The sequence below is a fragment of the Ambystoma mexicanum genome, chromosome 1p (genome assembly GCF_040938575.1).
Source record: "Ambystoma mexicanum isolate Mex_15411 chromosome 1p, UKY_AmexF1_1, whole genome shotgun sequence".
NCBI lineage: Eukaryota > Metazoa > Chordata > Amphibia > Caudata > Ambystomatidae > Ambystoma > Ambystoma mexicanum.
In genome coordinates, this window is record NC_090921.1 from 1,071,534,057 (window position 1) to 1,071,606,145 (window position 72,089).

The following is a 72,089-nucleotide window of genomic DNA, read 5'->3' on the forward strand; positions in this document are numbered from 1 at the left end:
GTCATGCAGCCCTCCCTGGGGGCAGATATCTGCTCCTAGGAAGGGACACCTGAGCTCAGGGAGGAGTGCAGGACAGCCCCCTCTTATCTGCCCCCAGAGAGGGCTACTTTAAATGCGCCGCCCCTCCAATTCGGGTGGGGGTGGAGAGGTGTACTCCCTTTCACATTATAAAGTTCCCAGGCTGTGTAGGGTTCCCCTCAGCCCCCCATAAAGTGCAGCCTGCCATTTTCAATTTTTATCTTTGTTTACCAAACTTCCCTTGGCACAGATGGGCACATTGGTGTGCCAATCTGCCCCCAGGGTGCCCAAACCCTACTTCCCCATCCATTGGGGGGCCTGTCTGACGTTTTGGGGTGGGCTTCGCCCTCCACCCAAATGAGTGTGGGGGGGCACCTCATGCAGCCCTCCCTGGGGGCAGATATCTGCCCGTAGGAAGGGGCAAATGGGTTTTCATTGGGGCGGAGGGAGGGTGAGGTTCAGTAGACCACCAGGGATGGCTTGCAATGCTTGGAAAGAATTGTTTTTTTTGCTGGTGTGACCATAGGTAACACATTTATTGTTTTATTTACAGCTTTTTCTACACAAGCAGCTGCAACGTTATGTGAGTACTTATTCTATGGTTAGGGCCCCCTGTCAGTGGGGTGGGTGAGACTGGGGCTGGATTGTTGGGTTGGGTGGGAATGGGCCGTCTGGGCAGATATTTTGGTAGGCTGGGACACAATTGCAGGGGCAGGCCACAAATTGCCCCCCATTCCAGCAGAACATTGGTGTTTCCCTGGGAACGGATGCCTCCCATGTGGGTTGCCCATCTGCAAGCCCAGGCTGCAGCTCTGGCTGTACTACGTTACAGGTGTCACCTCTGGGGAGGAATGGGGATCCTGCTGGGGATCCCTGGAGCTGCCGCTGTGCTTGGGGGACGGTACACCCACATGGTGTATTGATGTCCAAGGCCGGGGCCATCACCTCCAACCGTCCTGGAGTTGCGGCTGGGCTGCATTACAGCTTTTCCCTTTCAGAGAGGTATTGGCACACTGCCGGGACTCCCTGGTGGGGAGAAGCTGCAACGCAGGCCAGCCAGAGCTCCAGCAAAGTCGGCGGTAATATCCCTGGCCTTGGGCACCCTTCTCCCATGTGGGTCTTTGGCGGGGCTTGTGGGTAATACATTCTGGGGAGATTTGCGCAAGACAGACCTCTTTGGACTCCCACGGGTGCCTTCTTTTCAGAAATGCATGGGGTTCCCTGTTTTCCTTGCTGGCTTCCACACCCTAGACCCAAATCTGTAGGTTTCCCACATGAACAAAATGTGGCTGTGCCGAAAGGCTTGGGGTAACCAGTGGGTTACCCTTTTCCTTTTGCGCCCCGGTAGTTGCACCCACACATGTGCCGTTTTCGTCGGGACACCTGTGGGCAGGCGGGAAGGTATGACATCTGTTGTTGGCGACGCGTTTCGATGAGTGGACAGAGGGAAATATCTCTGAAATTGGCTGGAAATAAAGACAATTCTCAGACATTTTGCTCTGGCCACCCACCGAAACACACCGCAACAACACATGGCCTACCTTCCCACGTCCCCACACGTATCCCGATGAAAACGGTACCTCACGTGTGGGTGAACCTACCGGGGCACAAAAGGAAAAGGGTAACCCACTGGTAACCCCAAGCCTTTCGCCACTGACCATTTTGTTCATCTGGGCAACCTACAGATTTGGCATCCCAATAATTGATGGACTTACTGGATAGTGTGACATGGTAATAAAATGGTGACTAAATCTGTTGACAGTGAGACTCTGACTTCTTAGCAATGGCATAGTACTTTATTTTGGAGGAATGGCAATGCATTCAATATGTCACTGCTGCCTATTTCTTTGCAAAGCATCACCACATTTAGCAGCTTAATTCCATTTGCTGGCCCTTGCAGTTGTTCAGTCCTTGTGACCTCCCCCTCCTTCGAACACAGAACACTATGTGAAGGAGCAGGGGTTTTGTGGAAAGTGTGCCAGCAATTGTGTGGAAGGGCCTGCCATCTACTTTCCTTATCTTCACTGTCTGCGTGTAGATTGCCTCGGCCTTTTCACCTCACCCAATCATTAATAAATTACATGGTTGCTTCTCACCTGCATTTCCCATCCGCCTGTGCCCCATGGGGCAGGGGAGGGTGCAACACACAGTGGTTGTCTTTCAATTGGTACTGTGGGTTCCATCCTCATCCCCATTTTGTGTAATGTACAGCTGAAGATGACATCTTGCTTAGATTTTTTGTTGTCTTTGTTGTAGGTGCCGGTGTGTTGTAGCAGTCTACCCACTTGTAAGAAAGCAGTGAGCATGTCCTTAGCATTGCACGAGAGTGTTTGCAAATGATTACTCTATTTTATGTAGCTTGCTGAGAGTACATCGCATTGCAGAGGGCTGCTACAGTTTGTGAGCAGAGTCTGGACATTTTGGCGTAATTGTGTAATCTTGGTCTTTGGCATTCAATACCACTTACTCTACCAGGTTCCATACTTTGAGAAGCACAGATACTTATTGTTTCAGTCTTTATCTGTTCTTTAGGCAGTAAAGGGTTACATTGCACAGTAGTCATGGCTTCTCGTCGAATGTCTAGTGAGGAGGCTTTGGCTGTACTGATGCAGTCCGACTCGGAGCAAGGCACAGAGCCGGATGTGGAATTTGAAACCAAAACTGCCTCTGACAGTAGGCAGGAAGTTGATTCGGGAAGTGAGTTTTCGATTGAGGCTAGTTCCACCTCCTCATCTGATGACGAAGAGAATGAAGGAGTACATGCACCTCTTCTGACACTTCTAACTTGCATGTTACCTGCAAGGGTGAGGGAACATGCAGGACATGCAAGGAATGGGCCAGATGATGACATGGGTGAGTCTCAGAGGGTGCCTCCAGCAAAGGCTCAGCCTGTTGTGCCCCCTTCCACTGGAATGTCAGGGTGCACAGTGAATACAGATGGGGTTCAGCCTATTGACTTTTTCAACCTTTTTGTGGATGATGGGTTCATTGCAGATGTGGTCCAGCAAACCAGTTTGTACGCTGAACAGTTCTTGAGGTCACGGGATCCCACTCTCAAACCCCATTCCAAAGCACAATCTTGGGTTCCAACTACCAATGTTAAGATGAGAAAATGTTGGGGTCTCGTTCTGCTTATGGGAATATCGCTGAAGCAGTCTATCTCAATGTTCTGGTCTACTGAAGCAGTATTTGCAACCCCCTTTTTTCCAGCAACAATGAGTAGAAATCGTTTTCAAGCACTGCAACGTATGTTGCATTTCAGTGACCTCTCGGCAGCATTACCCAGAACTGACCCAAATTGTGATAAACTATTTAAACTCAGCCATTTCTGAAGCACTTTACTTAGCGATTTTCGGAGGTGTATTTTCCTAGCCAGAACATGTCCACTGATGAATCATTGGTATTGTTCAAAGGTCGGCTACTGTTCAAGCAGTACATTCCGAGCAAAAGAGCACGATATGGGATCAAGGTGTACATGTTGTGCGAAGTACCACTGGGTATGCCTACAGCATAAGAGTCTACACTGGAAAAGACTTGCCGCTTAAACCCTCCGGGCTGCCCAGCCCATTTAGGGATAAGTGAGAAGATTGTTTGGGATCTTGCCACCCCATTGTTCCACAAGGGTCACCATTTGTATGTGGACAATTTCTATACAGGAATTCCACTCTTCAAGGAATTGTACAATATGGGCACACTGGCATGCGGTACAATCCTCAGTAACCGCAAAGTCTTCCCTAGATAACTTGTGTGTTAGAAGCTGGACAAGGGAGCATGTATGGCACTGCGGCGGGATGAACTGTTGGCAGTAAAATTCTGCGACAGAAGGGATGTGCACATGCTAAGTACTATTCATGATGGAAGTACTTCACCACTGTGCGCGGGCCGGCTCAGCAAGTGCAGAAGCCCAAGTGCACTCAGAACTACAAGTACATGGGTGAAGTAGATAAAGCAGACCAATTGCTTGAGCCATACCATGCTGCATGCAAGTCTTGCATGTGGTACAAGAAGTTGGCCATATACATTATACATTATGCATGTAGCTACATACAATGCTTATGTTGTATACCATGCAGCTGCTCCACAAAACAAACTCATTTATGAACTTTGAAAAAGAAGTTGTACAATCTCTGACCATTGTCCATGTACAAACTCCCTCCTTTCTAGAGGTAGAAGATGTGGCCAGATTGAAAGGACAACACTTGGAGGATTATTTTCCTGCCACACCCATGAAGACACAACCATACAGAAAATGTTAGGTGTGTACAAAACAAGGAAAGAGGAGGGATACTTTGGTGTACTGTCTCCAATGCCCTTACATGCCAGACCTCTGCCTACAGCCTTGTTTCCTTTTGTATCATACAAAGGAAAAGTATTGGGAGATCAATGATTTCCGGGAATGCCCATCATTCCTTGAAATGGACCCATAAACTCTCAATTCGTGCATGCCTTCCAAGGAATAGCACTGCTGCTCCCTGCACTGGAGGCGTACCTTCAATAAAAATGCAACACCATTCCGACTCACTTCACTTTAGCGTGCCTTCACAAGCATTGCTAGTCATGCTCCCTCCACTTGAGGCCTGCCTGCCTTGGAAAGGCACGCCACTCCAGCACCTTTCACTTGAGGCCTGCCTTAGAAAGAAACGTCAGTCTAAATCCCTCTGCTTGTTGCGTGACATGCAAAGGTACGCAAAGGCTCCTTCCACTTGAAATGTGCCTTCGAAGTAACTCACTCATCACCCTCCACTTGAGGTGTACCTTACACAAGAAGGGTACACCATTCTGGTTAACTCCCCTGTGGCGTACCTTGGCAAGCAATGCTAGTCCTGCTCCCTCCACTTGAGGCCTGCCTTAGAAGGAAAGGTCAGTCTAGCTCCCTCTGCTCGAGGCGTGACTTGCAAAGGAATGCAATTCAGGCTCCTTCCACTTGAGGCGTATCTTGGAAAGCAATGAATGCCACTCCAGCTCCCTTCACTTGAGGCGTGCCTTGGAGAAGAAGGGAACACCACTCTGGTTCACTTCCCTTTTAGAAAGAAACATGAGTGAAGGTCCCGCCACTTGAGGCGTATATTGGAAAGGAATGTGATTCCGGCTCCTACCACCTGAGGCTTGCCGTACAAAGAAACGTCACTTCAGCTCCCTCCACTGGAGGTGTAGATTGGAAAGGAATGCGATTTCGGCTCCTTCCACCTGAGGCTTGCCTTACAAAGAAACGCCAGTCCTGCTCCCTCTACTGGAGGGGTGTGTTGGACAAGACTCCCGTTCCGGAACCATTCCGGTTCCCCCCCACTCGAGGCGTGTCTTTCAAAATTAGTACACACCACTTTGGCTCCTTCTCTTGAGGTCAAATTGTCTTGAAAATGGTACCTGGACACCATCTATGTGGCGGCGGTGTCTTGAGTATCTGGTACCACCCTGCCTTTTTTTTGTTAACTTAACTAAAGTCATATTTGGTTTGACTGAAATGTCTTCTGTTGGAATGACTTCGATACGATTGGTGTGTGAGTGAGGTAAAGCTACGTAGTACATGCAGATGTGATTTCTGTTAATGCAATCACTGCAGAAATGATTAGCATGTTAGTGGATGTGTATTTAGTGTGGTTATGGTTGCAGATATGAATGGTTCAACATGACTGGTGAATGCAGGCATACTTGCTATGGTGTGAAAGACATTGTCTGGAGGCCAAGTGAGCAGATGTCCACTTGCTATGAGTGTGCCGATACGGTTGGTGACACATGACCATTGAATACAAGCAGAGTTGATCTGCAAGTGCGGGAAAATGGTGTGAAAGATATATCCTTGAGACGAGGTTCCCATCTGAGGAGATGTCGACTTGCTGTGAGTGTACAGATATGGTTGGTGCCACATGACATTTGATTGCAGGCAGTTGATATGCAAGTACATGAAGTTGGTGTGAATGATAGTGCCTGGAGACACTGTTGCAATGTGAGCAGATGTCCACTTGTGTGCAGATACAGTTGCTGTGGAGCTAGTGGTTTGGTAGGGGTGCCACTGCTGAAATGGATGCCTACTGACTGCAGACACGAAAGGTATATGAATGGCCAGTAAAACGGTTGGTGCCTTGATGCAGCTTTACTGCCCACATGAACTTTGTTTCATGTGCTAAACCAACCCTGCCTGTCCTAATGCACTGTGAACTGTATGTGTGGGGGTGGGTGAAGCTCCCTTTGAATGGTCTCATTGGGGAGCCTCATGTCCACACAGATGCATACCTCATCCGGACACTTGAGGTTTGTGTCCACCATGATGGGCAACACCCACGCTGTGGGGCCATCTACCCTCTCAATTACGTCCGCTTGCTCCAGCTGCGCCAGGTCCTCCTGGATGTTCTTGCAAAGGTGGAATGAGATTCTTCAGCGGGGTATCACCACTGGCTACATCAACTTGTCCACATGCAGCCTCACCTCCTGCCCCATGAGGCAAACCACCGGCTGAAATTCCCCTACAAGGTCCATTTCATATGCTTGGAACATGAAGTGCACAAGACCCCGGTCTTCTGCCATCAAACAGCTGACAAGCATGCCCTTGGTTGCCTGCGTTACAAAGAATGCTGCAGGAACGGATTCCTGTTCATGCGCCACCCATGTGCGGAACACACTCTCCAGGGGCAATGGCGACGACCCACCATATGTGAATGTGTAGTCGAGGTGAGACCACCTTCGCAGCAGGACTCAGTTTGCGGAACTGCACTGATGGCATGACATTTACAGACGGCCCAGTGTCAATGAGGACAGGCATGGTTATGAACGAAACGGAGACCGAGCAGCGAGGCTACCGAATTGAGCCCTTAGCACCCAGGCAAATTGCAGAAACTAAAATTACTTTTTAATGTCGGCAATCCCATCCATCCTTGACAGCACTGACTCTCTATCATCATCCACAGCGGCCACCCGCCATTGGCGGGGCCACAGCAGCATCTGGGGAGGTCGACTGGGCTGCACAACAGGCCATGGGGCATGGCACATCTTGGCAAAATGATTTGCTTTACCACAGCGGCCACAGGCTTGGCCAGCGGCTGGGCATGCAAGTTCGTGTGGTAGCACACCTCTGCATGACTCATAGGATTTTTGCTCCTCTTCTGGAGGCTTGGGCAGCCCTTGCTTTGCCCTCTTGTTGTTCTGGTTTATTGGCCTTGCTGGGCTCCTGGATGTGATGGTATGAACCGTTTCGACACGCCCCCAGCTTGGATGCGTCCTCTATTTGAGGTGCCCCCGAGGTCGCCAGCTCGTGTGATTGGCCCAGCTCGAGGATCCCTTGCAATGGAATGTCTGGTTCCTTTGGGACTTGGCGCTGTAGCGGACGGACGCACAATGCTGGATGAAATGGGATTGGATTTCGGCGGCCTCATTGTGCAGCCTGCAGGGCGTGGGCAAGCTCTGAAAGCATCCGTGATAATCGTCCAGTGATTCCTGGATCTTGATGTGCCTGCCGTAACTGAAACCTCTTAGTCCCGAAGGGCACCCCTGGCTTCCTCGTTATCTATCGGCTGCAGGTTTTAAATATCTGGTGCACCTTGCTACCAGCATATAATGGCAGCATAGCCCTCATAACACCATCATTTGTCTCTTTCATCGTTGGCAAGAACATCTACAACCTCTCCACCCACATGTCCCATTGGGGAATCTGGGCCACACGGGCACCCATGTCATCAAACCCGGCCACAGGGTTTCCGGCAAAATGGAGCCCTCCCGCAAGGGCACCCAGACATCCACTGTTCCAGAGTGAGGCAGCCGATGTCCTAGAACAGCGGTATTCAAACTGTGGGTCGCGCCGCTTTGGTGGGCCGCCACCTCATGCCCGGGGGGGTACGCACCCACAGCCTGGAAAGAAGAAAAAAACCAGGATGCGTTGCAAAAGGATCGGGCTGTTGCTTCATCAACAAGCAGCAACCCGATCCTCGGCCCCTGCCTCTCATGACCCGGCGAAATTGCCCCTTCTGGACCTCTTGGTCATTGTCACAAAGGGCTTGTACTCCTTGTTCCTCCCAACATGGCCGTACCAAGCTCCGTGCTACGCACTAGCTTTCACGTCGTGGCACGTACTATAAATTGGTCACGCCCCTGCGGGTCCGCGCGTCTCAACGCTATCTTCGGTAGTGACCCGACGTGTGCTTACTCTCTACATTGGTTTCCTTGATCCTCTTACTTCCTTCTTTGCCTTTATCCTGCTCCTGGATTTTCCCCCTACTTACTCGTTCATCGCTAATCCTGGATACCCTGGAACCACGAACTTCCCGGAACTCTGAACGCGTCCTGCAACCTGACGAGGCTCAGGCGAGCCTATTCAAGACCTGAACCATCCACAGGAAGAGTCCTGCGGTCGAACAAGGGAGATCCCGATCACAGGTGAGACGGGGAGATTTACGACAGTTTGAGACGCCAAACGATCAATACGGATTCTACCATGGAGAATGCTATTCAGGACCTGGTGCGCGGAATGCAAGAACTTTCCACAGATGCAGAATTTAAAAGCCGAGAATGCGGCGCTAAGACAGTTTGTCTTGTCACGTGACTCCGCGAACAAGGACAGCATATTATTGGGAGGAGTGGTTGATAAATACGACGGTTCAACAAAGTCCTTACGTGCATTCCTGGATTCTTGTTTGGTACATTTTACCTTCAAGCCCTACTATTTCTCAACTCCTAGGGCTAAGGTGGGCTTCATAATATCACATCTTTCCGGTAATGCCCTTACATGGGCCACTCCTTTACTCAATTTAGGGGATTCTCTCCTGGATGATTATGAAGGGTTCATCGCGGAACTCAAGACCATGTTCGAACGTCCAGAGCTGGTCCACGGTACTCAAGAGAAGTTACTTGACTTCCAACAAGGATCCCAAGACATGTTGACCTATGTTACCAGATTCAAACAGCTAGCCAAAGAGGCGGACTGGCCCCTGGAAGCCAGTTTTACCTTGTTTCGCAGAGGTCTAAATGAAGAGATTAAGGACGAATTAGCCAGGGTGGCACGTCCTAGTTCATTTCAGGCCCTCCTGGACTTGTCTAAGCAAATAGACTTCAGAATCCAAGAAAGAAAGGCCGAAAAGAAAAAGAATAAAGTCTCAATTCAAAGAAACTCCCCAGAGAATACTACAAGGACAGAATCTGCCAAGAATCCGAGCACTGATTCTGAACCCATGCAATTGGAGCCTTTTTCGTAGACCAATTTCCCTGCAGGAAAGGTTAAGGATGATACACACAGGCTTATGCATGTATTGTGCCTCAGATAAACATCTAGTTAAAGAGTGTCCTCTGGCTCCTCCCCGACGCTCGGGAAACGCCAGCTCCCGATCCTAAATGGAGCAAGGTTTCGGGAGAGCGATGTTTGCTCCACATCAATTCCATCCTTGAACTCTCATGGACAAAACAAATTGGTGATATTACAGGCCTTTTTATCGCCATCCAAGGACAAAGTCTACCCCATACTGGCCTAGGTGGATTGCAGAGCAATGGGAGTCTTCATTGATCAAGATTGGGTCAGAAGTCATAACATTCCATATGAAGCAAGAAGTTTTTCACAGCCAGTGGAACCAATTGACGGAAGACCTCTTTCCTCAGGACCCATAAGTCTGCAAACGAGGGAGATCCATCTTTCCATAAATCATCATCAAGAAAGGATTGTGTTTGACATTATAAAATCAGCCCATTACCCCTTGGTTCTGGGCATGCCCTGGTTACAAAGACACAATCCATATATTAACTGGACGGCCGGATCCTTATTCCTGGGCTCGGAGTTCTGTATGAACCATTGTTTAAACCTGGATACCTTAGTCACAGCTCCTATAAGTCTACCAAGATGTCCAGAGACACCACTCATGGTTTCCAATATTGTACAAGTTCCAGAGATCTATCAAGGGTATGCTGATGTATTCTCTACTGCCATTGTTCAAGCCTTACCTCCACATGGACCCGAAGACTGTGCCATAGATACTGAACCCTCAGCAGTGGTTCCCTTTGGCAGGATGTTTATCCTTTCAGAACCCGAAAAGAGAGCCCTACGGGAATACCTAGACACTAATCTTGAGAACAGCACCATAAGACCTTCAAAATCACCAGCTGGTGCCTCATTGTTCTTAGTTCCAAAAAAGGATACCAAAGAGCTCAGACCTTGCCTGGACTATCGGGGCCCAAATCAATACACCCTGAAAGACAGATACCCACTACCCCTGATCTCGGATATCCTTGAAGCTGTGAGAGGTGCAGTGATATTCACGAAACTGGATCTCCGAGGTGCTTACCATTTGATCCGTATCCGGGAAGGAGACGAATGGAAAACAGCCTTTAGAACACCCTTTGGTCACTTTGAATACCTAGTCATGCCCTTTGGTCTGACTAATGCTCCCGCAGTCTTCCAGCGTTTTATGGATAGGGTGTTCTCTGACATGTTATTTCTCAATGTTATCGTCTACTTGGATGACATATTGATCTTCTCCAAGGACTCCTTGAAACATGAAGAACATGTAAAAGCAGTACTTCAACGTCTCTGTGAAAATCAACTCTTAGCCAAACCAGAAAAATGTTTGTTTCATGTTACATCAGTTCACTATCTGGGATTTGTCCTTAGTTCAGAAGGAATTAGTATGGACCCTTCAAAGGTGAAGGCCATACTGGCTGGGCCCGCCCCAACATCTGTTAAGCAAATACAATCCTTCCTGGGGCTTGCCAACTTCTACCGGAAATTCATTCCCACCTTTTCCGAGATTGTTCAACCCATTGTTAATCTCCTGAAGAAAGACGTTCCATTTAACTGGTCTAAACCACAAGACAAGGCATTCCAACGCTTGAAAGAAGAATTCACTCAGGCCCCCATCCTGGCCCAACCTGACATAAATCGTCCTTTTCTAGTGGAAACTGATGCCTCCAATTACGCCATAGGAGCAGTTTTAAAACAAGAATCCGATGATAAATTGGAACATCCCATTGCTTATCTCTCACGGACCCTGACCACCAGCGAGACTCACTACTCTGTTCTGGAGAAGGAGTTATTGGCTATTCGTCATGCCTTCACTGAATGGAGACATTTACTCCTGGGTGCTAAATATCCAGTTCAAGTCCGTACTGATCATCGAAATCTTCAGGTCCTACAATCCATGGAGTGCAGGAACAGTAGACAAGCTCGATGGGCCTATTTCTTTGCTCAATATCAATTTCAAATTTCACATGTTCCTGGATCGCAAAACTTGATTGCCGATGCCCTTTTTCGGCGTCCCGACTACGTTCCTTTGGAGGATAAGATCTATCCTAAAATGTTTCCGCCTACAATCTTTGTAGCTCAAGCGATCAATCTCCTGGAAGAAATCAGAGCACAGACTCAATTATCTGAACTCTGGAAGGACATATCGAAGAAAAATCCCTGGCGTCTGACAATCGAGGAAGGATATTTATTCAAGAACAATTCAGTGGTCACTCCGACAAAAGAACTTCAACAGAAGGTAATGAATCTATGCCATGATACTCTTCACTCCGGCCATCGAGGAGTAACCAACACCTTCCGTCTTATACAAAGACAGTTCTGGTGGCCAGGGATGAAGTCCAGTGTAGTTCAATATATCAAGACCTGTGCTATTTGTAGTCAGAACAAATACGATAATCAGAGGCCGGCGGGTCTGCTTCTACAACCTATGTTGCCAACCAGACCCAGGGAAGTTATTACCACTGACTTCATTGTTGAATTACCACCTTCTCGAGGATATACAACCATCATGGTAACCATTGACTTGTTCACTCATCTAGCTCATTTTACACTATTGTATAAACTACCATCTTCCTCAGAACTTGCTGGAATTTTCCTGGAACATATATTTTTCGTCTTCATGGCCTTCCTTCCCAGATTATTTCGGATCGGGGCCCTCAGTGTATTTCACAATTCTGGAAACATCTCTGTCGTGTTCTAGGAATCCAACGTGCCCTTTCTTCAGGCTATCATCCACAAACCAATGGGGCAACGGAACAAGTAAATCAAACCCTGGAACAATATCTTTGTTGTTTTGCCACCAAGGTTCAAGACGATTGGTCTCTCCTTATACCTTTAGCCGAATTCTCCTACAATAACTCAGATCATTCAGCTCTCAAGATCAGCCCTTTCTATTGTAGTCAAGGTTATCACCTGTCTGTTTTACCATCAGTTCTTCCAGAATCTACTCCGGTACCTACCCTTGACTCTTGGATTCAGACGCTGATCGACTTACAAAGAGAGGCTAAGGATCAGTTGGAACAGGCCCAGACTCGAACCAAAAGATATGCGGACTCTAAGAGAAGACCATCACCTTCCTATTCAGTTGGCGATTAAGTCTGGTTAGCCTCGAAAATGTTACCTCGACATCTACGACCAAACAAATTGGCTCCTTGCTATTATGGTCCATTTTCTATAAAGGAGATCATCAATCCTGTCTCCTTCCGACTTAAGCTCCCGGATTCCTGGAAGAAGATACATCCAGTCTTCCATACTTCTACGTTAGTTCTACTCGAAAACCCTTCAAACCCACACCTGTTGTGGACGACCAGTTGGAATATGAGGTGTCCAGGATATGTGATTCCAGGTATAGGAGGGGTCGACTACAATATCTGGTCGAGTGGAAAGGCTACCCCCCGAGCGAGAGAACATGGGAACCAGTTTCTAATTTAAAGACCCCTCGTTTGCCTAGAAGATTCCATCTTATTCACCCAGGCAAGCCTGGAGGAACCAATCATCGGAGGGGGCATGCTGTCATGACCTGGCGAAATTGCCCCTCCTGGACCTCATGGTCATTGTCACGAAGGGCTTGTACTCCTTGTTCCTCCCAACATGGCTGTACCAAGCTCCGTGCTATGCACTAGCTTTCACGTCGTGGCACGTACTATAAATTGGTCACGCCCCTGCGGGTCTGCGCGTCTCAACGCTATCTTCGGTAGTGACCCGACGTGTGCTTACTCTCTACATTGGTTTCCTTGATCCTCTTACTTCCTTCTTTGCCTTTATCCTGTTCCTGGATTTTCCCCCCTACTTACTCGTTCATCGCTAATCCTGGATACCCTGGAACCACGAACTTCCCGGAACTCTGAACGCGTCCTGCAACCTGACGAGGCTCGGGCGAGCCTATTCAAGACCCGAACCATCCACAGGAAGAGTCCTGTGGTCGAACAAGGGAGATCCCGATCACAGGTGAGACGGGGGGAGATTTACGACACTGCCACATTCTTAGTGCAACAGGGGCCGGGACTTTGTGAGGCCTCAGGTTCCATTAAGAGCCTATTTATGAAGGCAAAAGAAAAACCACACACCTTATTTTGCCTCAATGATGGTCATCACGGCAAAAGGTGTGTGCTTTTTCTTTTGTCTTCATAAAAAGGCTCTTAATGGAGCCTGAGGCCCCACAAAGGCCGGCCCCTGTCGCACGAAGTACAGATGCCGGGCCTTTTTGGCGCCTCAATCTCCATTAGGAGCATATTCATGAAGAATAGACCCGACTGGCACACATCACTCCCAAACTACACCTCTGTCGTTTGACAAAACCCCTCCTCAATATGAATAAATATTGCTATATAAATTAAGCTGGTTTCATTACATTGTAATTCAAGTATTTTACAGCACACTGCGGTGTGAACAGCCTACCGGGGTCTGAGGGCTCACTGGCCTGGCCCTGTGTTGCAGATGTTCTGTTCGTACCACCTCACTTGTATTTCGGAAGGGGCAATACTAGACTAACCATATGAACTATTTTCTGACAGAAGGTAATTCCAAGATAGACAGTTTGGTACACTCTTATTGTACTCTTTCAAAATACCTCTCTGAGAGTAGGGAAGGGGACAAATAGCACCAATGAGGATTCCTGTATGCTTTGCATTAAATCACAGAGCATTTCAGGACTATACCAGTGATCAGAGATCGCTACACTCGATAAACAAAGTCTGTGATAAAAGGATTGTATGTGTGAATCTCAAAACTCCTAACTGATGCATCGCTTGGTGCTTATATCACGGTTCACAATACTCACCCTAACATTAACATTTTAGGATCCACAAAACACACATGCTCATTTGGACAGCTTACGTTTTGGAAGCAAGTATAAAATGGCTGCAACACCAGCCACTCAAATGGGGTACAAAGGATCTTTTTCTTGTTTCTGAAGGATTTTAGAGGAGGAAGTGCTGGGTCTCAATGTGGGCATTCCCAACCCCAATACAGAAACATCTTTAGGGAATTATATCTACAGACAGGGCAGGATACTGCACAAGAGAGGCCCAATAAACAATGCACAGAAAGGATTGTACCACTTTCAAACTTTAGCCTGACCAGTAATAAGCTGATGAAGCGTTTTAAAGAAAACTGTCTTCTAATGCATGGTAGAGGGTCCACAGATCCTCAGCCACTACCTCCTCAATATTACGCAGGCCTTGGGGGAGGGGGGGGGGTTATTTGGGCAAAAAAGAGCAGGCCCATGCTTTATCTAACAGAGCTGGCATTAGCATACCTTATTAGTGCTGGCCTGCAGCTAGTGAAAATCATGGTGTGGCAGTGTAGAAAGGGCGTTTGGCCTAGAGAATTTACAATGTGAGACAACTTCTTGTCTTTAAGTGTGGGCACAGTATGGCATGCTCGTCAGTCACATATACAAAACATTCCAGTGTGCTCTTGTATGGATACCATTCTGGAGCGGGGGGGGGGGGATCCCGAACAATTTATTTTTTGCTCAGGGGGCCTTGGCATAAAAGGTTTGAAGACCACTGTCCTAGAGGATGACACCTTGTCCTAGTGGATGACACCTTGTCCTCCTCTTCTGCCATGCTTGATTACATAATGCCAGACCTGGTGTGTGGGGGGGGGGGGGTGTAGGGGAGGACACCGCGGCACCAGCACCCTGACCAGGGCCGCTAGCTGATACCCCCAGGATCCACTCGCCAACAATCAGGTGCTGTTGAAAGAGAAGTAGCACTGAAGCACGGGCACCCGGATCAGGGCCACCAGCCAGCTCCACCTCCTGGCTCTGTGGACAACAACTCACCAGATTCCCCTTCCAGCTGGGTGAAGGGCAGCGGAGGGACCAGAACAGGGGCCAAAACCTTGCCCACATGGCCGCAGGGCATGGTCTGCCAGCTCTGAGTGCGGAGACAGCCCAGCCGTGTGAAGGACCACCTCCTGGAGCGGTCACACCGAGCACCAGCTCCACCCACCACCGCAGGGAGTGATGTGCACTGTACACCTGCCGATCACAGTGAAATCCATCCGGCGGCACAGAAGCACTGCTGCACCATCACCGAAGAGGAACTGAGCATCCGAGAGCTACCCTTTGGTGAGATGAGAGGTCGTGACAGGGATGTCATTTAGGGGTTGCAACTGCGACACCCCCCTCCCCCCCGAGGTCTCCCTTGCAACCCCTGTGGTTGCCCTTGCAAACCCCCCCCGGCACCCAACACACCCCCACAGCGGAGTGGCTGGCTTTCTTTTTTCAGGGCTCTTGCAAAAAAAAAAAAATGGGGTTCCACAAGTACATTCAGCAGTGACAGGAATAGGAATACCAAATAATTGGTCTTTCTGGAATTCTATACAATAATTGCTAGACTCATTAAAGGTTTTTTTCAGGCGCACTTCAGGGGGTGAGTCACTGATTTAGTCTGTTCTTAAACACCTCAACTCAGCCTTTCATCCTTCTGAGGTCGATAAAGGAGTACCAACACAGGTTGGGTGATATTGTATGTATATTTGTTCTATATAAAGCGCTTAAGCGTAAGTGCTTTATAATAACACATCATTATCATTTGGCCATGGACTTCTGCTTACATCCACAGTAATTTGGTAATATGGGCCTATACTCACTGATCTTAATGATACACATGGCAATCCATTATTTTATGAAATGTATATCACATTATAGTAATAACGTAACCATATTTTTCATAGTGTACTTAGGAACAATGCTATGTGATGCCACTTCCTGTTTTGTCAAGGGGTGAAAGGTCGTGTTCCATCGCTTCCTCTGATATCCCTCCGGGTTGGGGTCAACTTACATAATAACCTGTGATGTCATCAGAGGTCAAGGGTCTGTGCAATTAATTAGAGCTGAACTGGGTGCTCCGTCCTGAATGACTAATTCCTCATTCTCTGGACAGGGTGGTTTTTTAGGAAGACGACAGAGCCGAGGACGCAGACCTGCACGGGACATGAGCAATCAGTATGTAGGTCGTCTGCAGACGTTTAACACCTCCGACAACGGGGATATCCACGTTAATGCCCCCATCTTTAATCTATCGGAGCATTCTTTAACCGATGCCAAAAACAAAATCTTAACCAAGGGCCTCAGCTTTGTGCCCACTCGGACACATTCTCTGAATGCATTAGAATTAAGAGTTTTTTTTTTTTTATCTGCATTTACTGGCATTTTGTATGGACAAAGAGGACCGATCGGTTACATCTATCACTAACGTATACCTAAATCAAATTTCATCCCAAAGGACAATGATCTTCCAGCCGAGATTGTTACATTTGAACGGATGGTTCTATGGGAACTTCCTAAACTAATGAAGGAAAACCCCAATTTCACTTTACAGCATAACTTGACACTTCAAGAAAGTGATGCATTGAAAAGCCTATCTGCCAATAGCAACATCGTAATTAAACCGGCCGGTAAGGGCGGGGGATTAGTAATTATGGCCAAATAACAGTATATCAACATGGTTCTGGCCCTAATTGATAACCCTGAACATTATGTAAGGATGATAGCAGACCCCATGGCATTGTTGAGAAGTCAACTTCAAGCCTTGTGCACAAGGGCTTTGGAGTGTGGTTTTTTTGTCCAAAGAGGAGGCTGAATATTTAACACCAGTTGACTGCTGGATTCCAGCCATGTATGCTCTACCAAAGATACATAAAAATGTGAATTATCCCCCCAGAAGACCCATTGTTTCGCTGTGTGGCTGAATTTTAGAACCAGTTGGTAAATATGTAGAATTTTTCCTACAGTTTGCAGAAGGGGCACCATCCTTCCTCAAAGACACAGCAAATGCCATAAATGCTTTTGAAGGTCAGTCCTTTGACAATACCAAAGATTTGTTAGTTTCCTTGGATATTGCTGCTTTATATACGAGTATCCCTCAAGATAAAGCACTGGCTATAATCAAAATTAGTTTGGAAAATCGACCAATGCCACATTTAGTACCATCTGGCTTTATATTTGAATTTCTTTGAGTTCAACCACAAGCCTTTTCTGCAGAAACACGGAGTGGCAATGGGGGCGTATTTTGCCCCCTCGGTAGCCAATATTTAAATGGTGAATTTTGAAGAACAATTCATTTGGAATAATAACCCTTTCTTACAACAGGTTAGAAAACAAGACTATCTATAGATTGTTTTTTTCATCTGGCAAGGTGATGTACAAGATCTAGGTCACTTTATGGAATGGTTGAACCAACAGGACTCCAATTTAGTGTTCACAAGCCAGTCAAATAAAACGACACTTAACTTTTTGGATTTGAACACTGGTCAACATCAATGCAAGATCTATACCGGCCTATATCGTAAAGATACTGTTAGGAACACCTTATTGATGTACAACAGCCAACACCCCCAATCTTTGAGGGACAATTTACCATACGGTCAATTTTTAAGGATTAGACGTAATTGCACATATACAGAGGATATGTAGAACATGCACAGATGTTGATGTGTAGATTGACAGAGGATACCCTCGAAAAAGGATTAGACAAGCAGCCAAAAGAGCACGCTACACTAACAGGGATACATTGTTGGTCGCACGTATAAAGACCAAGAACAGCAGTGGATTGTATGCATTACCACTTTCTCGTGGAAACCCAACAAGATTAAAAAGTTGATCAAGAAGTACTGGAACTTAGTCACTAGTACGAGATGCATGATGGAACCACCTTTGTTTGCCTTAAAACGCGACGTGCGAGACAGCTTGGTTCACTCCAGATTTAAGCCACCCACACGGGAGCCTACAACAAAACACCTTACAAGCTGCTTGGCATTCGCAAATGGAACCATTGACTGGCCATTACCCATGTGGTAATTACGGTGTATGTCTGTTTACATCACGAACCACAATCTTTAGGCATCAAGATTTTAACTGGGAACTACGAAAATTTACCAACTGTCAAAGTAAAAATGCCATTTATGGGATTAAATGCCCCTTCGAACAGGTACAGAGTCAGCCCCACTGATCTTGCATTTTTTGGAAGCTCAACACACAGGAGATGATATAACTTAGACAATTATTGATCAATTGCAGGATAGTTTAATTTCCCTTTTTCCAATAGGTAATTCAAAGTCGAACAATGATGGATATATCGTTTGCAAACACACATTGTTGGTTTGAATGAGGACTTCCAGTGGCCGGCACTTCTTTAATAGCTACTTGATACTTTGTATTCTGTTCTATGTTGACAACATACAACATGACCACCAGGGAATCATGAGTGGGACTCTGTCATGATTCCTACCCCCGGGCATCCGGACCAAGTCCATCTGTCCCGGGAGCAGGCATCCAGATACTTGGGAAAAACCTAGCAGCCCCGGCTAGGGGCTATCTGGGTACAGGCCTGGCGCCATAGGCGCCAGGCTCATAGAAGGGGTCCGTCCTGGCGCCATAGGCATCAGGCTCATTTGCTTTCACTTACCTCATGCAGACCATGCTGCTCAGCATTCAAGCCAATGTGAAGTCTGAAAGGGGACTACTTTATGTCGGGGACTATTTTCTTACTCGGGTGTGGTCTTGGGAACTTCTTACCTGGGACTACTTTGAAGGCTATTTAAACCACGCCCGAAGAGCAGCTCACGCTTCGCGTTATTCTGCATCCTGCAGCGTAACGCTCACCGTGCCTGCAAGCCAGCATCCAGTCTTCTGCCACGCCTACCTTGAGTCTGGAGCTCCTAGAGAAAAGGGAGAAAGAAGGAAAAAGGTCAGAAGAAGAACAATACTTTTTCCTCACCTGATTCTGGATCCATTGCGCCTTCGAATAGGAAGAAAGACATTATTTGATGCGCTTTTCATCGCCTGCTGCAGGGCCGCGCTATACCCACCAGCCTTCGCAGCACCTCCACGATCCACCTCTGTCTTCATTTCTTCGCCAAACTCCAGCACCTAAGAGGAATAAAGGACAGCCTGGTGAGCCGAAAGAACAAACCAAGGGAATCTCCTTCAACATAATAGACTTAACTGATTTTACCGCCGGAGGTATTATTCCTCAATGCACCATAATTCTCACTCAGCACCTGTAATAAGGGAGAAAGCAACAGATTACATACAGGTGTCATTTACCGGACAGTGTTGGATACTACAGATTCTTACCTGAACTTTACCAGCCGCACGAGGCAATCTTCTCTAGGGTCAAGCTGCAAGGAATCGGACAAGAGTGAAAGTCAGACATTTTGAACTCTTACGAACTATATACTTACGGCTCTTCTCCGGGAACCTCCGAGTCAATATTGTTCTGAAACTCTCCAATTCCTTCGGACCAGTGAAGTAACTGGTTATCCACGCGCCCCTGCATTCTACGCAGGATGGAGAGCTCATCCTTTAAAAACCTAAGGAGTATACTTCTTCGGGTCAAGCAGACGAGATTAGGTGGGCCAGTCCAGTCTGTCATCTCTGCACTACATGTCACTTGGGTGGAAACCACAGCTGTCCAGTTCCGATCGACGCCCCTGTGGGAGCCAGGTGAGCGTAACAGACTCGTAGTCTTAGCGCTCTTTTTTTTTCTATGGGCAAGTTACTATAATCCGTCCTCTGTCCACACCTATAGTACTGCTGTGCCAGGAGACCCGGTATTCGTTTCGCAGACTTTATTGATGTGTTGGACACCGTTCACCTGATACAGCGTGAGACCCGGACAATTGGAAATTAACATTGCGTGTATTTCGAATCTGTACTTTTCAAACACGGGTACAGCGTGACGGGGCTATCCCTGACATTTCCCCAAATGCTATTTTTTTTTGATGACTTGCTTACGTCCGCGAAAAACGAGAGGAACTAAAATTGGGTTGGTTTAACTTTTGCAGCAGGAACATCTTCCTAGTGCACTGCTATTACAGCACGGGCAGTGAATTCTTGACCCTAGTAGCAGCCACAAGATCCACGTGTGTTGGATACAAGTGTCCCCCAAGTAAATGGCAGTTATTTTCTGTTTTTTTTTTCTTCCCCTCACCTGTTCATATACTTGGACACACGTGATCTCTATGTGCTGCTCTGTTTGTTCTTTTATTCGAAGGAGTTCTTCGTATTCCTCTGTTGTACAGGTCCATTGTACCTGAATACCTGAGTCTGGAGGTAATGATTGGTATGGCCACAAGTTTGATCTTTTGAATGCAATATTACGTGCCTTCCTTTTTTGACCGGCTTTAGCCTCCACGCATTTACACGTGGTTTGGCTGGGGTTCTTTACACCATTTGGACTGCATGCGCACACGCAATGCACTAAGACTCACCCCGGGTCTCCTACCACCAGGATACGCCGGGTATGGGTTGCACTAAATCAACACATTGCATAAAATCAGACACGCTTGGGCGTTCACAATTATTCAGCCCGCGCAATAGCGATTGGTACACCTACCTCTGTTTTCAGTCCTGACTGCATGCCCTGTTTGCATGTCCCTTCCACAGCCACATTCGACAAAAGGCTTTCCACTAGCTTTTAAGAATGCTCTAGCTCCAGCTCATCCTGGATCTGGCACATAGGTTTGGGGATCTGCGCTGGTCACCGTCTGTCCTTGGATTCACTCATTTAGACTTTTGATCTCCCTGGTTACTTACAGGGTTTTCAGGGTATTGGTTATAGTGGAAGAACAACTACATGTATACTTTTTTGTGTGTCCCCCACAGCTGACACCGGTCCCTGCCTTCCTTTCCTCAACCATGTCGTCCTGATGAGGCTGGTTTTGAGAAATCTATCTAGGACCCTCTGTTGATAGCTGAAACTCGAGTCGACGATGACGGAGGACACATGATTAGTGCAATTGAATATTTTGGTTTTTAAGGATTGACGCCCTACTTAAATATGGTTCTAAACCAATTCATGAACCTTAGAAATTGAAGACAAAGCTTGTCTTGCTTTGGTTGTGTTCTGTTCTTTTCAAAATTGTCTTTACATGTTCATTTTATTGTGCTTTCCTTATGTTTCAGAGTATGGTATGTGTCTGGTATATATGAGATGAGGTTTGTGGTGGAGAAAGATGAGAGGGTGCGGGAGCAACAATCGTGTTCTAGTTTATGAATAGATTGATTGTTTTATACAATGATGTGGTGATTATATGTTCGTTTAGGATATGTTTTACAAAACAATATTATGCATTTATTATAAAACCACTTGGTACATTCTAAGTCTAAAATTGAACCTTTTTACAATTGCAACAGGGCACGCTGTTTTTGGTTTTGACAGGAGAGTATCCAGCATCGCAAGAGTGTGGGGGGAATGGCAACAGGACAATTAATGGCAAACGGATACAAACACATTGTAGCATATTAAACAAGTAAGGAATCTTGTTTTTAATAAAAACATTTTTTTAGGGAGGATGGGGAAAGTAATCATTAGTTTAGTATAAGTGACGTAGAATTGGCACGCAACAAGAAATCACTGAAGTAGCATAAATCTTCTTTTGCTTCTGCACAACAGCTCGATAACAGGAGAGAAGTCAACTAATGCAGCAACATCCTGTTCAATCCTGAGAAGTGCGAGTGAAGAAAGACACCCTCAGTGCTCCAGATAAGATTTTGAGATGGGAGTATTTTACTCCCTATTTTTAAACTTTGAGGGTAAATGTCATTTTAAGAGTAAAAATTACTTTTCTCCTTTGCAAGAGAGTAAAATGTATGCGACACCCTGCCGACGTGTGCAAAAACTGTATGGAAATCATTACTAGGCAGCATTTTTCTGCATTGTGACAGAATACACCTTTCATTATTTCTCTAAGGTCTGACCATTTGATCTCTCCTGTATATATTTAAATGTTGAAAACCCAAAAACCTAGCCAATTACACAGTAAAGGAAGCATGAATTGTATTGTGTGTTTTGAGGTTCGATAGCAAAATTGTCTTTTGATGTTTAATGAAAGTCCTCATTTCCTGGAGCTATTTGTCACTCGCCGTCCTGTTTGGCGTTTGTATCCGCGTTGGCGGTTACGCGCTGGTAGGACGAGCGGAGGTTCCGCTACGTGATTTTCTGTTACGCACCCTGCGGTCTAGTGGTTTTTCAACATGGCGCCGCTGGCGAGTATTTCTTTCCTTCTCTCCCAGCGATCGCCGCGTTGCAACCCCACTTCATTGCGCTAGCTCGCTTTCTTTGGGTTAACACGCTAGTTTTCCAGCCTCGACCGCTTCGGTCTCTTCTCTCTACCTTCGGTCCGCCTGTCTTGGGCTGCCTTTCCGCCTCTCTACTTCCTTACCTCCTCTCCCTACCTTCTTGTTTTGTTTCTCTCTCTCGGACTGCCGTCCTCCGCGTCCATTCCGCCCTTTCTGCCTTACCTTCGGCTGCACTTTCTATCTGCGGCCTTAGTTTACTGTTGGCTGGTTCTCCAGTGCCTTCCTTCCACTCCGGGTTCTTCTCTACGTTGGAGCTCCGTCTTCACCTGTTTTCAGCAGCTACCTGCCACAAGAACGCCATTACCACTGCTGGCTCCGGATCCCCTCCAGCCGCCACACTCCTTGAAGGGTTTTTTCTGCATTAATTGGCTTTTTCCCTTCGCTTTGTCTGGACTCGGGAAGGGGGCCCCAGGTTTGCTATACTTTAGCGTTCACTGTGGCTTCCTCTCGAGACAGCTACATTCTACATAAAAAGGAGAAGGATTATCTATCTCACTGACAACTGCAACTGGAGGATTTTGAATCAGGTGAGGAGAGTGGGGAGGAACGGGAATTAGCGGAATCTTCCATTCAGGACAGATTGCAACGCCAACCAGAAGAAATGTCGGCAGAAGATCAAATGCAAGAACTATGGAAGGCTATCCAGGGATTATCCCAAGAGTTACAAAATGTGAAGGCAGAGAATGTGGTCTTGAAACAGATGATTACTGCCCGTGAACCTCAATCCCCAGAACTCCCTGTTATGGCTCTTTCGGCTGGGAAGTTCGATGGAACCCCTAAAAAAGTAAAAGAATTTTTGGAGGCCTGTTTAGTATATTTCACTTTCAGGCCCCGGCTTTTTGCTACCGACCAGACTAAGATCGGGTTCATGATATCTAACATGACCGGCAATGCCCTGGCATGGGTTACTCCGCTGGTTACCGGATCTAATCCCATCCTACATGATTTTGCGGGTTTTCAGACCCTGTTGCAGCAAACCTTTGAGAGACCCGAACTGACTTACACTGCCTGCGAAGACCTGCTGGATATCCGTCAAGGGTCATCGGATGTTCTATCGTACATTTCAGAATTCAAGAGATTGGCTTCGGGTGCTGGGTGGTCTGAACAGGCACAATTTGCCATATTCCGGCGAGGCCTCAAGGAAGAAATCAAAGACGAACTCGCCAGATCTTCCAGACAACCTTCTTTTTCTGATTTACTTTCCGCAGCCTTACAGATTGAATATAGACTGCAGGAGCGACGGTCAGAACGCCGTAAACAACGAACTACTGTTCATTTTTCCGATTCCGCCCCATCCTCTATCTCCTCCTCTCCTTCCCATACCTCAGATGAACCCATGCAGATTGGATCTACAAGAGGACCTCTTTCCACTGCAGAAAGAAGAAGAAGGAAGGAAAAGGGTCTATGTGCCTATTGTGGATCGGATCAACATCTCCTGAAGGAATGTTCTGTTCTTCCTCAGAAACGTCAGGGAAACGGTTTCCCTCGGCGCCAGTAGGGACCTGGTTCCGAGGGGCTTCGGACTCATTCACCAGTCCCTATGTTTCTCTCTCAATTTCGGCTCCTTACATCCCCGAGGATTCCAGGCTTATGGTTCTACCCGTTACTATCAAGTTCAACGGCAGAGCGGTTGAGTGCCTTGCACTTCTGGACTGCGGGGCCGCCGGAAATTTTGTCGACGTCATCTGGACAAAAAGAATGGGTCTTCGCACCTTACCTCGTAAAGAAGATCAAAAAGTTGAAGGGGTCGATGGTTCTCCTCTTTCTTCAGGACCCATAACTCACACCACTGAAGATCTATCGGTGACCATATTTCAACATACCGAGACTATCCGGTTCGACATTATTCGAGCTGCCCATTTTCCGGTTATTCTTGGCATCACATGGCTCAGGAAGCATAATCCCCATGTCAATTGGGCGGATAACCAACTACAGTTTTGTTCCTCTTATTGCAAACTCAACTGTTTTTCTGACGACGGTCTTCCTCAGGTTGTTACGGGGTCTACCGCACAGCTGTCTGGGGTTCATGCTCTACCTCTGTACTGTTCCCCATACTTGGAGGTGTTTATCGAGAAAAGACCAGCGACTTTACCTCCCCATAGACCAGAAGATTGTACCATAGACTTAGAACCAAATGCATTGGTTCCCTTCTGTAGGATGTTCTCTTTAACTCAAGCAGAAAGAAAGGTTCTAAGAGATTATCTTGATGCCAATGTTCAGAATGGGCTCATTCAATCTTCCAAATCTCCTGCCGGAGCTTCTTTGTTCTTTGTTAAAAAGAGGGACTCTACTGACTTGCGTCCTTGTATCGATTACCGGGGTCTCAACAAAGTTACCATCCGGGATCGGTATCCTATGCCTTTAATTCATGAGATCATCGAAGCTGTTCAAGGTGCACGTTGGTTCACTAAATTAGACCTCAGAAATGCTTATCATCTGTTACGCATCGCCAAAGGAGACGAATGGAAGACCGCTTTTCGCACTCCTTTTGGCTTATTTGAGTACCGCGTCATGCCTTTTGGTTTGGTTAATGCTCCTGCTGTTTTTCAACGGTTTATGGATCGGATGTTTTCAGACTTATTGTCTGTCTCCATGATCATATACCTGGACGACATTCTGATATTTTCCGGCACTCTAGAGGATCACAAAAATCATGTACAAAGTGTTCTGGGAAGACTTAAAGACAACCAACTTCTTGTCAAACCAGAGAAGTGTATTTTTGCGGCTACCTCAGTGCCCTATTTAGGGTATCACCTTTCTGAAAGAGGTATCGCCATGGATCCCAGCAAAGTATCAGCTATTCTGGACTGGCCTTCTCCTACTTCGATCAAGGAGGTCCAAAGGTTTCTAGGGCTCTCTAATTTCTATCGCTCATTCATCTCAAACTTTTCTGAAGTTGTTCTCCCTATTACTTCTTTACTCAAGAAGACCAACAATCCCTTTAGCTGGACTTCGGAAGCAGAACAGAGCTTTCACAATCTCAAGAACCTCTTTTGTACTGCTCCCATTTTGCGCCATCCCGACCAGAATAGACAGTTCCTCGTCGAAACTGATGCCTCGGCCATGGCCATTGGAGCGGTGCTGCTACAAGTTTTCGAGGGACGAGAGCACCCCATTTGCTACCTATCCAAGACGTTGACTCCCAGCCAACTCAACTACTCCGTACTGGAAAAAGAATTGCTGGCTATAAAACAAGCTTGTGAGACCTGGCGACATCTATTGATGGGAGCAAGGCAGACCGTTATCATCAGAACGGACCATAAGAATCTCAGAGTCCTTCAGAATATGGAATGTGTCAACTCCAGGCAGGCTCGCTGGGCATATTTCTTTGCTCAATACGATCTGCAAATTACCTACTTGCCTGGTTCAAACAATACTCTAGCGGATGCTCTCTCTCGGAAGGGTCCCATAGGCGAAGAAAAAAGACATACCCCAGAGCCGATGTTCCACAGGAATAGGATCTTAACAGTTGCTAAAACCTTTTTGGAAGAGGTTCGTGCTGGTGTTGCTTCGGAAGGGACTGTTCCACTACTCAGAGGAGAGATATCCTACAGCAAGAAGGAGGGTCTGCTATTCCTCCACCACCGCTTATACATACCTTCCGGTCCACTACGTCTGAAGATCATAAACTGGTGTCATGATTCACTCACTGCAGGTCATCGTGGGAAGCTTAATACTACAGAATCTATCGCTCGTTCTTTTTTTTGGCCGGAACTCAAAAAGGATGTAGAGGATTACATACTCAGTTGTCCGGTTTGTGCCATGACGAAGTCCATCACTGGCAAACCCTTGGGTCTTCTCACCCAACCTGAGGTACCCTCTCGCCCTTGGGGCTTGCTTTCTACGGATTTCATTGTAGAACTTCCTGTTTCCAACTCCTGCTCATGTATTATGGTTACAGTTGACACCATGTCTAAATTGGCTCACTTTTCCCCATTGCCTGGTCTTCCCACCGCTACCGAGATGGCTGAGGTTTTCGCCCAGGATATCTTCCGTCTCCATGGTCTTCCTGACAAAATCATCTCGGATCGTGGCAGCCAATTCATTTCTAAGTTTTGGAAGGCTCTTTGTTCTCGTCTTGGTATGGAACGTGCTCTGTCGTCTGGGTTCCACCCTCAGACCAACGGTCAAACTGAGCGTCTTAACGCCACATTGGAACAGTACCTTAGGTGCTACAGCAATCGTCTTCAGGACAATTGGGTATCTTTGCTCCCTACGGCAGAGTTTACTTACAATAACTCATTTCATACAGCCATTGGACTCTCTCCTTTCTTTTGCACCTATGGAGTACACCCAAGATCTCTTCTTCCCTACATTCCGTCGCCCACCAATTCCCCGACGGCTGAAGAGGTACTGCAGTCTATTTCTGTTGCACACGTCACTGCCAAAAGATGTTTGGAAAAGAGTCGTCAATACAACAAAACCCAAGCGGACAAACATCGTAGGCCTTGCCCTGAATGGAAGGAAGGGGACAAGGTCTGGTTGTCCACCAGGTTCTTGCCGCGATGGGTTCACCCTTCCAAACTCTCTCCTCGCTTTTTGGGTCCTTTTCCCATACTTTCCAAAATAAATCCTGTTTCCTTTCGACTTAAACTACCCTCTTACCTCCACCGCATTCATCCTGTCTTCCATGCCTCTCTTCTCAAACCTTTCATTCCGGACGTCCACCAGAGAGCTGTTCCCGATCAGCCCTTTCCTCAGGTGGATTCCTCCATGGAATATGAAGTATCTACTTTACGCGACTCCCGCCACTACCGTGGTCGGTTGGAGTATTTGGTGTCCTGGAAGGGTTACCCTAGGTCGGAGGACTCGTGGGAACCAGCTTCCAACATTCATGCCCCTCGGTTGTTGACTCAATTTCATGCCCGTTTCCCCTTTAAGCCGGGGGTCCTGCGCTCTAGGAGGGGGCATACTGTCACTCGCCGTCCTGTTTGGCGTTTGTATCCGCGTTGGCGGTTACGCGCTGGTAGGACGAGCGGAGGTTCCGCTACGTGATTTTCTGTTACGCACCCTGCGGTCTAGTGGTTTTTCAACATGGCGCCGCTGGCGAGTATTTCTTTCCTTCTCTCCCAGCGATCGCCGCGTTGCAACCCCACTTCATTGCGCTAGCTCGCTTTCTTTGGGTTAACACGCTAGTTTTCCAGCCTCGACCGCTTCGGTCTCTTCTCTCTACCTTCGGTCCGCCTGTCTTGGGCTGCCTTTCCGCCTCTCTACTTCCTTACCTCCTCTCCCTACCTTCTTGTTTTGTTTCTCTCTCTCGGACTGCCGTCCTCCGCGTCCATTCCGCCCTTTCTGCCTTACCTTCGGCTGCACTTTCTATCTGCGGCCTTAGTTTACTGTTGGCTGGTTCTCCAGTGCCTTCCTTCCACTCCGGGTTCTTCTCTACGTTGGAGCTCCGTCTTCACCTGTTTTCAGCAGCTACCTGCCACAAGAACGCCATTACCACTGCTGGCTCCGGATCCCCTCCAGCCGCCACACTCCTTGAAGGGTATTTTCTGCATTAATTGGCTTTTTCCCTTCGCTTTGTCTGGACTCGGGAAGGGGGCCCCAGGTTTGCTATACTTTAGCGTTCACTGTGGCTTCCTCTCGAGACAGATACATTCTACATAAAAAGGAGAAGGATTATCTATCTCACCGACAACTGCAACTGGAGGATTTTGAATCAGGTGAGGAGAGTGGGGAGGAACGGGAATTAGCGGAATCTTCCATTCAGGACACTATTACTGCCTGATGGTATGCCAATGCTATGATATTTGCTCTCGGGAGAATAACTCAGCGGCAACATGCTCGCCTTAGAAACAAGACGACACAGAGCAACACAGGTTCGATCCCCGGGTCAGCGCTTAGAAACCTACGGGTATTAAATATATCATATAATGGTGCAGAGAGGCAAGCACTCAATGCTAAATTCCATACCTAATCTCATGCTCAAAGGGTTATTTATGTAGCGCTTTTGGCAAAGCGCTGTAAATAGAACATATTTATTACGATCATCACAAAACCGAAGTCGGTACTCCTTTATCGACCTCGAAAGGATGAAAGACTGAATTGGCCTTGCCGGGATTCGAACCTGCAACCTACAGATCACGCACAGATTTCAGTAACTATTGCTCAACCGGCTGAGCTATCTTATTGGCTAACATCCTTCAGAGGTCGGTAAACTGAGTATCGACTGAGGTATAATAATCACAGTACCTAGATGTTGGACGAACCATGTATGAAGCGCTACATGAAGTTAAATACCTATCTGAATTATCACAGGGACAGGTTTTGCTGAGTTTCTATTTCAATTACAAACTTTCATTTGTTGGTATTTGAACAGAGCTTGCACTTCCTTGAGAGTCGGATTATAGATGTTTTAATTGTAGTCTTGAAGATTTGAGAGGCTAGAATACCTGGTGTAACGACGCTCACCCTTGAGCAAAGACTCTGCTGGCACGGGCCATTTATAATAATGTACCCCATTGACTGCAAGGTTGAATGAATGTAAACTAGACTGTGCATAGTCGTCATTTTACACACTGCTTTTATAATTAGAGTGTAAATCAAAAGTGTAAAAATGATCTGCCTCCGCATCGTTATGCACACAGCAGTGGAACGCTGAAAAATACAATTGTGTAATACTGGATTGCTTTCACTACAAAATATCAATTCTCAATTGCATCTTAGTTTTCCATTTTATTAATTATACAATCCTAAAATGCTAGGAAAATAAATATGCACAGTGCTTCTGTTTGCTCCACACACACACCACCTTTTCATGGGGTGCAGTTTCTTTTTTTGAAAGACTTCCGAGAAATACATTTTGTTTGAGGCTTTTATCCATGACTTGAATTCCATCCATGTAGATAAAAATCCAAAGAAGCGTTCTGGAGTCTGTCAAGTAACCTGACCTTTGCACTGTCTAAAATTGTGTGTAAATGTACACAGGAAAATAATAAAGCTGTTGTATTTACAAGATTTTCATGCGTAAAAAGGCCTCGTACGCACCTTATCTGGAGGCCTGGACACCCTACTCTAAGCGTGCAGCGCAAGTAGGTATTTAAAAGGTACAGTTTTCTAAACGAAAGCTCAGCTTTGGAAGTAGACATTGAACTTTTGCCAGGAAGTTTGGAAAAGCATTGTGAACGTTTTTTCTGAAAATAGTCACATGATGCAGATGGGTGTGGGTGCGGGATGAATAGATAATTCTTTGTAGACTTTGCAAAACTGTTGCCATTCTGACAATGCCATACCTGTGTCAATGACGACAGAATACAACATACCTGGCCTAACAACATTTTCTTTGTTCGTTTAGTTGTCTTTTGCCACCCCATTTACCAATCTAACAATGCTATGAAAATCCTTGAACCTTTAATTTAACTCTGTTGTTATTTGGTCATACGTTGTAAAGAAAACCTCTGTTTTAAAAAGTTCTACAGGATTTGAGCAAAGTTCATCCACAGCTTTCTCGGTGGAGCGGCGTGGAATGAGTGGGACATGGACCCCTGTTGCTGTGTCCTCCTGCTTGGTATCCTCATTGTGCCTGCCAGCAGGACATCTTTACCGTTTGGCGCTCTTATTGTGCCTGTCAGCGGGACACTTGTCCCTCTTGGCGTGCACTCAGCCACTCACGTCAGGCCCGCAGACTGTGAGGCGCCTTTATGCCTCCTGCTGCATGCTTAGGAATGCATGGCGGTAACACGCAAAATGTTGCGGTCCGGCTCACAAAAAGAGCCACTGGGGCAGGGAGCTGCCTGCATGGTACACTACTGCCCGCAGACTATGCAAATGGTGCTATGAATCCCAGTAACTTAACTTACCATAACATAAAACAAAATAACATAACGTATAATTACAAAACGAACACACGTAGCGCAATACAGAAATGAGGTAGGGGGGGGGGAAGTCTACTTTGTTTCCCCCTCATTGGAAAGAGCTGGAGTATAAATTAATTTATGCTTCGAGCAGTAACACGCAGTTACACATGAAATCCAATGGAGTACTGACATCCTGGAAAAAGAAATGACAGCTGTTAAACGTTTTTGTTTCTGCCCCCATCCACCTCTCACCCCGGCGCCCCTGCTTTTGTCGTAGCCATCACTTAAAATCAGAAAGATGTGATATAGAAAAGGTGCAGCAGTGCAGCCACTTGTTGCGCAGTTGTCACTTAAAATCAGTGAAATGTAGCAGAGAAGTAGAGCAGCAGCGCTAACACTGGGACAAGAGTAGAGGGTGGAATGGAATAAATGGGAGAGCGTTACCTACAGGCTCGGACTGGCCCATAGGGCAATCCCCGAATTGCATGCCCAACAAGCTAGTGTGGGCCAGTTTTTGGGGTTTTTGGGCAATAATGGGCCAGTTTCATTAGTTACTTCACTATGCAGCTAGTAGTTTTGAACAGTGTTACTGAACACTCGGGGCCCGAGTCATGGAATATTTGCCCGGTGCAAAGTGATTTGCACTGCTGAAAAGTGACTTTGCACTGGCGACACAAACCCTAATTCATGGAACCATGCAAAGTGTATTTGTGCCGGGCAAAGTCAGCGAATAGTAATTTTTGCAGTACAAAATGACTTTGCTCGGACTTTGCATCGCAAAAATGCACTTTGCACCGTTGCATGAATTGGGGTTTGTGTCGGCAGTGCGAAGTCAATTTTCAGCAGTCAAATTCACTTCGAACCAGGCAAATATTCCATGAATCGGGCCCATATCCTTTCAAATTCAGAATTTTCACCACATTTGATCTAAAAACGGTCTCCTGGGGACTACTCAAATAGTTTGTCAGAAAAGGAATGAATTACTATTTGCAATGGTGGGCCACTTTTTCTTTGATGCCCTGGCCAGTTTTATGCTCCACTCCGACACTGGTTACCTACAGAACGCTGCCTGCGCATTTTCAGACAGTACCACCAGAATCTGCACAGTAGCTGCGGGCTGAGGTGCAGAATAAACGCAAGTGAGGGGCACCACTCCCACTGCATGGCAAAGTCTTCCTGCGCCGCACTGGCAGGATGGACATTTTCGCTGCCATGGCCATGGTTTGGCAAATGCACACATTGAGGTTTCCACACAGGCATGGAGAATGGAGCAGACAGAATAATCACCCTCTCTCGAAAGTGTGCAGAAGGGTGAAGAAGTGGGGCAGGTTTTGAGGGAAACATTATTTAAGACCAGAGATAATTTCAATGACTTATAGAAGGACATTTGTAAGGCTCCCATTGCCTTGCATCCTGATACTTGCATGTTTCCATTCAAGATGGAAAAATTACAACTACAAGCCTTCACTTTTTGGATGCCATCCTTCTATAGTCCTTGAAGTTACCTCTGGTCTTAAATAATGTATGCAAATCTACTTCCAAATACACCGATTTGTCTGAATGCAGCAGAGGCATTGGTTCCCAACATTTTTAGGCATCTAAAACCAGTACTATTATAGATTAAACTTGCCATGAAAACTCAGCTGTTGAACTAACATCTAGTGTGACTAAATCCTGCACCTACCCAATGAAGAAAGTCTTATATTAGAATAGCTTGTGAACAGGATGCCTTTCAAATTTGACTGAAATTTAACATTTCTGATACTTGTTAATCTGCTTAGAATCACATGCTGTGCATATGGTCCGACATCCAGTGGTAACCGCACAGTATTGCATCTTCGTCTTTCGGGGACCGAAAGGGGATGTCTGCATTGTTTATCTTTATTCCGACTTTGTCAGCTATTCCCCTTTAAGTCACTTCGACAGTGATTCAAGCAACCTCGACGGAGAAAATGGGAAGTTTCGACAGCGGTGGATTTCTGCGCCTAAGATCTCGCTCAGTCATCCACTTGGCCGAGCCCTCTGGCCGGCCGACACAGTAGGGAGAGTGGGGTTGGGGTGGCTATGTCTTTCCTCTTTCCCCCTCTTTGCCCTCTAGGTCTGGTCATCTTTGTTTATACCTTTCGCTATGGAAAGGACACTTTTTAGGTTCTGCCCTAAGTGTAGGGTCAGGTACCCGTGGAAAGACGAGAATAGAACGTGTAATTCTTGTCTCCCCTTAGATCAGGACGAGAAGCGGTGTGTGGCTTGTAAGATCTTTCGGTCTAAGACCCTTAAGGAGTGCTGTGTAAAGCGGCGGGCCACGTACGTTATGTCGCAGGCTGAACCCTCTTCCCCCACTGCCACACCCGCCGAAAGTGACGGGGGCACCTCTGATGTCCAAACATCCGTACCGGATGTCATAGACCTTGAGGCGGACACTTCTAGGTCCGCCATGCCCGTCCCCGACCCCCTCAAGGCCTGACGCAAGTCTCTCTTCAGGGGCAACACCCGGTGACGGGCATACAAAAACCACGAAACATTAAGCACACAACCCCACCACCGATTTTCAACGGTTCTGTTGAAAAAGGTGAAAGCGCCAACAGGGCCGTCAAATGTCGGCGGATTCCTCAAATGTCGGCGGATTCCTCTGATCGGGTAGATCACCAGCCTTCCCCGCATCTGCAGCAGCCTCTTGCGACTGGCCACTCGAAAAACAAGGGTGCTACCCCTAAATCGGGTTGACACGCTGAAGCGCGGTCATTCAATGGTCCCTAAAGGCTCGGTAGGCTCGAAACCTATTACTAGGCTTCCTAGCCTTTCCCCAGGCGAAAAATCTACTGCTAGGCCCTCTAACCCCGAGGTAGACGGTAAATCTACCGATGAGCCTTCTAACCCGTCAACTCACGCTAATTTGGCAGAGTTTGAGGACAGTATCGCGAGAATTACTTTGGCAGTTGGGCTGGTACCTACACCGTCGAAACGCATGGAGCGTGCCGTGGACATGTCTAAAGACAAGCCATGGTGCCCCAATACTCTCGAAACCTACGAGGACATTCAGGAATCTCTGTCCAACACCCTTGGAGACAAATCTTGACGCCAAAGGGCGGAAAACTAAATTTTTCCACCTTTAGGCTCTTCTGGTTCCTCTAAGTGGACAAGGGAGAAATTCGAAGGGTGCATGGACCGTCTTGAAAGGATTGTCTTGCTTTCTGAGCATCCTTGCCCTAAGAGATCTTGTGAAGACTTTCCTTAAAGATCAGCTTCACATTTCCAAGAAAATCCTGACTCTCAGCCCTCGGCCTCTGTCCACCATGAAGATGTGGTCCAGATGGACACTTACCAGGACATCTACAGCAAAGAGGAAGACCCCCTCCTTCCTGCAGGACTACCCCGAGGACCAGGCGGCTGTCATGGACAACTGGGAGGAAACCCAGCAAGTGGAAACAGAGCCATGGATGCTCCCCACACAAGATCAGGACACTGATGTTTTATGCCTGGATTCTCCTCCATCCACCCCGGCTCGCCAGCCTCGCCAGCCTCGCCTGTAGACTACCAAATGGTCTTCAATGCCATCTTAAGGAAGCCAGCAGATCACTTCTCAGGAGGCGGTACCCGAACAAGACTTTGTGGCGGACATTCTTAAAGAGAAACCCCCCTCAAGCAAGCCATCCCCCTTCTAAATTCTGTTAAGACGATTGGCCCCCTCCCTGGTCACGCCAGCTCACACCCTGGCAGTGAACCCAAGAGTGGAAAAACTATTTCGGCCAGCTCCTTCGGACCCACAATATATTAAAGGCCATGCCGCCCCCGACTGCTTGGTAGTCACTACCACCCGGAAACAGGCAGGGGTACCCCTTGCTACGGGGGAGGCACCTCAGGATAAGGATTCCAAAAGGTTATACACCCTAGGTAAGCATGTTACCTCGGCAGCTGCGTACACCACGCGCACAGCGAATAACACCACGCTGCTGGCCAGTTATGCAGGCGCACAATGGAACCTTGACAAGAAGGTCTCCAGGAGGTTCCAGAACCGGCTAGGTCCAGGCTTCTCACCATCGTGGATGAGGGCAGGCAGGTAAATCAGAATATAATCGAGAACACTTTGGACACTGCTGAGACAGCAGGCAGGTCTCTGGCCCAGGGCTCGAGCGGCACGCTTGGCTTTGCAACTCGGGGTTCAAGCCTGAAACACAGGCTGCTCTTATCAACAAACCCGTAGAAGAGACCAATCTCTTCGGGAAAGCGGTTGACGATGCCCTGGAGACGGCCAAGAAACAGCATGAGACTCTTAAGTCCTTGCAACAAATAACTCAGAAACCTTCCACCCAAAGGGGAGGTGGTTCTCGTCGGTCCTTTCGAGGTCAGTCCCGTGCAAGTCAAAGCAGCTACAGCACGGGAAACTAAATCTGGACAAACCTCCGGAAGCCCCGCCTACTACCCACCTACGGGTCAGCGACGCGGCAAAGGCAGGGGCCCCAATCCCAGAGAAGCCGCAGCCTCTAGTCAGAAATGACCAACAGATCCAGGTCCCCTCCCATGTCACCCCGGTCGGGGTGCGTTTAACATCTTTCCTCACGGCATGGGAGGGTATAACTTCAGACCAGTGGGTTATAAAGATGGTCTCCCACGGGTACTACGTGGAATTCGCCTGAACACCACAGGCGAGACCGCCACGCTCACAGCGCCTCTCACCGGACCATCTGCAGATCTTGAATCAAGAGGTGGAAGCGCTGCTGGGGAAGGACGCCATAGAAGCCATCCCTATTCTTCAGGTAAACAGTATTTATTCAATGTAGTTCCTTGTACTCAAAAAGGACCTCACCATGTGCCCTGTTCTAGACCTGTGCCCAGCGAACACGTTTATAAAACCTCAAAGGTTTCGTATGGTAACGCTACAGGAGGTGATCCCACTGCTGAAACAGGGGGACCACATGGCAACACTGGACATGAAAGATGCATACTTTCATATTTCAATGTTGCCAGCGCACAGTAAATCTAAGGTTCATGATAGAAGACAGGCATTACCAATTCAAAGTGCTCCCCTTCGGCATCGCCTCAGCGCCAAGGGTGTTTACAAAGGTCCCGATAGTAGCAGAAGCACACCTGCGCAGACTGTCCGTCCCGGTTTACCCTTACCTCGACGACTGGCTCATGAAACGGGACTCTTTCAACACATGCTTTTTGAACTCCCAGAAGACCATAGCCCTTCTGTTCAGTCTGGGATTCTCCATCAATGAGAAAAAAATCCAGTCTAGTCCCCAGTCAAGTAAAACCATTTCTGGGGGCTCTAATCTGGACGAAGGACGGCCTCGTCTTCCGATCCAACGGGAAGGTTCAGAACATGCTTTTTCAGATCCCTCAATATGTATCCAGTCGGGAGTTGACCGTACGCAAAGCCATGCACTTGCTAGGTATGATGGCGTCATGCATATAGTTGGTTCCCCACACGCGACTGCGCATACGTCCCATGCAAGAGTGGCTCAACGGCCAGTGGTGTCAGGCCAGCGGACACTGGGAAGATCTGGTAGTTGTCTCGCTAGCCCTCCTTCTCCCTCTGCAGTGGGGGTTGTGGGAAAACCTCTTGAAGGGGAAAACCTTCACCACCCCTGCAGTCGAAGCCACTCTCACGACAGACGCATCTCTCAAGGGGTGGGGGGGGCTCACCTGCTTCAGCAGACAGCACATGGAGTGTGGTCCCCACAAGTAGCATCCAACCATATAAATCTGCTAGAGCTATTAGTGGTGTTCAAGGCACTGAAAGTCTTTCAAACGCAACTACAAGGGAAGACAGTGCTAGTTCTGACAGACATCACCACAGTCATGGATTACCTGAACAAACAAGGGGGCATACACTCTCCAGGGCTATCCAATCTGTCCCAAAACATTTGGATGTGGACTCTCAAACGCAAGATGCTTCTCTTGTCCCAACACGTTCCAGGGGAACTCAATCGTCTGGCAGATGTGCTCAACAGAGATTTCCCACTGCCCATAGAATACAAATGGCGTCTGCATAAATACATTGTGTCCAACGTCTTCGTAGAATGGGGCTACCCAAAGATTAACCTGTTCGCAACTCAGGAGAAAGCCCAATGCCAAGACTACGCCTCCAGGTACCCCCAGAACTGCTCCCAGGGGAACGGTCTCTGGATAACATGGTCAGGGAAATGTGTTTGCGCTTTTCCCCTGACTCCCCTACGCACAAGATGCATCGGGAACCAATCACCATGATATTGGTTGCCCCCATGTGGGCCCGGCAACCATGGCTCGCTCATCTAATGGAAATGTCCCTCTTTCCACCAGTAAAACTACCCTGCCCGTACAACATGTTGTCTCAGGACAGGGGGGAGACCCTACACCCATGCCAGCAGACTCTGAACTTAGCAGCCTGGCTCCTGAGGTCATAGTTTGGACACCTTCAGCTCCCTCAGAGATGCATGGACATTCTCAGGGAAGCTAGGAAACCTAACACCCGCTATTGCTATTCCAGCAAATGGAAACGGTTTGTCTTCTGGTGTAATTCCAAGGGCGTCAATACTATTGATTGCTCACCCACACACATTGTGCTGTACCTAACCCATTTGTTAGATACAGAGTTGGTCTTCAATTCCCTAAAAGTTCATCTTGCTGCTCTCTCAGCCTACACCACGTCATAAACAAAGGTGTTGTGGTGGAAAATACTGGTGATTAAAGCTTTTATGGGAGGCGTTAAGAGGATTCATTCCCCCCCATTTCTCACCCAGCTCCTGGATGGGATCTAAATATGGTTTTAACCAGGCTCATGGGATCTCTCTTTGAGCCAATCCATAAAGCAAGTCTAAAATACCTTACTTACAATACGGCCTTCCTAGTGGCTATCCCTTCTATTAGAAGGGATAGCGAACTACAGGCCCTTTCTGTCCTAGACCCTTTTGTTACAATCCACAGGGATAAGGTAGTTCTGCGCACGCATCCCAGATTCGCGCCTAAATTCATCTTGAACTTCCATGTGAACCAATCGATCGAACTACCTACCTTTTTCCAGAATCCCACTAGCATGGCCGAAAGAAGCCTACACACACTAGATGTGCGCAGGTCAGTCATGTTTTACCTGGAAAGAACGAAACCACTGAGGAAGACAAACCAATTTTTTGTTTCAGTGGCAGCTGGTAGAGAATGAGATCCTGTCTCTAAATCTGCTATCTCAAGGTGGATTGTAAAATGCATCACAATGTTACGCTCTTGCTAAGAGAGAACTGCCGTTTAAGCCTAGAGCATACTCTACTCGGGGCACTGGGGCTTCCATAGCATTCATTGCAAATGTTCCACTGGAGTCCATCTGCAAAGCGGCAACCTGGAGTTCTGTACACACCTTTACAAAACTATTGCCTAGACACCCCATTCTAGGTCTGATTCTCAGGTGGGACAAGCAGTACTAAGACATCTTTTCTCTACTGTCCCTTCTCACAACGCACCTCCAACTCCAGGTACTGCTCGCTAGTCTATGCACAGCATGTGATTCTAAGCAGATCAACACGCATCAGAAGACATGCATTACTCACCGTAATAGCATTTCTGATGATTGTATCTGCTTAGATTCACATGCGCTCTCCCTACCTCCCCGCTCGGGGTGGAAGGAACATCGACTTCTTACTACTTTCTCTCTTCAGTACTCACTCACAATAGCCTTGGGCTCCCTCATGGCAAAAAAATATAATCAGAGGGACTTCGGCGTGCAAGGGATTTTGGGTACACTACGTGTCACAATAGGGATAGTGTTACATACATGCCTATGCCGACGCCCTCTTTCGGTCCCCGAAAGACGAGATGCAATACTCTGCGGTTCCCACTGGATTTCAGACCATATGCACAGCATGTGAATCTAAGCAGATACAATCATCAGAAATGCTATTACGGTGAGAAATGCATGCCTTACGCCCCAAATCTGGCGTCCTGTGTATATAGAAGGAATCCTGATATTTTGTTGCTCTATAATTTATTAAGACAAAGTAGCCATGATATGGGCCTTTTTAGGTTGAAACACGTGTTTGCTAGAGGCTTGTTAGGGGTAAAGACTGGCTAGCGTGCAGACCAGCTTGTAATAAAGGGTTAAGTGATAAACCTACTTTTTGGAAGTGATTTTGTTCTCCTATACTATCAGATGATGCTTACAATTTAACTGATTTGTTCGAAGAAATTGAATTTGAGCAAGATGTTACTCTACGTCTGTATCAAGTTGTATGATTCACATTTGTTTAAGCAAACACATTGATTTAAAGTGAATAATATTGGCAAATATTGCAGAACTATAATGTAAGGCAGCAGGTTGGAGCATAGTTAACTCTGTGATCTAGGGCAAAGTCATGTTACCTTGCTCACGCAGCAGTCTCTTATTACAAATCCAGGGTGCCCAGTGTAGGTTCACTGCCCATTTTTTTTATTTTTTTATTTTATTGGCAAGAAGTAATGGCAGGTACACAACACAGTACACAAACAGCTACAATCACATTATTTTCTCTTATAATGCATTTGAGAAATGTTCAGTGGGGTGGGCTGTCAGCCCAATGTGTTACCCAGAGTACAGAATCAGTGCTAGTCCTGTGCGCCCGGCAAGGGAGGAGAGTCAGGTTCTGCGTCCTCCCTGTTGTTGAGATGGCTGCAGAAGTATGTCCACACATTTTTCGGGCGGGAGTGCGCTGGAAGGGAATTGACATATTCCTCTTTGCATTTCTGTGTCCATGTGAGAGTTCTTAACCACATCTCAAACTTGCATCTAGGGCAAGTGTGTGTCTGATTGCGTGTACATTACGCCACTCTGTGTGGTGTGTAATATAGTCGGTTGAGGAGTTTATATTGTATGCAGCAAAATCTAAAGTTAAGGGAGACCTTGCGCGTGTGTAAGCACATTCTTCTCCACATACCGTCTGTGATCTCCAAGCCTACCTCTTCCGCCCACTCATCACGTGGGCCGGAGAGTGCATCCTCTGATTTTTTTTCCAGTAGTATCTTGTATAGAGAAGATATTATGCCCCTGCTGTCAGCTGAGTTAGCGATGTAGTGGATCTCGAGAGTCTGGAGGCTCGTCTGGGTAGGAGGGCCACATGTCACAGACCGCAGCTCTTAGTCTGAAGTATTGCAGCAACTCCAGTGCAGATCCCGTGTGGCCCGGGCACCATGTCTGAGGGGGTAATGAATTTGCCTTCGGGGTATAGGTCTGTCAGCGCCTGGTATCCCAGGCCCAGCCAGTGTCTGGCAAGTCATTTGTCATGAGTGGGGGCGAGACCCGGGATTTGCCAGATGGGTAGCCACTGGTAATAAGGTTGATGCTCAGGCTGGGATGCAATAATCGATTCCATGCAATAATTGTAGTAGCCACAGGGTCAGACGGGGCATCTGCACGGTATGTATGATGGAAAATGAGGGACATGACATTAATTTCCCCGCTAGTTTTTAACGTTTCACGGGAGGGGGTGCGGATGGAAGCTTGTACCAGTGTGTGACGTGCTGTGCTTGTGCAGCAATCCAGTACCGAGGGAGATCGGGGGCTGTGAAACCCCCTCTCTCGTAGGGGAGGATAATGTGTTGCCACTTCTTACGAACTGCGCCTGAGTGCCAGAGAAACTGGGCGCATGTCGAGTGCAGCTTTTCAAAGTAGTGCTTCCCGGGCCAGATCGGGACATTGGCAAAGATGTAAAGGAGTTTGGGAACCACTAACATCTTTATTAGTGAGATTTAATCCACAAATTCAGAATATAAGAACTGCGCCAGACTCTTGTGATTGCGTTACTCAAGTTTTTATTCCATGCCCTATAGCGATGATCTGTGTTTCGGCCATTGGAGGCCCTTCTCAAATCAGGGCTAGTGATACTATCAGAAGTAATCATATGTACAACATTGGGATAAATAAGTAAAAATAATAGTATTCACAAAAATTGGAAAGAAAAAATGGCACAAAAAGCAAGCATTGGAGATTGCAGAATTCACAAAATCAGAGTAAAAAAACACCTAAATAATAAAACTGAGATTCGGGGTTGGAGAAGGGTCGGATTGTCAGGTAATTTGGAGAGTTTTTGAGAAAGCTAGCACAAAGGACAAAAGACAAAAAACAAATGATCAAGGTCAGGTTGCCACAGTGTAAATAATATAAGAACAGTCAACCATATTATTCTCACATGGAAGTGTATATAGTTAGTGTTCCACGTTACCTTTGCTGCGTGGTCAAGGTAATAATTGTCGTTGTATGTGTACCAATTTAAAGTGTCCGATCCCTGCAGGTAAGTGTCAAATATTGCATTCAATTTCTCATATTTGATGTTGCTGGATTGTTCGATTTTAAATTCTACATTCATCTTGTATTCTTTTTTAATTAGAAGACGTCTTCTTTTCTCAATTGGGTTCCATTAATAATATATGCACATAATGTATTCCCATCATTACTTTTAATCTATTCCCATATCCTTCATGGTACAGTTACTTCAGTTCATTGTTTGTTTATGCTGTTCGTTTTATAGAATATCCAATGTGGATGTGCCCATCCTTTGTTCCCGTTATTTACGTTTCCAGGAATCGCCAGTTTTAAAGCCCTTATCTTTCCTCTTTGATTCAAGTACAACACATTTTTCACATGTGCCATTGCATATGCCTATGGCTACATATAGTCATTGTGCCGAGCGTGAGGCGCTTACAATTTAGATTCCTAGTTTCGCTCTACGTAATCTAAGTTGATCTGATTACATCTACGGTCTCTTACCTGTGTATCGCGCCCTTCGGCGTCCCTCGCGTTGGCTCAATGTTGCAGCTCGCGTTTCAGCGAGGATAGTTCTAAAGAGCATTCAGATGTTGCTCGGGCAACTGTGGCTGCTTAAGTCCTTCCTTTGTGTTAACTGGTGCGATTAGTGCAATACGGCGGCCATCTTTTAGGGAAGTTCTTCCCTTTGATTTTATTTAAAATCTAGGTACTGTTTACATATTTACCGATAGTGTTTGGTTGTATTTTAGATTCCCATATGTTTTGAAATAGTAGTTAATGGGGTCTTAAGGCCCATATTTAGGGTTGTACAAAACTTCTGATCTCAAACCCTAATGCCAGGTTGGAACACGCGCCGTTGCGCTTGATTCTCGAATGCTAGTACCTCATGCAAACTATATTATAGCATTGTGTAAATGGATCATTAATGTATTTTTTGTTTTGATCTATAATTCTACCCCATTGCGGTGTATAAAGTTGCTTGAATCTAGTCATCTTAACATATATTCATTGCAGCATGGGATAGTTTTGTCTAAGTTCACATTGTGCACACACAATAGTTAATTTACAATTGACACATTTCTTATATCATAATAATCAAAACTGTTGGTTCAAACAACATTTTTGTACATTTAGGATATATTATTCAAAGGAATGACACCATTTCATTGTCAGAGTTTAGTCCAGTTATAGTACTATTAAGTACACAAATGGTTCTAGCTTCTGCTTGACGTAATGCCTTTTCTCTGTCTCCTCCTCTTTTTCCCATTTGCACGTGCTGTAGGCCAATGAATTTAAGGTCACTTTTATTCTCCATTTGATGGCATTTTTGCCATTGTGCTGCTAAAGGCAAACGAATGTCTTGGCTTCCAATTTTTGAAAGATGTTCCCTTATTTGGATTCTCAACTCTCGAATTGTGCTCCCTATATATACCATATTGCATACACAAAGTATGCCATAAACTACATATTTAGCGCGGCAGTTGAAAGCTTGTTTAATTTTTATTTCTTTGCCATTCCGATCCTTGAATGTATCAGTGGGTTCGCTAGCAAATTTGCACATTGTACAGTTTCCACATTTTCTGAAGCCCTTGATGATCATTGGTATCCATGTCCCGGTATTGCTCTTTTTGACATCTGGTAAAAGTGATGGGCTCAATTTGGTCTTTAAAGTGTCTGCTTTCTTGAAGATTATTCTTGGTTTGTCCCCCACTTGCGGTCTAATGTGTTCATCTAATCTCAAAAGATGCCAGTGTTTGTGGAGTATTTTATTGATCCTGTGGCTTTCCTTGTTATATTTTGTAAAGAATCCAACTTGCCAATGTGTCTCAAAGTTCTCAGCTGTGTTTTTCGGGGTGAGTGTTTGTTCCTGGGTCCAGGTTTTAGTTCTATTGTAGGCCCTCGTCAGACACTTGTCCGGATAGCCACGTTCTCGGAGTCTGGTCTTTAGTAGGGTACATTCTTCTTCAAAGGTACTCTGGTCACAACAGTTCCTCCTCGCTCTTACATATTCCCCCATGGGGATATTGAGTATTGTAGATTGTCGGTGGCAGCTGCTTGCATGCAAGGTTGAATTAACTTCTGTGTCTTTCCTGAAAGTTCTTGTTTTAAGAGTATCGTTGTCCACATAAATTTTAAAGTCTTAAAAGTTGATTGTTCTTGAATCACAGGTAACTGTAAATTGAATGCCAAATTGGTGGTTGTTGAGTCTATTGGTATATTCCTTGAATTCTTCCTCGGTGCCTTTCCAAATTAGCAGCACATCATCTATATATCTCATCCATTGGATTAATTGGTCTGGGTAAGCTGTATCTTCATAGACCACTTTGTCCTCAAATAGCCCCATAAATAGATTAGCCAGTGCAGGGGCATATTTAGTGCCCATTGCTACACCCTTTAGCTGTTGATAGAAATTATTGTCAAAATTGATGTTGCTTTCAACATATTTTTTTTTTTATAGCTGTTTATTGAGTTTAAACAATGCAACGAAAAAACAAACATGAATCATAGGCATACAACAGATGAAGGCAACATAGCAATATCAAAAGCAAGAGGGGCCCCGCAGGGCCAAAGGCCGTAAGACAGTTGAGACAAGGCAGGTAAACAATATTAATAGTGGTACTGAGCTACTTCCACCAGTGGACTTCAGTGAGCATCAAGCCATTTGCACCATATATTTTGAATTTGCGGGGGCAACCCCGTGCGTTATAGATCCGGCGTTCTGATCGTTACTCCAGCGGTTCAGGCACAGTGGGTCAGCAGAGCCCCGTTTAGCCGCAATGAGTCTTTTGCCTGCCCCCCAGCGCAATCGCCAGAAACATTCTTTCGTCTTTTGACAGGTCTACTTCTCCCCAGATGCCGAGTACCATTTTGGGGTCTTTAGGAATTGGCGCCGCCAGGGCAGCACAGATACAGCTGTGTTAATACAGCTCCCCAGAAGACCTGTAACACCTGGCAGTCCCATATGGTAGAAGATGGCAGGCTCAGTTTTGCATCTGATGCATGTCCCGTCTTCTACTCCCCCCCCCCCCCATCTGACCATTGCAGTACGTCAGTGATATGAGCGGTGAAGGATTCTCAATTGTATTTGTCTGAGTTTTGATTCTATCCCAATTTCCCTGGAGAACATTAATGCATCAACCCATTCTTCTGGTTCCAGTTGGCCTACGTCTCTTTCCCACTTCGCTTTGAGCCCATCCAGCTGTGTAGCCCCAAAGGAATTGAGGGCCTGATAGAGAGTGGAAGTGACCTTAGAGGAGATGCGTTGCGGGAGGATATTGGTCTCGATGGGAGAGCAGGGGGGTATGTTTGTTGTGTCGGGGAATTTGGTGCGGATGGCGTGGGCCAGCTGCGCATGTCGATAACCGGTCCATGGGTGCCAGGTCAAATTGCTCTTGCATGGTCTCGAAGTCCAGGAGGGAACCCCCCTTGTATCACATGCGCTAGCGTGTGTATCCCCTTTGCGCGCCAGTGACCAAAAGAGTCAATTTTTACTATTTCCGGGAGGAGCGCGTTGTGCCATATGGGTTGGGATAAAGTTGGCTTTCCTTTCCATCTGATTAGTTTGTGCGCATCCCGCCAGGCACGACGGATATGGTGCGTCGTTTTTGGCAACGTCGGGAGCTGGTTGTGGGTGGCGTACAGGATCTGCAGCGGGGATAACGGGGCCATGGTCTCTAGTTCAAATCAGATGTGTGGTAGTGTGGGGTCTGCATGCATCCAGTCGTTTACTACCCCGATCTGTGCCGCAAGGTAATACGTGCGTATGCAGGGTAAACCAATGCCTCCCTCCCATACTGATCTCTGGAGCGTGTCAAGGGCGATTCTGGGTTGTTTCCCCTCCCCATAACAGCGTGCAAAGGTTTCTCGGGGGATGATAAATGGGGCGTTTTAGAGGACGTACAAGAGTCTGGGGAGAGTCATCATCTTGAATAGTGCGGCTCTACACATTAGCAATAGGGGGAGTGATTGCCAGTGGGAGGCGTCTCTGTTAAACCGCTCTATTACTGGCTGAAGGTTGAGTTGGAGGAACCCTTCAAGTGTCGGATCGAGCCGTATGCCCAAATATTTAAAGTCCCTGATAGAGATATGGTATGGGCAGGTCTTAGGGATCGCAGACTCGCCACCTTGGATCGGGAAGTAGATGGTTTTGGCTTCATTCGCCTTTAGGCCCGCAAAGTTCTGATACTCCCTAAGGATGAGGGAGACAGTCTGGCATGAAGTTCTCAGGTATATGAGATCATCATCCGCATATAGTGAGAGGCGATCCTCTTCCCCCCCCCCCCCCACGATCCCCCTGGCCAAACAAATCCGGTCCAGTTAGTGTTGGCTCTGAGCTCAATTGCGAGTGGTTCGATGGCCAGGAGAAAGAGAAGCAGGGACAGCGGGCAGCCCTGCCTCGTACCTCGACCCAAGGGAAATGATTTAGAGGACCTGCCGTTCACCCTTACCATGGCCTCCGGGGATACATGGAGGAGTTTAACCCATGATATAAATGTTTGCCCAGGTTCATCCGAGCCATGATTGCCCACAGAGCATCCCACCCCACACAGTCGAATGCCTTTTCAAAGTCCACCGCCAGGAGGGCTAGTGGGGCAGGAATTTCCTTGGCTCTACTCAACGCCAGTTGGATTCTGCAGAGGGTCATGCGAGTGGATTTATTGGGCATGAATCCACATTGGTCTGCGTGGACGAGGGTCTCAATCACCTGCAGTAGTCTGTTAGCAAGTGTTCTGGCGAGGACTTCGATCAGGGATATAGGACGGTAGGAGGCACATTCCTCTGGAGGCTTCCCAGGTTTATGCATTACTACTATGCATGCCTTCCTGAGCTCCGGGGGGAGTGACCCTAGCTCTTTGCTAGGTAGGAACATACGGTGCATGTTGGTGGATAGTATACCACCAAGGCATTTCCATGTCTCTGTAGGGAAACCGTTGGGACCCAGAGTTTTCCCGGGTTGAAGCTGTGCAAGTGCCTCTTGCACCTCGGCTTCTGTGATTTCAGCGTTCAGAAGATCTGATTGGTGCTGTGAGAGTTTCGGGATTTCAATCCGGTCGAGGTAGCTCGAGGGTTCAGATGGTGAGCTCCTGGTGGGTGGGGTATAAAGATTTATAGTAGGCGGAAAATGCTTCAACAATGTCAGTCATCTGTCAGCAGTGTTCCATCCAGAGATGTAATGGCACGTACATGTCCCCTGCTTTGCTCGCGTCTTTCCAACCATGCCAGGGTCTTATTTGCTTTGTCGCCTCGTTTGTAAATTTGGCTCCGGACTAGCTGATGGGCTGTTCGTGCATTGTCTAGAGCCGGGTTGCTAAGGGTATCTTGTGCCGTGACTAGAGCCTCTTTTGCCTCTTGGGTGCTGTTTTCTAGGATTTGCCGTTCACACTCCAAGACTCGTGCTTCTGCTTCCCTGATCATTTGGATGTCGTTTTTGGTGGGTGGAAATCACCGAGATAGCTTCCCCTCGGACGACAGTCTTGTATGCCTCCCAGATCGAGATCGGGCAGTCCATTGAGCCTTCGTTGATTTTGAAATATTCTGTTTGTCTCTTTTTCCAGTTTCTCCGCAATTTCTGGGAGTCGTAGGTGGTATGTATTCAAGCGCCAGTTTCTGTCTGGACATCGGCAGGAATTCTTCATAGTTAGATGGAGCGGAGAGTGGTCCGAAATTCCCCTCGCGAGGAATTCAGCATCTAGGAGTCTGTGATTCATGCTGCGGGTGATGAAGGCATAGGCAATCCTGGAGAGCGACTTGTGGACTCGGAGAAAAAAGAAAAGCCAGCCTCGTCGTTATGAAGTGAACGCCATGTGTCCGTCAATCTCAGGGCTTTGACGAACATGGCGAGTGGTGTGGAAACAGGGCGGTTTCCAGATCTCCTATGAGGTCTATCGACTGCAGTGTCCATCACTTTGTTGAAGTCCCCACCTATCACCCATAAATCGGCCTCTTCTTCCAGGAGCAAGGTCTGTAGTTCGGAGAGCAGTTCTTTCGTAAGCGTGTGGGGGGGGGCATAGATTGCTGCGAGGCCCCATTTCTCGCCCCAGATGTCAGCGAGTATCATTACATAGAGGCCCCGGGGATCAGCTTTGACCTTCCTAACCTGTAGGGGGACTCGCTTGTGAACGAGTATCATCGTGCCCCTGGCGCCTTTCTTGAAACCGGTAGGTATGCGATTAGTTAGATCTTTTGAAAAAGTTGGTGTTCGTTCCGATCAAATGTGTTTCATTTAGGAAAGCTATGTCTGGCGAGTACCGGTTGAGGTACTGGAGTACCAATCTTCGCTTTATGCTGGAGCAGAGGCCGTTAACGTTCCAGGAGAGTAAGGATAACTTATTGGCGTTCATTCTATCTGCGTGGGTCTCTTGTCGGGGTATCTGGAAGCATCAGTGGCGGTTGCGTATCTGCCGGAGGTGTGTAGAGATGATCCTTCGGGGGAGACATCCGGGGGTCGCGCCATAGTGGTGTGCGTAATGACTGGATAATTTTAGTGTCACAGTCCTGCCCATAGCCAGTGCTTGGCAGCCGCCAAGTGGGCGTTTCCATGTTATTATTCTGCAGATTAACCCCCACGTTTGCATAGGCCTTATCCCTTTTCCGTGGGACTCCCAGCCGGGTGCTGCGCCGTGTCACCATCCGTATTGGTCAGAGATCGAGGGGGCGAGAGCCGCCCGGACCAGGGCTTCTGGCTGAGCGGGCCCGGTGGTGCACGCTGCGCTCTGGAATCCGTGAGGACTTGGGTTTCAAGCCAGTCCCATGCCTCTTTGGGGTTGTAAAATAGATGAGTGAGTGGTGCCCTCATAGTGGACCTTGAGCAATGGCGGGAAGAACAGGGCATATTTAATAGATAGCAACTGGAGTTTCTTCTTGATAGTCAAATGACTGGCAAGCTTTTTGGACTTCTTGGTATAATCTGGGTAGAACCCGACCTTGTAGCCGTTATGTGATCGGGCCAGAGGCCCTTGCCATTTGTAGGATTGCATCTCGGTCGCGATAATTCAGTAGGTGTGCAATTATTGTTCTAGGTGGGGCTCCCGGGGTAGGTTGGCCGCTGGGGACTCTGTGTGCCCTTTCTATGTAGAAGAATTTGGATAGTTTTTTAGGGGCAAAAACATGAGCGAGCCAATCTTCAATGAAAAGTACAGCGCTGGGGCCTTCCTCCCTTTCCGGTATCCCGAGGATCCTAAGATTATTGCGCCGTGCCCTCCCTTCACTGTCCTCGGCACGGTATTCCAGTTGAGCAACTTTCTGAGTGATTATAGTGAGTTGTTGCTCCAGTCTGTGGACAGTGTCTTCTGTGACTGACACTTTGTTCTGCCTCGCCAACCCTTGCTGACAGGTTGCGGAGGTCCTGGCGTATGAGGGACAGCTCGTGGATAGACCACCTGTTTTGAGTTCCAATGATGACCTTGAGTCCCCAATTGCGTTCATGAGGTCTATCAAAGAGACTGGGGGGTCCTAGGGTTCTTCGCAGGTCCCCTCCTCTTCTGGAGACTGAGACCCGCGGCGGGGAGGAACCCCGCGGTGTAAAGGTCCATTTTGCTTTGTAGAGTTTGCCGCTTGGACTTTTCTTTCCCCATGTCGTGGTTGGTCGGCCCTGTATGGCGGGGGGCGTCCGGGTGCTTCCCGTTGTCGCTCCTGGGGTGAGTGTGGAAATGGTAGAGGTTCTGCGTGGGTCAAGTGACCGTGTAGGGGCTGTGTGGGGCGCCCGGTGTGTATCCCTGTGAGGGCTGCGCCAAAGACCGAAAAACGCGGTCCCTGTGGGTATTGGCCTCCCTACTGGGGTCGCAGGGCACGAGTAGAAGACGCAGCCTGGGCGGGGGAGAACTCGCTCCTCTAGTAGTGGTGCCCCGTGAGGGTCGTTCTGGCTCGTGTTCCCCCCCGGATTGCGGATGCTGCTCAGTGAAGGGGGAGAGAGTCTGGGGATCCGCCGTGAACCAGGGGGGACCCAATTGGTTGCGTGGAGAAGTGCGTCTCGTCCCCCTGTTCGCAGCTCAGGTCCACTGCGCATAAGTCTTGTGGGTAGGAGCGTGTCCCTGTTCCATACACTGCTGTGGAGCTGGCCTGTGCCTATCTCCGTCGTGCGTAGTAGCCCACGTAGGTCTGCGGTCTTTTCCGCTAATTTGAGTGGTATATGGGGTCTCAATGGGGAGATGGGGCAGCGTACCTTATCGTAGGAGTGTCCATCTGCAGCGGCTCATCCATCAGTAGGGGAGCGCAGCACACAGCATTCCTCGTGCTGCAGCTCGACCCCGGGCGTTGAAGTCTCTCTGATGGGGGGAGGGGACATCCCAGGGGGAAGGCTGGTAGTGTGGGCCCGTACCTCGGGTGAATGGTTTTCAAGGCCCTGCTTATCCATAGTGTAGTCTAGGCCAAAAGGGGTGCCGTCGTGAGTGGCCGACTTCTTTGTATTCGGGTCTGTTTCCCTCGTGATGACCACCCGCAGGGGAGCGCAGCACTCTATCCTCCAGTCGTGCTGCGACTCAACCCTGGGCTGTACAGTCTCGCTGAGGGGGGAGGGGGAATCACTGGGGGAAGGCTGGCATTGTGGGCCCGGGTCTAGGGTGGGCACCCGGGCCTCTCGTAGGCATGTGTGTGGGGGCCGTTGGAGCCGGGCCCTCGCGGTCCTCTTGTAAGTCCAGGGAGGAGAGAGGGGGCTGCTCGAATGTTCGCACCGCCGGGGCAAGGGAGGGGCGCGGTGTGTCAGTGGGAGAAACCGCTCCAAACCCAGCGCCCCACGGTGTCTCCAGGATCAGGCGGTATCAGGCGGGTGGGGGGGAGCCCAGTTGTATATCCGATGGTATCGGAGGAACGCCACGGGGCTTCCTCAGTCAGTGTGCCAGTGTTCCTCCAGCGCGTCTCGCTGCCCGAGCTCTTCCGTGGCAGGGTGTCTCGGCGGGGAAGGGGTGGGCGAGCGGGCACTTCCGCACACGTTGTCTTGGCCGGTGGCAGTCTTCTGTCAGTTTACGGGCGTCCCCCGCTCCGGTTCATCTCCAAATCGCAGCGACGGCAGCACAAGTATATCCGTCGCTGCTCATGGGCAGATGGGGTACCTTCATGCAGCAAAAGAGGGTAATAGTTGAGGATAAATGTAGCGGCCGCCGGGAGCCGAAGTGCTTGGGTCCGCATGCGTTGCGCGCATGCGCAGTCCTTTCAACATATTCTTGATCATCTCAATTTGTAGGAACATTGATGCCGATTCTTATTTGAATGAGTATTCAGTAGTTGTAATTGCCCAATAATGATGTATAGATGTGTATGGGGCTTTAACATCCAAACTGGCCAGTTTGAATTCCTCATTCCACTGAAAGTTCTTTAGTTTGATGATGACGTCCGTGGTGTTCTTGATGTATGATTTCAGTTGGCTTGCTCTGGGTCTTAGTATATGATCCAAGTATTCTGAGATTTTCTGTGGCCCAAGCTATACCATTGAGGATGGGCCTGCCCTCTGGTATGCTTTCAAATGTTTTATGAAATGTAGGCAAAAAATACATGATGGGTGTAACAGGTTCTTTTATCGTTAGGAAGTTTCTTACGTCGTCTGTTAGGAGTCCATCCTTATGGCACTTTGTGATCATTTTCCCTAGTTCCGAAACAATTTCTTTTTTTGTGTTGGCTGGTTTTTGTATATAGCAATCGGGACTATCTAAGTGGTTTTTAGCCATTTGTAGGTAGTCTGTTCTTTCCATGATCACGGTTTCCTACTTTGTCCGCCTCCTTAATCACCACAGATGTATCTTCCATCAAATTCTGAATGGATTTATATTCCTTAAATGTTAATTGTACTTCCACGGATGGTTATCTTTCTGTTCTGATAATTTGTAGAAATCCTCTGATACAGCTTTATAAAAGGTATCTATAACATTGCCAGGGGGTAGTTGAAGAACAAATTTGGACCGAGGTTTCAACACTTTCATGGGCATGTTTCCTTGTTGGATATTCAGCTCCTTTAGGACATCTTCTATGTCTCTTTATTAGTGAGAGTTTGCCCGCTAGAGAAAGTGGGAGATTGTGGCATCTTGCTATTTTTGATTCTATGAACTGCGCCGTGGCAGTATAGTTGTCTGTCGGTAGGGAGGATCTAGGTAGTGACACTTGAACCCCCAGATATTTGATACCACCTGGGGACCAACGTAGAGGGAATTTGCATGCTGGTTGCTGGGTTGCTGCAGTGAGTGGGAATATCTCCGATTTAGAGTAGTTAATGGTAAAGCCCAAGAATGTGCCTATTTTTCGTAATGTCGCGGATAATGGGATCAAGATGAGTGAGTGGTCCCTGATGCACAGCAAAACATCATCAGCATATAGTGATATTACTTCTGGTGTGCCCTGCAGGCGTATACCCTTGCGTGTGTGGCGAGCTCTGACATTATCAGCCATAGCTTCAATGACTAGTGCGAATAGGATAGGGGAGAAGGGGCAGCCCTGTCGAGTGCCCCTGTGCAGCTTGAAGGGTGAAGACGTCAGGGAGTTGACTAAGACTTTAGCGACAGGACCTGTGTATAATAGTTTAATGTAGGACATCATACCCGAGCCGACCCCCATTTTCTCGAGGACTGCCCACATGTACTGCCAAGACACCATGTCAAATGCCTTCTGAGCATCCAGTGTAACCACGACGGCATCTGCTTTGGGTCGATCCTGGACATTACATTGAAGAGCTGTTGGATATTAAGGGCAGTTGAGCAACCAGGGACGAAGCCGCTTTGGTCTTCGTGAACAAGGTATGGCATAATTGGTAGGAATCTGCTCGCTATTACCTTAGCGAATATTTTCATGTCAGTGTTTGAGTGACAAGGGCCTGTAAGACCCACACTTGTCGCAGGGTTTGCCCGGCTTGGGGAGCACAGTTATGAGTGCCTCTCGTAGGAATTGGGGCAGGGTGGATAGGGAAAGTGATTCAACCCAAACTTCGGGTAGTTTTGGCGCTAAAATGGCCACATGTTCTTGATAAAATTCTGGGGTGAGCCCGTCTGGTCCCAGGCCCTTGCCTTTTGGGAGGTCTGAGATGGCTTTAACTATCTCCTCAAGGGTGATCGGGGTGTCAAGTTGTTCTCTAGTGATTTGGGATATTTGAGACATGGGAATTTGGTCCAGTAGGTCATCTATGTCCTGGGCGACATGCTCCTGTTGTTGCACATATAAGGTGGCATAAAATTCCGAGAAGGTATCCAGGATTCGCAGGTCTGACCAGTGTTGTGTGCCTCTCGCATCAGTAATGCAATCTATGCGGGACCTGCCCCCCTCAGTGCGCACCAGTTTGGCTAGAGTTCTCCCTGGTCTGTCTCCCTCCCCGTATTTCCGTGCCGCTAGCAGGTATGTGTAGTACCGTATCTTCCTTATGGCATGGGATTCAAAGGTTTCCAACTCAGATCTGATCAGTGCCAGCTTTGCTGGGGTAGACGATGTGGCTCATTCGCTCTCTAGCTGCTTGAGTCTAGTTTAAGAGCGATGTAGGTTGCGGTTTATGAGCTTAATTATCCCGGCTTCCCTAGATATGCACATGCCTCTGATATGGACCTTAAATGCCTCCCAGCGAGTTCCTTCTGTTGTGTTGTTTGTTGCAGTCGAAAAAGGTGTTTATATCAGATAGTATCTCAGCTTTGAACACAATATCACGCAGTGCATCTGATTTGAAGCGCCAGGCAGTGTGGGTAGGTGTGACCGTTCCTAGCCTCATTTGCTGTACAACCGGGGAGTGGTCAGAGCGTTCGTGCCATTGTCTGAATATCGGTAACCCTGCCCATGAGGCGGCTCGATAGTAGAGTTCTATCCTGGACGAGCTGTCGTGTGCTGATGAATAATGGGTGTATTCTTTAACGTGTGGGTGAAGTGACATGCAGTCGACGGGCTACGCGGGACATAACTCTGTGGGTCGCCCCTGTTCTATCAAGATCATTGTCTAGTATGAGGTTCATATCCCCCCCCCCCCAAATAATAGGGGCACCAATGTATCCCATGAGTATTGTGGCCACCTCATCAAAGAATTCGGGGGTGTCTACATTCGGGCCATATGTGTTTACCAGCAAGCACTCCTCGTTTGCTAACATACAGTGGAGTATAACATACCTGCCCTCAGGGTCTATATGGCTCGCCTTCTGTGTGAATTCCACTGATTTATGAACTAGAGTCGGCACACCCCAGGATTGAGTGGAGTATTTTGTGTAGAACCTATTAGGTCCCCAGGTTGGCGCTAGACAAGATGCAAGGTGCCCAAGGGCATGTTTCTCCTGTAATTCTACGGGCCTTTGTAAACTTAACCCCCGGACATTCCATGTCATGAGTTTAGTGGTCACAATGTGGAATTATGGAACATCCAAGAAGTAGGATCTGTCACCATTCAGCCATGTGTGCCCCAACCACCACTTTCCTGCCACTTTTCTCATAACATTCCTCAACTGTGCCCCCGCCCTCACTGCCCAACCCTAACCAGCAATGTAGTGTTCCCCCCCCACCCCCGCTCCCCATAAAGCGGGCTTCATCGTGCCATCCGCAACTCGACCCAACCAGTCCGCAGGACCAACTGGGGCGCATACTCAACAGTTCCACTTGAGCAAACATTGCAGCCGCAGCGGGGATCGCCGATGCCATGTGACCAACATTACTTATAACTCGGTGTGAAAGGAAAACCAACATATATCTTTCAACGGCAAATGTTGCAATATTAGTTAAAATATGCATGACGAAAAGACCATTCCATATGAGATATAAACTTCGGAGCCCACACATGTTCCAGTTAGGTTGTGGCGCCACCCCAATAGATGCAATAACATCTTGCGGAGTCGGGGATGACTTCCAGTCTGAGTATAGGCGGAGCATGGATACTATTGTCAGAAGGCAGTCATCCCGTGATGATGTGAATCACGGGTAAGGGTGAGACATAGGCTGAAGGATAGAGTTCCACCTGGGGAGGGCCAGCATCAGATGGCAAGTGACAAGATCATCAGTCATTGTCCTCCAGGTCATCCACTGGGCCATTCAGTGGGATATGTGCATTTATATATTTCACTGCTTCATCTGGGACTGTGAAGAAGTAGAGTTTATTGCGATGGGTACATTTTAGGTGAGCGGGAAAGAGCATTGCATATTCGATCTTCTGTCTCTCAGCATCTTTTCTTCGCAATTATGGGCCTGGGGAAGTCGCCCGGTTTGGGGCGGAGAGCTAGCGCACGGTGTGCGCGCTCCACAGCAAAGAACGGGGAGAGCTTGGCGTTATCGAGTAAGTCCTTGAGTACATTTTCTGTTGCAATCTCCATGCGTCCTTTGAGTGCAGATTCAGGAACACCCACGATGCAAATGTTGTTTCTGCGTGACCTGGACTCCAAGTCATCGCACTTGGCTTTGACGATTTTCATGTTGCAAGCGAGCTCTGTGATGGTATTCTGCAATGCCTGGACCCCATCCTGCAAAAAGCAGGCGTTAAAATCCCCAACTCGCAAAGGGACCTCATAGTAAGGCGGTAAGGATTTACCGGTACCGGTAAAATACCAGTACCGGTAAAACCTTACCGCCTACCGTGTAATGAGGCCCTAAGTCTTTTTCCTGCAAAAGTCTCTTGCTTTATAAGGTTTGCTGATTATAAGTAACAAACAAACGAAGGTTCTCGGTATTCTTGCACCTTGGGCGATTGCTCTTCACCCCAATTTCACAATAACCAACAGTACTCTTAGTGTTCTTGCACCTTGGGCGATTGCTCTTCCCTCCTAGGATCGCCTTCTGCCGAGCTCGGATCCTCCTTGTAAAAACGGGCCTCCCTCCGTATCGTTCAGTATGGCCTCTCAAATCTTGCTCGTAATCCTTAGGAGCCTTAATGTCCGTTTAGACCAACAACAAGATGAAACTCATTGATGCATGGTTTTCTGGTGCATTAGTCTTCACCCCTTTTCATAAAAAAGGGCAAACAAATAAACAAAAGATCTTTGGGCGATTTGCTCTTCGCCCTTGGGATCTCCTTCTGCCAGGCTCCGATCCTCCTTGTAAAAACGCGCTCCCTCCGTCGGGTTCATTACGACCTTTCTTCCATACACTTCATGTGCTCCTAATACCATTAATTTATTGCTCAGTTTTATCAGAAAACTGGGTTTCTTTCTGTTTAGCTTTCTTTCGGCATCCCTCTGTTGGGTTCACATTTGCCAATTATCACAGTTCACAATCGTAGTGGAAAGCGGGATTCCCTTCCCCTAGCTTTCCTCTGGCAATGGGTCAGACTTGTACAAGGGATTTGACGTGACCCTTGTAGGACCACTCCTCACACCACCTTTTCCTAGGGCCTTCTGGTTGTTGTAGTTTCAAAACAGGTCCTAGTCGAAGCCTTTCGAATGAGCGCCCACGTGGCGCCGGACCCCTCTGCACCTGGACCTCAACTGGGCCTTCTTTAAAGTTCAAACATACACACAAGTCCTTTCTTCTTGTGTTCAAAATGTTGCTACTAGCAACCTCAGGCTTAACACAGTTCGGTTTGATATCAGCTTCCTCCGACTCACTGGCTTTGTTGAACCCGTTGGCTTCTTTGTTCTCTGGAGTCAAGGATAGTACCACGGTAGCCACCTTGTCTCTCCGCCTGCGTTATCAATGCGGGAGGCCCCGTGTACCATTGACATCTGTTGCTCCACATGCCAGATGTAACTCCCGGTCTTACGATTTCCCTTCTGGAGGCTTTGCAGTTGTGCGTTGGCAAGGGCAAGGGCAATTTCCTCTTCGTCATCCTTCCAGGTCTCACCTATTTTCTTCTCCCTTTGTACTGCCGGCTTGGTGTAGCCGTCTCCTCATGCGTTCGGCCTTGCTCAAATTGCACTTTCATGCTCCGCCTCTTATCCCTATGGGGAAGCTAAAGGGCCGTCGGGTGTGCGTGGTTACTGTCAATTGCCTGACTCTGCCTGACCCGAGTGTTGGGACATGTTGGGTAGCTCTGGTGTTAGTCCGTTATCTGTTACCGTGTAAGAAAGTGTTCATGTGGGAAAAGGGGTGGGAGGGCAAGCTTCTGAATATCCTAAACAGGGTAGGATGGGGAAAAGTTGTTACAGGGAAGGGGATACCACGTCTCAACCTTTGGTGTCCCTTTACCACTCACTGAAGACCCTTCGCCCAGGTGATCCTCCCCCACTAGTCCACCCCCAGGAACTGGATCCAATAGCGATGGCCGTGTCCTGGCCACCTGGATGACAGATCTCTGGGGACCAACGGGTCAGACGCTTTTGGGTTTCTCACAGTATGCAGTGCTTAATGAAACTCCAGCAGACTGTCTCCCCTCCCTTGGACTGCAACTCCAGCAAAGAGGAGTAGTGTGCAACCTCTCTGCTTCTTCTACTCTGTGCTCTGGTTTCGTCCAGCAGCAGCTTCAATGCAATGCAGCCATGGAACCGGCCTGATGCAAGTCTTTTTTGTTCTCCCTTCAACATGATGGCAGAATCATAGTTACGGTGCTGCTTGTTCACCAGCGATTCATGGAGGCATGCCTGTGATCTTGGGGCTGACCAGCATGGAGCTGTCAGTTGTTCTCCCTGTTACATATGACTTCATCTTGTGTAGGTTTCGATATAGTAGATGCAAAGATTTACATTGCTTCACATACTGTATTTCTGGATGTTGTTGAGGATGGGCCTCTCTCACCTAACATCCATCTTGTCGGCTACCATCTGGAGCTGTAATACTGTAATTTTATAGTATTTCTTCAGCATTACATGTTAACTCCCTCTATCCAGTGGGTGCATTTTTGTGGTGGTGAAAGGTGTGGGAAATGTGCTGAGAGTGGGTAGTTGTAAGGGTTTGGTAAAAGGAATATACATTTTTTGTCCTCTGTTAAAATAGCTATTCTATTATTTTTTTTTTTTTTGAAGGCCTAAAGCTTTGCAAGTGATATTTGATGTGAATAGCGAGACAAGTGTGGTGTATGCAAAAGAGTGGTTCATGACGAGGAAGGATTTTGCAGAGATTATGACCGCTGACAAATCATCCTTTGCTCTTACATATCTTAATAGGATGACATTAGGGTTAAATTGGTTTATAAGCAAACAGATATTTACCTAGAGATTGGGCTAGTCTAGGTAGAAAACTATGTGGAATTTCAAAACGGCTAAAGAGAAGCATCTGCAGCTTGCTTGAAGACTTTAGTCCGATAGTCCATCCCTTTCTTCCTGGTGGATCACCAGCTGGTGGTTGTACAAAAGTCTCTCACAGACACTGGGTTTTAAGCGTTCATGACACTTCTTTCGTCACATAGTTTGGTCCATCTGCAGCTATTGCTGTGGTTAGGGGTGGGCGGAATGGCTGCATTTCGTTCTTTAGGAAAATTGGTGAATTCCAGACAACACTTGCCCGATCTGTGAATTTTACCTGGAGAGCAAAATTGTCAGTTTCTGGCCTTTTCTCACCCAAAACATTTTCTAAATTTCCTTTGTAAAAAAATAAATGTTTGATATTTTGCCACCTAAATTTCATTTTGTACCAAAACAAGCAGCAAAGAAAATCTTAATACAAATTCTCATAATCGTGCACATCCCCTAGCAAAGTAGCTCTCGCCATTAGCTCCTGCCTGTTGGTCATTAACTACAAGTCACTCTTCCTAACGTAAAGGTTGGCAACCTCTGTTCTAGTGGAACCTGGCCCCATTGTGGCAAGACATGGATCTAGTCTCGACCCACAAGCCCAGCAAGTGACCATCTAAAGAGAACGCAGCATTCTAACTCGGGCTGGGCAAAATTGCCACCCTTAAAATGAAACCCTGTTCTGCCATACCTTTTGGCGGTTTTTTTTTTGCTTCAAAATAGTTTTTTATCCCATAAATTTGCTTTTTATTACCCAAAACGCACCTAAAAAACACATAACATTTGATTTCTGGAAGTACATATCTGAAAAAAGGCTGATTCACACAGAATAGCAATCACATTGGCTGACAGTGCAGATACCCTCCTTGCCATAGTGTTTGCACCTAACTGCACACCTGACATAGCAGACATACATTCATGATAGTTTTTAATCTCCTACAACAGACTAAGTCATGGGAGTCACTCCGCCCTTCACAATGGCACCATCTGTAAAAGTACATTTGTTTTTCATCAAATAATGAGAAACCTTGAAAGATGCCTTTGTAACAGCATTTGCATTGTAGTGTTTAGTTTACCTACATTTTAGGATAGCAAGACGACTTCCTTTTGGAAAATTATTTTCAGAATGTGTGTGTATTATTGCAAAATGCCTCTCAACATTACTCACTGTAACTTGTGTGTATAAAGGAGGGTAAGTCCCAATTTTTTGTTAAAGGGGGATTGAGCTGAAAACGGGACTTGGTTCTGGAGGGAAAACAAAGGAACACAAACTCAATTACCCCTCTTTTCGTCTGCCGTGCAAGGGAACATGGACAGAGGGATTTTTTGATAGATATATTTCTTATCTATCTAGGAGTCGCATAGAAGTATTTCATTATTCAGAGAGCAGTCAAAGTAAAAACACAAATTTTAATAGTTTTAAGTTATACACTTTTGTAAGTAGTCGGTGCTTTCCACAAGGCACCTCCAGACTTAGAAAAAAATGCATGAAATTAAAAAGTCCAGCAAAAACACACACATATTCTGCTCGTGGAGTCTAGGGTTAGTAAAGTGACAATACTGATAAGACACTTTGTCAATTTAATTGTTTCTTGTTCAGTTTGGGGAAACCAAGACATTAAATGTACAGCATAAAAAATTTTAACGCTGCAAAAAACACAATTATTTTAGTGTCAGGATGTCTACATATGTTTCGGCACACAGTTTACATCAACACCATCCCTGGTGTTCTGCTGTTTTAATTATGGCCCTCTTCAGGACAGGATGTTATTTTTCAAAATGACAAAAGTTCAGAAAACCCCAGGTATTCACGCTATTTTCCAGTGCTGTAAGAAATGGAAATATGGAATTTGTGTTAGTGTTGCGTCCAGAACTCGACTTACATTAAAAACTCTTCTGGTAAAAGTTTGTGCGACATGGATACAAACTTCTCCAAATTCCCACTTGCCACTGACCTTTATATGCTTTTGTAGTCGGACTCAAGATTTTTAGTTTTATTTGTAGCAACAGGTGGGTTCACTGCCATGCCCTGTATGTCGTCATACAGTGGATTGCTTTTATCTTGTTTGGGCTTAGTAGTTGGTCCTTTCGTCGAAATAATTCAGACTTTCAAACCTACGGACACAATTCATGTATTGAAATTTTGACGAATCGTTATTGCGTTTGTACATATTGATATTTCCAAGCACAAGAGTCATCTTCATTATTTACTGACTTGATGGTTTTATCGAAGTCATGTAATCCAGTGTGACACTGGTTGTTTTTGCAATTACACGTTTCCCCTGTATGTAATTTCCTAGGGGTACCTTCTTTTTCTATTCAAAAGACCTGTAGGGACAGATGGAATAGAACCTACGTTAGGAGAAAAAATCTCCACATTAGCTGTAATATGCTATTCTCCGCTCGTTCGTTAGCGTGATTTCGTTGTTGTTTTTAAGTTTTGAATCTTCAGCGTTTTAATTTTGTTTACCTTCTGAATGATTCAGTAGGACGATCTTTTCTCATCGCAGTGCAGCTCCTCTCAGTTTCGGCGCGGGAAAACCAACTCATTTGAATTTGGTGCTGCGAGAGAGGGGATTATATTACTTCCGTGTTTGCATGTCATATGACTGCCACGTACGTGTTTCAAAAAACGCCTATTTCTTTCTTGGTGGCACATGCGGCTATCTTGGAGAGTGTGAGCAAGATGGTGGATGCTCTTTATTTTAGAGGTCTCGATGATATGTGATTGTATTTTGTTCATCGGAGTGAAACGAAATGATATATGAACATACATGGACAGTAGTTTCATACGGTACAGCCCGTGTGTTTGTTGTGGTAGAAAAAATATCTGGAAAAAAGGCCATACAGACTCAAGGTGTTCTCCTCAGAAAAAAATTCCCCACTCAACTGATGAATTAAGACCATTTTTCACTGTATCCAAGTCAAAAATCCACTTCTGTTCACATTTGCGCAGAGCCAAGTCGCGGTCTCCACCTCTGTTCGAAATTTGAACTGTTTGAATGATAAACCAGAATATTTCACATGGTTTATGTTTTAGTAGGAGATAGTGGGCAACAAGGGGTTTATTAGGTGTTTGGTTCCTGATGTTAGTCCGATGTTCTCCTATGCTTATTTTAATGTGTCTTTTTGTTTTCCCAATATACAGAAGTTGGCATGGGCATTGGATCGCATATACTACCCATTGTGAGTTGCAGTTTGTGAATGATCTAAGTTGCCAGACTCTTTCTTTCAATTTTATACTTTTCATATTTTCCGTGAGTGGGCAAACCGAACACATACCACATTTAAAATGTCCTGTTACCGGTGGGAGGTCCCAGAGAGTATACTGTGAATCTGTTTTTTTTACTTGAGGGTATGTATGGACCAAGTTGTCCTTCAGGTTCTTCTGTCTTTTGAACGCAAATCTTGGGGTTGCTGGATTAAAGTCCTCAGTTTTTATAACATGCCAGTTCTTTAGGACTAGTTTGCGTAACTTGTGGCTAATCTGAGTGAAGGTTGTGATACATGTCATTTTTTCCACAGTGGTTTTATTTGGCGGATTTAGACATGTTTCTCGTTTTTTTTTTTTTTTTTTTCGCACTTTTGTATGCCACGTTTATGTACTTTTTCGGATATCCTCTTTGTTCCAGACGTTTTTTAAGTTGTTTGCCATGTGTCCTGTAGTCCTGTAGATTCGTGCAGTTGCGACATACTCTTAGGAATTGGCCTATCGAAGGTTGGCCTTTAGGCTTGCTGGATGGTAGCTCTTAAATTCAAGAAGTGTATTTTTATCCGTTTTTTTCCGATATAGGCTGGTGGTTAGAAAGCCATCTGTCTCTGTTCTGATTTCTAAATCCAGAAAAGGAATGGTCTTTGTATTGTGGTACATGGTAAACTTGATGTTTACATTACATTGATTTAGCCATCCTTGGAATTCCAGCAGGAGTGAGTTTGAACCTCTCCATACTAAAAAACAATCATCAATGTACCTGTACCATGCGATGATGTTAGTTTTGAAAGGGTTATCAGTGTGATAAATGGACTCTGTCTCTACAGAGTCCATATATAAGTTGGCAATATCTGGGGCAAACGTTGCACCCATGCTGGTCCCATGTCTTTGATTATAGAAAGCATCTCCGCAAATGAAGTAGTTCTCCATAAGCGCCAATCTTGCGCATTCAAGGATAAAGGGGGTTGGAACTGTCTTGTTGTTCATGGTTCGTTGGTTCAAGTATTGTTCCAGTATTTTTAAACATTCGAGCTGCGGAATGCTGGTATATAGAGCAACCACATCTAGTGTTGCTAAGATGTCTCCTTGTTCTGTGGTTATATTTTCTACGATCTTTATCATGCTCGTCGTGTCCTTAACATACGATCTCATACGCGATACAAAAGGTCTGAGAAACCAATCAACGTAAATTAACAAAGGTTCGAGGATCGAGTCTATTGCCGACACTATCGGTCTCCCCGGAGGTGTTGTACTGTTTTTGTGTACTTTTGGGAGTAGGTAGAATGCTGGAATAGTTGTATTGGTCTTAATTAGAAAACATTTTTCGTGATCTATCCACCCTTCGGCTTCTGCATGTTGCATTAGGCTCGATATCTCCTCTTTAAGGCGCAATGTCGGATCGCCTTGTAGGGGTTTGTAAAATTTCTGGTCTTGTAGATGTAATCTGATTTCCTCATTGTATGCGTTTTTATTCCATAAGACTATTCCTCCTCCTTTATCTGCAGGTTTTATTACGAATAGTTCATTTGTTTGTAGGTCTTTCAATGCCTGTCTTTCCATCGGGCACAAGTTGTCTTTGGAGAAATTATTAGTGCATAATAGTTTTTTGGTTCCTTCAATTATTTTATTTTCAAAAGCAGCGATGGCTGGACTTATCATGTTGTTCGTGGGGAAAAAGGTCGACGGAGGTTTTAGGCCCGTTGTGCTCTTTTCCTTTTCTTTGTTCCCTACTTTAGGATTTCAGAAGAAATATTTTATCCTGATTGTTCAGAAGAATTTTTGCAATTCAATCTCTGTTTGGAAACTTTCTGCCTTTTTGACAGGTACAAAACTGAGACCACGACTTAGTACTTTAATCTCGCCTTCTGTGAGGACATGAGTAGAGAGATTGAAAATGGGATTACCAATTCTGCACTGGTCCGTTCCAGTTCCGCGTCTGCATCCGTTGTGGGGCTTGGGTTCGATTGCGGCCTCCTTGTGCCCTCCCTTGAAAAAACTTGTGTCTCTGTTTTTTGCCTCCCCTTGGTGCGTTGGTGTTGGTGCTGTTGTCAGTCACTACTTGTAGTACTATTGGTGGTGTTCGAGAAAGTAACATAGTTTCCTTTGGTATCCGTTTCTTCCTCTCAGTGGTCCTGTTTTGTTGATGTTGTCGTAGTATGTTTCGACAAGATATGGGTAGGTCTTTGTTTCCTTGTACATTTCAATGTCCTTTTTTAGTTTCCAAATCTTCTTATCGATGGTTAATTTTTTGAATTTAGCCATTTCTTCCTATTTTTTCCAATTTTTGTTTTATTTCTGTAATAACCTGATCTGATTTGATTTTCTCTTCTAGAGTGTTGATTTCGGCTTGTTGTTCTTTCACTTCTTCCTGGGCGATGTCAATAATTAAAATGAGCCAGTCTCTTGAGCATTTATTTCCGACTCCGCTAAATTTCCCTTTGAACTTCGCGTTGTCAATGAAAACTCGAGGGATATTTTTGACCTGGAGGCCTTCCGGGATTATTCCAGCTTTTAAATAGGCTAACATCAGTTGTCCGTGTGAATCAGTTCTGATGAGCTTTTTCTTTTTTTGTGTTAGTATCTCAATCATTCCCAGCAGTATTATTGATTGAATTTGTCTCATCTGGGATCATTGTTAATGGTTGATTAATTATTTTCTGGTAGTACTCGTCTGTGAATGATATGAGATTCACCGTTTCCATGTTTAGTAATTGACGGAAATTTTTATCTGGTTAGAAATTCTAAACACAGACAGGCTGACACTATGTCGGCACTTTGTATTGGACCCTACAACAACCGGGTCCAATAAAAAGACCTACAGGCCTTTTGAATAGAAAAAGAAGGTACCCCTAGGAAATTACAGGGGAAACGTGTAATTGCAAAAACAACCAGTGTCAAACTGGATTACATGACTTCGATAAAACCATCAGGTCAGTAAATGATGAAGATGACTCTTGTGCTTGGAAATATCAATATGTACAAACGCAATAACGATTCGTCAAAATTTCAATATATGAATTGTGTCCGTAGGTTTGAAAGTCTGAATTATTTCGACGAAAGGACCAACTACTAAGCCCAAACAAGATAATAGCAATCCACTCTATGACGACATACAGGGCATGGCAGTGAACCCACCTGTCGCTACAAATAAAACTAAAAATCTTGAGTCCGACTACAAAAGCATATAAAGGTCAGTGGCAAGTGGGAATGTGGAGAAGTTTGTATCCATGTCGCACAAACTTTTACCAGAAGAGTTTTTAATGTAAGTCGAGTTCTGGACGCAACACTAATACAAATTCCATATTTCCATTGCTTACAGCACTTGAAAATAGCGTGAATACCTGGGGTTTTCTGAACTTTTGTCATTTTGAAAAACAACATCCTGTCCTGAAGAGGGCCATAATTAAAACAGCAGAACACCAGGGATGGTGTTGATGTAAACTGTGTGCCGAAACATGTAGACATCCTGACACTAAAATAATTGTGTTTTTTGCAGCGTTAACATTTTTTATGCTGTACATTTAATGTCTTGGTTTCCCCAAACTGAACAAGAAACAATTAAATTGACAAAGTGTCTTATCAGAATTGTCACTTTACTAACCCTAGACACCACGAGCAGAATATGTGTGTGTTTTTGCTGGACTTTTTAATTTCATGTATTTCTTTCTAAGTCTGGAGGTGCCTTGTGGAAAGCACCGACTACTTGCAAAAGTATATAACTTAAAACTATTAAAATTTGTGTTTTTACTTTGACTGCTCTCTGAATAATGAAATACTTCTATGCGACTCCTAGATAGATAAGAAATATATCTATCAAAAAATCCCTCTGTCCCTGTTCCCTTGCAAGGCGGACGAAAAGAGGGGTAATTGAGCTTGTGTTCCTTTGTTTTCCCTCACTGTAACTTGGGCATCGAAGATTAAATATCAAATTTTCTTTTTACTGCGGAAGGAAAAGAAATGGCTCTGGCTGGAAATGATACATCCTTTGCCTTTTGTTGGATGGTGTGTCTGCATCTGCATCCAGGATTTCAACAAGGGTAGTTTATTTGTTTCTTTTGGGGCTGCATATGCAAAAACAATCTGTGGAGCATTTCAATCAATGCGTTATACCTTTTATTTGAAGGGAAAAAACTACTTTATTTAAGATTAAAAGCAGACCGAACAGGGCAAATGAAAAGCACGTACATGGAGTCCCGTAGTATAGACCAATACACTTGGACGGTCAGACTAGACTTATATTATCATTGGTTCAGTGCATTCAATTTACATTCTTGTAAAGAAAAAAAGAGAAAACTTAGTCCCAGAATACTGCATCATGCCTCCTTCGTTCTGAGTCTACGCATACGGGAGTCCACATGTCCTTGGGCCTACACTTCAAAGTCACTGTGGCTATATACATTTCTTCCCTGCCCAAGTTACAAATAAGATCGCACAACCACTGCATGAGTCGGGGCAAATTTTTACTTCCAATAGCGAAGTACACATTGTTTGGCTACAAAACATGCTACATTGAAAAATTGTCTAGCTACCACCAACACTTTGCCTATATCCACTAAGAGGTACTTCACAGGCACTAATGTGAGGGCAATGTCCAACATCTTGTGAAGGGTTGCGGCCACACTTTCCCAGAAACCGGCAATATCAGGACAATTCCAAAACTTGTGAATTGTATCTTCCGGAGAGCGGCCACACTTGATTCACTTCATCGGAGGCGCACAATGTCAATTTTGCCATTTTTGCCAGTGTATAGTGCAACTGATTTAGTTGCTTAAATTGGATTAGTCTGTACCGGGCACATATTGACACACCTCTTTTGTGAGCGCACAGCATTTCTGCCACTGGGTGTCTAAATTGGACCCACCAAGTCGTGTTTCCATTTCACTCGTACACTAATCTGAAGATTCAGCATCAGCTTACATAATCTAGTTACTAGGCGCCTGGCTCTAAGCACGTAACAATTGCATCTATGATTCAAGACTACATGAGGGAACATCCACCATAGCCGTTTGCCGCTGAAGAGGGGGACCCAAGTGTGGCCCTCGTGGCCCCCACCCAACTCCCAGCCCAAAGACAAAGAAACAAATGATGCACATCACTCCTGGGCCTTTCATTGCCATCGTTGATGTACCGCAGAAGTGAGAAGCTCTATCCCTCAGAAAGCCATTTAGACCGTACCTGATTGACAACATGGAGGAAATGCAGTGTCTTCGATTGACCAAGTTGACGGACTATAACCTCGAAGATGTCATCACTGTCACCACTGACATTATGACATAGATGCGTTAGACATGAAGCATATAGGCATCCATGAATGAAGCTACATTAACACAATGGTTTATTACACACGCACACACACTCCCTCCCCTCCCCCCACACCCCTAGCTTGATAATGCTTAATTGTGCCTAATATGGATGGCCTTAAGAACAAAGATGGAAGCCATAGGTGCATTGAAATAAATGGGGAAAGGCTGACAAATTGATCCAGTTGAAGCACAGAAGGACTTCTAGCACAGACACTGTGCACAGCCCTGACAAGGACGAGTAGAGATGGAATGTTTCCAGTTAGCCAAGGCAATAAAGCACCTGCAAGGAATACAGCATAAAAGTCCTCATAATTGCAAACAGAAGTACTCCATTTCGTGGTCTCTGCACGCAGGAAAGAGCCTACTTATTCGCGGTGAATGGGGGACAGCTGTTCCCATCAAACCAGCGGTGGAAAGATACAACTTTTACGCAGGTTCAAAGCTGAATGTTCTGTCTCAGACCCTAGGTGATCAGAGATGGCAACTTATTGGGAACACACAGCACCTTTAAGATCGTTCCCAGCCTTGTAGAGTTTCACTTGGCCTGGTAGCTGTCCAAGGTTCCAACGCTGGGAAGATCTGTTCTGCCCAATCCCTGGCTATCTTTCACGTTAAGCACACTATGTTGCACGAGCCAATTACCTTTATGCTAATCTGCAACTTTGTATTTTTGACACTTGGTGGAGCCACCAGATATGAAGATCGAATGACCAGACTAACCCGTATAAGTGTGTGTGTATATATATATTTCAGTGAAAAAACTTTGTTAAAGGGACGTTATGGTTAAGTTGCGCTACTAAAAACCTATGAAATTCAGTAAAAAACTTTGTTAAAGGGACATTCTGGTTCCAAGTAAAACCGAAAAACCCTTGAAATTCGCCAGTTATGGTAAGCTAAGCAACCTTAACTCGCGCCACCAACGTGCACTGCTAAGCCTAACACCCAGGACATCAAAGATGACATCACAAGTGTTTTACTTGGAACCATAACAGCCCTTTAACAAAGTTTTTTTCACTGAATTTCATAGGTTTTTAGTAGCGCAACTTAACCATAATGTCCCTTTACCAACGTTTTTTCACTGAATTTCATTGGTTTCTATTAGTGCAACTTTACCATAACGTCCCTTTAACAAAGTGTTTTCATTGATTGTCATAGGTTTATATTGGTGCAACCTAACCATAACGTCCCTTTAACAACATTTTTTAATTGAATTTCATAGTTTTTTATTAGTGCAACTTAACCATAACATCCTTTTCAATGTAAGACCACTAGCATCCTAGGTTCTCAAAGTGGGAACCCGGGGTGGTAAAAAAAAGATTTTTCTTCCCAAACCGGAACGCCTGCGGCGTCCCGGTGTAAGAAGTAAAATCTTTTACCAAGATGGACACCATGGAAAGGGAAGGCGGGGTGTATAAAGAGAACACAACAGGGTATGGGTAGGGGGGACCAGGAGAGAGACACGGGGCATGAGCGGGGGCTGGGGGCAACAGGAGGGAGACACGGGGCATGAGCAGGGGGTAGGGGGGTAACAGCAGGGAGACACGGGGCACGAGCGGGGGTGGGGGTCAACAGGAGGGAGACACGGGGCATGACCGGGGGGTTGGGGGCAACAGCAGGGAGACACGGGGGGGTTGGGGGCAACAGCAGGGAGACACGGGCATGATCGGGGGGTGGGGGGCAACAGGAGAGAGACACGGGGCATGAGAGGGGGTGGGGGGTAACAGGAGAGAGACACGGGGCATGAGAGGGGGGGTGGGGGTAACAGGAGAGAGACACGGGGCATGAGCAGGGGGTGGGGGGCAACAGGAGAGAGACACGGGGCATGAGCGGGGGATGAGGGGCAACAGCAGGGAGACACGGGGCATGAGCGTGGGGGGCAACAGGAGAAAGACACAGGGCATGAGCGGGGGGCAACAGCAGAGAGACACGGGGCATGGGTGGGGGGCAACAGCAGAGAGACACGGGGCATGGGTGGGGTTGGGGGCAATAGGAGGGAGACACGGGGCATGAGCGGGGGCAACATCAGGGAGACACAGGGCATGCGCGGGGGATGGGGGCAACAGCAGGGAGACACGGGGCATGAGTGGGGGGTGGGGGCAACAGGAGAGACACGGAGCATGAGCGGGGGGCAACAGCAGGGAGACACGAGGCATGAGCGGGGGCAACATCAGGGAGACACAGGGCATGCGCGGGGGATGGGGGCAACAGCAGGGAGACACGGGGCATGAGTGGGGGGTGGGGGCAACAGGAGAGAGACACGGAGCATGAGCGGGGGCAACAGCAGGGAGACGCGAGGCATGAGCGGGGGTGGGGGAACAGGAGTGAGACACGGGGCATGAGCGGAGGGTGGGGGGCAACAGCAGGGAGACACGGGGCATGAGCAGGGGGTGGGGGGCAACAGGAGAGGGACACGGGGCATGACCGTGGGGTGGGGGGTAACAGGAGAGACACGGGGCATGAGAGGGGGGGCAACAGCAGGGAGACACGGGGGGTGGGGGGAACACGAGGGAGACACGGGGCATGAGAGGGGGTGGGGGTAACAGGAGAGAGACACGGGGCATGAGAGGGGGGCAACAGCAGGGAGACACGGGGCATGAGCGGGGGGTGGGGGGGAACACGAGGGAGACACGGGGCATGAGAGGGGGTGGGGGGTAACCGGAGAGAGACACGGGGCATGACGGGGGGGTGGAGGGCAACAGCAGGGAGACACGGGGCATGAGAGGGGTGTGGGGGCAACAGCAGGGAGACACGGGGCATGTCCGGGGGTGGTGGGCAACAGCAGGGAGACACGGGGCATGAGCAGGGGGTGGGGGGCAACAGGAGAGAGACACGGGGCATGACCGGGGGGTGGGGGGCAACAGGAGAGAGACACGGGGCATGAGAAGGGGGTGGGGGGCAACAGGAGAGACACGGGGCATGAGAGGGGGCAACATCAGGGAGACACAGGGCATGCGCGGGGGATGGGGGCAACAGCAGGGAGACACGGGGCATGAGTGGGGGGTGGGGGCAACAGGAGAGAGACACGGAGCATGAGCGGGGGGCAACAGCAGGGAGACACGAGGCATGAGCGGGGGGTGGGGGAACAGGAGTGAGACACGGGGCATGAGCGGAGGGTGGGGGGCAACAGCAGGGAGACACGGGGCATGAGCAGGGGGTGGGGGGCAACAGGAGAGAGACACGGGGCATGACCGGGGGGTGGGGGGTAACAGGAGAGACACGGGGCATGAGAGGGGGGCAACAGCAGGGAGACACGGGGGGTGGGGGGAACACGAGGGAGACACGGGGCATGAGAGGGGGTGGGGGGTAACAGGAGAGAGACACGGGGCATGAGAGGGGGGCAACAGCAGGGAGACAAGGGGCATGAGCGGGGGGTGGGGGGAACACGAGGGAGACACGGGGCATGAGAGGGGGTGGGGGGTAACCGGAGAGAGACACGGGGCATGACGGGGGGGTGGAGGGCAACAGCAGGGAGACACGGGGCATGAGAGGGGGGTGGGGGCAACAGCAGGGAGACACGGGGCATGTCCGGGGGTGGTGGGCAACAGCAGGGAGACACGGGGCATGAGCAGGGGTGGGGGGCAACAGGAGAGAGACACGGGGCATGACCGGGGGGTGGGGGGGCAACAGGAGAGAGACACGGGGCATGAGAGGGGGGTGGGGGGTAACAGGAGAGAGACACGGGCATGAGCGGGGGATGGGGGGCAACAGCAGGGAGACACGGGGCATGAGCAGGGGGTGGGGGGCAACAGGAGAGAGACACGGGGCATGAGAGGGGGGTGGGGGGTAACAGGAGAGAGACACGGGGCATGAGCGGGGGGTGGGGGGTAACAGGAGAGAGACAGGGGGCATGAGCGGGGGGTGGGGGAACACGAGGGAGACACGGGGCATGAGGGGGTGGGGGGGTATCCGGTGAGACACGCGGGGCATGACAGGGGGGTGGGGGGCAACAGCAGGGAGACACGGGGCATGAGCGGGGGGTGGGGGAGAACAGGAGAGAGACGGGGGGCATGAGCATGGCTGTTGCCCCCCGCCCCCCGTGTCTCCCTCGTGTTCTCAGCCAGGGTTTCCACCACAGCATTAGCATGTGGATCGATTTGAGAAATGATACAGAAAAGCCTCCTGAGGTTAGGCGCTGTATATCGAACTGGGATAAATCCCGGCTGATCTGCATATACCAGCCCAGCCATGTAAGGAAGAAGTCTGGACACCGGGATTTTCGCAAACATCTTTGTGTCTGCATTTATTAGTGATAGAGGCAGGGTCGGACTGGGACTAGAAATAGGCCCGGACATAAAAAAAAAAGTGGCCCACCCCTCGCCTCAAAAAAGTGGCCCACCCGGCGCCTCAAAAAAGTGGCCCTCAAACCATCATCCGTGATTCGTGAATCCCGTCAATTCATGACTTTCCAGAAAATTCTGCTTATGGAGGTTTCATGTGTCTGTTACATTACAACACAACTCATGAAATAACATAACTTTGCATACAGGTCTGTGACAGGGTCCACAGCTCTGAGGTGCAGGGGTGGAATTAACACAACCTTTCACCCCTTGACAAAACAGGAAGTGGCATCAAATAGCATTGTTCCTAAGTACACTACGAAAAATATGGTTATGATTTCACTAATGTGATATACATTTCATAAAAGAATGGATCACCATATGTATCATTAATATCTGTGTGTATAGATCCATATTGTCAAATTACTGTGAATGCAAGCAGACGTCCAAGGCCAAATTATAATATGTTATTGTATAGCACTTACGCTTAAGCTCTTTTTTATAGAACAAATATGCATACAATATCACCCAACCTGTGTTGGTACTTTTTAAAATCAACCTCAGAAGGATGAAAGGCGGAGATGGTTCGAACCTGCAGATCACACACTCATCGCAGCAGTGAGCGCTCAACTCACTGAGCTATCATATCGGCTATGGTAAAATCAGCAATTATTCTGTAGTGTGGTGTTGATACCATTAATCTTGTAACTGAGATTTAAGGGCAGACCAGTAAAGTTCATCTGCACGTCTGGTGCAAATTGGGCCGCATGCGCCTGTGTGCATCTACTTTTCAGGGTGCATGCAACAGAGCGCTGGTCGAACCCACATCTCCAGAGGGACAGTATGTCTCACCTGCGGCTCCAAGATTGATAAATTGAGTACCATTACATTGGGTAATAATAACAGGCAATATTACCGTGAAGCATCCAGATGCATGGAATTGCTATTATTACACTGAGCCACAGAGTCTGGGTTCTCGTAACATATCCATTTAAGTATTTTTACAATTCCTCTCCCCTTACACAAGGCGCTTCTAGCTTCCTCTAAATATGTGTGTTTAAATCTCAAAAATGTCTGTCCGTCATCAGACTATATAGTTGGCGCATGACGTGTCCTGATTCTGTTCTGCCCAGCTCCTGACTTTGCTTGCCTGACCACTGGGTTCTGAAATGGTTCTGTAATTCAAACATGCTAGCACTATTTGCATATTGCATTATATTGCATATAAATACATGCATTTTAAAAGAGCTACAAGTGAAAGCAGACTCTGTGTCATGGCCTCACATGAGCAACCGTGGACCCCTGTGCTGAAGTGAATTTCCCTAAGCAGCGAGCTGGACACAACTTCCTATACAGAGCGAGGACAGGAAATTGGTGAAGGACCTCTTGGTCAAGTGTAGTGCATGTTTGGAGTCACACTTCACTTGTAGGCACATAAGCGCAAGAACACCATATAAAATGCACGTACTTCTGTGTCCATATTGCTGCGAAATTGACATTAAGTGCTGCATAACACACAGGAGGACAGACAAACAAACAATCCTTAATGCATTGCAAAGCATGGGGAGGAGGCAGGTGCCTAATTATAGATGGGCACCCTTCTTGTGCCCACACCCGGGTCACTATACCACCATCAATGGGCACACAGATGACCGCTCCCCTGGATGCCATTTACCCTCGCTGGGCCCGGTACATGAAAATCTATCCGCGGCACGCCCCAACCGCTGCGATCTCCCCTTCCCACTCTTTCTTTCTGGGTGAAGCAAAGGCCGGGCGGAGAAAGAAGTACAAAGGCCTTGCCCCATCACTCAGATCGGAGGAGAACCACCTCCAGCTAAGAAAGGGCCTTATTCGGGACAGCCTTAGGAGAGGAAGAACAGTTGGCAGGTGTCCCATTGACTGGACTGCGCACCCTGTTGGCTGAATGCTCTCTGCTGCTGCCCCAATTCCTTCAGATATCGTACTTCACTGCCCTTTTGTTTTGCTCTGTTTTATTTCGTCTGTACTTATTGATTTGTTCTGCACTGATCTGCCGACACTTACACATTGCCCTTTTGAAGCACTTTCCTCTCCCCCTGCACCTGATCCGATTATTTCAAGGTTTTCATGATAACTTCCCACCCTCATCCCTTCCCCCTGCGCTGCTTCTCCCTTGGGGAGCTATGAAATGACTGTTCACATGCAGTGCCTAACAGATAAACTGAAAATCAATAATAAACCAGGATCACCTTCTGGCCCTCCATGTTAGAGTGTAATGTATGTCACTGTGCCACAGCTTAACCACCGCCTCGTGCCTCCCATGCCATAACATCCTGTACTCTGGCCTTAAACTACGACGGCACTTCTTCTTCAAAATATACATGCGTATACAGCAGACGCAAGAATATCGCCAGTTTTAACGGTGCCTCGTACAAATTGCCATTACAATCGTTAACTGGGAGGGTAATCACTAAATGCATCCCAAACTGTAATCCACAGCCTGTCTCCAGTTTCAAAGCACGGCAGCAGAGCAACCCATGTGCCCTCTTTAACCTCGGCAGCAGAGCAACCCCCTTGCCCTCTTTAACCTGGGCAGCAGAGCCACCTCGGTGCCCAGCGTTCTCCCTTGGCAGCTGAATATACTCTGTGCCCAGTTGTACGAGCGGCAATAGGCTAATGTCTGTGCCAACTTCAACCCACAGCAATAGCCTAATTACTGTGCCCAGCTGTAACCCTCGCCAATAAATAATCTCTGTGCCCAGTTTTACACTCGGCATTAGGGTAATCTGTGCGTCCATCTGTAACCCTCACAACAAAAAATCTCTTTGCCCATGTGTAATCCTTGGCAGCAGAGCATTCCCTGTGCCCATCTGAACCCTCTCTGCGCTAGAACGTTGTTGCCATTAACCACTACTCACCAGTTTTCATCCTATTCATATTAATACATTTTAACA